The sequence below is a fragment of the Trachemys scripta genome, chromosome 24, assembly GCF_013100865.1.
Source record: "Trachemys scripta elegans isolate TJP31775 chromosome 24, CAS_Tse_1.0, whole genome shotgun sequence".
NCBI lineage: Eukaryota > Metazoa > Chordata > Testudines > Emydidae > Trachemys > Trachemys scripta.
The window spans coordinates 9,322,135-9,377,004 of record NC_048321.1 but is presented as its reverse complement, the minus strand read 5'-3'; the positions used below and the strand labels follow the sequence as shown (position 1 = coordinate 9,377,004).

Here is a 54,870-nt window from a genome sequence, read left to right as displayed (position 1 = left end):
TATGGCAGAGCTCACTTGAAGTCAGTGGGCCTCACGCTGACATCAGTGAGCTTTGGTTCAGGCCCAGAATCCTTTAGGAGGAGGATCAAATCATCAGGCCTGTTTCTCATACACACTAAGGCCCTTTTACGTCGCTCTCACAGTGGAAAGTGGCCTTCAAGTGGATGGAACTGTAACTTACCAGCCCTGCGAAAAAAGGACCTTGGTGCATTTCACCCAGCGGGCCTGATTCTCATTGACAGCTCTGTGTCAGCTTCAGATTCTGTTTAATCGCATGGGGGCATTATCTTAAGCTCTCTCCTTTTGTCCCATTTCCTCTGCTTAACTGCCATTCCCCCACCAGCTGCCGCACTGCTATAGCCAGGGGAGATACTGCTGGGTTTAGTTCTCGTACTGTACTGTTGTTAGTCAATGACACTTCTTTTTCTTCTTCTAAAGGCAGCCAAGTCGTGCCTTAGAGGGTGATACTGATTGGTTGAGTTTAATCAGAAAGGGAGAGGAGCGAGGAGCCCTGTTTAGAGAGCTTGGTAGCACAGGATCCGGTTCAGAGACCAAGGGCCGAGCGATCAGGGAGACAGAGAGACCGTTTCGGAATGTGCTTGTCATAAGCCTGGGACCAGATGTTAATACCAGTCCTGACCAAGAAAGCCTTTAAGGCTGCGTGTACAGGGCGACAGGGGTGCTTGGAAATTACAAGCGGGTCTAAATAAAGCAGATTTGCAGACTTCAGTCACGCCGGGTATTTACTGTTCAGCCGTGGCCCCTGCCTGAGCCTAAGATGGATCAAGACGGCCCAGCAAGATCCATCCAGTCCATTTGCCCTGTTGCACACAGTGTTTGAGGAAGCCTGCCGCACACCCTCCTCCATTGTAGCTGGGTGGGGGAGCCAAGGCAGCTCCGAGTAGAGTCAGCGTAGAGTTGTCCAGTCAATGCTGTATTGGCAAAATGATGCCCCAATCCCAGTATCTGTAGATCTTATTCTCCTGGAGACACTACCAAGGGGCGGCAGGTTGGGAGGGGAGGCTGTGGGAGCAGAACGATACCTCTCCTTGCACGCTCCAGGCTGCGCCCTGCCGACTGTTAGCTAAAAAACAGCTTTTGGGGACACCCCCAGAATAGCTCACTTACTAACCAGTCCATTTTTCCCACGGTCTGGGTTTCCAGGGTGGCTAAGGAAATACCTGGGGCTTGCCAGGGGCTCCCCAGAACAGCTCGGATGTGTTACCCCCAGAGGACACGGATACAGCCTTCCGATAAATGATTGACACCGGCAGTATTCTTTCCAAAACAAAGACACCTTTTACTGGTGCAAACAACAACCGCTAATACAATAATAATCTAACCCCCTCCCCACAAATCCCTTGTTACAAGTTAGAGCATCCCAAACCACAATAAGCATACCGTTGAAATGATTCGATGTGCCTGTGCCTTGTCACAGATGGCCGGTCTGTCACGAGACGCTGACAGCAGTTCTTAGCTGTACTTTATGTCTGACATACATAAATTCCTTTTACAATCAACACACAGACATACTCCTCTCCCAATGACTGTCCGACCCTCCTCTGGTACGTACCCTCCACAAACTCCTCAGTTGTCTGCTCTCTCTCCAACTGTCTTCTCCTTCGGTTTCTGCAGCTCCCTCCTTGACTATCAGCTGCCCGCTGACATCCTGCCCTTTCTACTGCCCTGTCAGAACTTTCTAATCACGTCTGCTACTGTCCTGTTTACCACTTTCTTTTTCCCGCCAACTTTACTTTGGTATGTGACCTTTAGCCTATGTTTAATGGTGAGGTTACCAGAGCTTATCCATGGAGTGACTTTTGCTTATTTCAAATAGAAGCTAAGGACACAAAGTGGAGTCTGGGGAATTTCTCTGGTATCACCGGGGACTATTCACAGGGAAGGAAGAGCTGGGACGTGCTGAGCCCCGATCCCCGGAGAATACAGGGAGAGGTATGGTGCAGCCCCACAGACCCCCACCCCCCATAGAAAGCCCTTGCATTCAGGCTGCAGCCCCCTCCCCACTGCCACCCTGCCCAAAGCCAGGTTTGCAAGGCTGCAGCCAGGGAAGGCATTTTTCAGCATCTCCTTCCCCAGTTGTTATCTTGCAAACCTGCCTTCCACTTGTTGCCAGACAGTAGCAACTTTTTTGCTGGCAGCCGAGGGGCTGCTAATAGGCAAAATCTACTGTATTATACGTGACTATGACAGCAAGCCCTACTGAGCCTGCCGTGCTAAGGGGACACTTCTCTCTGGGGCGTGTTCAGCACACATCTTTGTCTTTCCACTGGCACGCTCTCCTTTGACGGCTTCTCAGTGTTAGGATCTGAAAGCCAAAATCAGCACCCCCCCTAGGCAGAGCAAAAAAACATCCAGCAGACGATGGACTCCTGGCAGAAAATTGTTTCCTTGGGACGTGGCCGTCTGGTGCCAAGAGGCTGGAATTTGCATCCTCAATATACTGCTAATAAAACACCAGCTACAACTCTGATGTTAGACCCATAGACTTTAAGGCCAGAAGGGACCATGGTGATCATCTAGTCTGGACTCCTGCACATCACAGGCCACAGAACCTCACCCACCCCCTCCTGTAACTGACCTTGTAATGTTGAGCTTCTTGTTTACAATAAATTCCCGCAGGCTTTTTCCTCCAATTTTCAGTTTAACAAATCTCTTTTTTTTCAATCTGATACTGACTCTCCACTCAGCCTGCCTGAGTCTGGCTCCATCAGTTCCGTTCTGCTTTGTCTAGCCCAGGGTTTCTCAAACTGGGGTCGCCACTTGTGCAGGGAAAGCCCCTGGCGGGCCAGGCCTGTTTGTTTACCTGCCCCGTCCGCAGGTTCGGCCGATCGCGGGTCCCACTGGCCGCGGTTTGCTGCTCAGGGCCAATGGGGGCTGCGGGAAGCGACACGGGCTGAGGGACGTACTGGCCGCCGCGTCCAGCAGCTCCCATTGGCCTGCAGCGGCGAACCGCGGCCAGTGGGAGCCGCGATCGGCCGGACCTGCGGATGGGGCAGGTAAACAAACCGGCCCGGCCCGCCAGGGGCTTTCCCTACACAAGCGGCGTCCCCAGTTTGAGGTCTAGCCTGATTCATTGGGGTTTTTTTTAAAACGTTTTGGGGGGAAATCTTGAGATTTTTTTAGTTAATCTCTCTGTGAAATTTGGTAAAGTGTTCAGCATCGTAGTATGTAGGCACTTAATGACTCATGTAAAGTCCTACTGAAATCATGGCTAGACTATGAACCCTTCTCTTCTGGACCATGAGCCGATTTCACAGGCCCAGCTCCTTGGAGGTATTCAGGCACCTAGGGTTAGGGTGAAGGGTAAGAAGAAATTTTCTCGGTGGGCAGATTATCCCATAACTGTCCAGTAGGGTGTCCAGTTTCAGAGGGGTAGCCGTGTTACCTGAAGAAGCGGGTTTTTTACCCATGAAAGCTTATGCCCAAATACATCTGGTATGTATTTAAGGTGCCACCGGACTCCTCCTTGTTTTTGTCCAGTAGGGGGAGTTCTTGCACTTTCCTCTGACGCAATGATTACTGGGATCCTAGAATCATAGGGTTAGGAGGGACCACAAGAGATTGTGGCCACTAGCCTGGGATGGATTCCTACGTTTCCGTCCAATTTTCAGCCAGAGAAATGCCCCTGGACTTCATTTACAGCTTCAGCTGAGTAAAAGATTTGACTAATTTTTACTAGTACTGGGTTTTTTTTCATCTCTGCCTTGGTACCATGAGCTTAAACTGCACAGCCGGCAGAAGGAGCGAATTCCTAGCTGGTACATTATAGAAAATGATCTTACGGTAACTTGAACAAACTCCCAAGATTACAAACAAATCCCATGTTCCACACAGACCTGGGCCAATACCGGCCTTTTTTGGTTTGTTAGCCATTTAAAATGTCAGACGAGGCAGCATTTTGGGTTGGGCGCGAAATGCAAAATTTCAAAACGACGAGCGAATTGAAATATTGGCAAACAAATTCCATGGGGGGCGGGGGGCGACTGAAACATTTCATTTCAACTGAATTGAAACATTCTGTTTGGATTTTAAAACGTTTTGGGACACGGTTAAGGCAATTCCAGGAAACTTGGATGCAAAAGGGTGTTTCAAAACGACGACGAGAAGAAAGAAATATTTTGTTCTGTTGCGTGACTGCAGCATGAAACAAAGCTTGGAGAGCGAGCTGCCTGGGTTAAGTAGGGTCCGACCCCGGTGGAAACCGGCTGCGGGCGAGAAGCAGGCGATGCTGCCAGCATGAATCATAGAATCATAGAATATCAGGGTTGGAAGGGACCTCAAGAGGTCATCTAGTCCAACCCCCTGCTCAAAGCAGGACCAATTCCCAACTAAATCATCCCAGCCAGGGCTTTGTCAAGCCGGGCCTTAAAAACCTCCAAGGAAGGAATGGGCTTGCTTTGCTTTTCCAATCTATCCTAAGGGACCCTCCACGCTGTATTCCGGTTCTGGATTGTTCTGCAAAGGCTGCGCTGCAAAACATCGGCTGCTTGTATGACTCCCAGGAGAGGTAAGTTTCCAGCTGGCCGTTCATGCGTTTTTCGGAGCCACCGTGAGAAACAGGAATGCTAAAGCCAGAGACCCAGTCTTGGAGGAGTCGGGTGGGAGGCCCCTTGCAAAAACTGGAGGCCTAGGACCTAGCACTAAAGGGATAAATTGCCAGAGACTGTATAAAGGTCAGAGGTCTAGCATGCCGTGTGGATCCATGACACCCCCTATGCAAGGGTCCCCCACCCCTATGCCAGGGGGCTCTGAAGTGACATGTGGGATCTAGGAGCAGTAAGGCTGGAAGGAACCAGCCTAGAACAAGTTGGGGGCGTTGGGCCTCTCGACCTCAGGGAGCAGCCGGCTTTGTTTCTCTCTCTCTGTTTGTTTACGGTGTGTTATTGTTCTGGATTCTAAGAATAAAAGTGGCATCCCATTGCAGCCCTCCAGCAAGAGTATTCGCTGGGTGTGTATGCGGTGAACATGGGATGTAAGTAGCAGGGTAGACCTACTTTGTACCAGTGCACAGGATGGTGCAAGGTGCTGGACGACAGAGCAACAGATCCTTGGTTTGGGGGGGAGGGGGGTTATATGTAGCAGGTCCAAAGAGGTGAGCTGAGTCCAGAGGTGTCTAGTGGTCTTACTCCGGGGCCCCCGTCAGATGCTCCGTCAATCCTGGCCGGGATTTTGAAGTCGGGGGCCGGATCGCTTGAGGCAGGACTGGCTCACAGCAGAAAGTCTAAGCCCTTGAGTGTTTCTTGCGCTGGGAAGTTGCGAAAGTGTTTGGTTCTTTTAGCAGCACGGGTTTGAAGTACCAGGCGGTGCTCTGCTGGCAGCCGCTCGCCAGCTAATGCAGCGGCACTAATGCTCCAGCGCGAACGAGGCTGGGGTGGAATGGGGGAGAGCCGGGCAAAAGGCAGCCTTAAAACCCGTTAGGAATCTGCTTGGCTGGGCACCGTGCCGGGGAGCTGCTGTGCAAACGGGTACTGGGGCTACCCTGGTGGACCATGAGCTGCGGGAGCCATCATGCAGAGAGGGCGCCGGAGGAAAGCGGGGCCTGCACCACGGCAGTGTAAGTTACAAACAACATTCCCTGCAGCTTTCCAAAGCATGAGGCCTGGGGGAGCCGTTGGTGGTCACACTCCAGGACTTTTTGCAGTCAGATTTACAGATGTTGCATGAATGACTAAGGAGAGAGTGGGGAAAAGGGACTTCTGTTTCATGGGTAGCTCCGTGGATGTCCCAGTGCACAGAGGAGAAGATCAGATGTCGGGCTGCTTGGATTTTGTTACATGCCCTGCCACTGATTTCCTCAGTGGCCTCAGCCATGTTCTCTTCAGTTCTCTGTGCCGGAGTTGAAACAAATAGCACTTGGCGTTCACGGAGCTGCTCATCCTGCCTACCGCCTGATGTGGGCGGGGTCAGTAGCGTTCTCCCTGTTTGGCAGATGGGGAAACTGAGGCACAGAGACAGGCGGCGACGTGCCCGAGGTGACCCAGTGACGATAGGAATCTTTACCCTCCCTTGTAAAAAGGCTGCGAGATCACCAGAGGGAAGAAGGATGCTTGGGCTAAGGCAGCGTAGTGTGACCCAGGAGCCCCTACCTCTGCTACCGACCCCTTGTGTGTCCCTAGACAAGTCACCGCTTCAGGTCTTGTTTCCTCTCCCTGCAATGGGGGAGACAGTTCTGACGATACTGAGTGCTGGGAGGAGAAATCCATCAATGCCTGAGGGGCGCTGACACATAGAGTGAATGGGGGCCCGGGAAGTACGGAGATGACGTGATATCATCAACATCCAGGCAGCAGGATAGAAAGCCCTGCTCAGGCTTTGCCTTCTCTTGCCAGACCCCCAAAATGAGTCCTTTAATTCCGATGGCAGCCAGGGAAGCTCTTGACAGCAGTTAAACCTGCCTGCACATTGGGTTGCCCCAGGAGCTCTCCCTGGCTATGAGAATGGCAGTCAAAAAACGGGACCCAACCGGGGAGAAATCCTGGTTCCATTAAAATCAATGAGAGTTTTGGCTTCGGTGGGGTCAGGATTTGCCCCCAGGACTTTAAAATAACAATAAAGGCTGTTCTAGTGGCTAGAGTGTTGCACGGGGACTTAGGACACCTGGGTTCCATTCCTCGCTCTGCCACAGATTCCCTGGGTGACCCTGATTTCAATGGGAGTCAGGTGCCTCCATACCTTTTGAGGCTCTGGGCCTGTATCTAGCTTGTCCCTTAGTTCCCCAACTGGGGTTTCTATGTCCGCTGTGAGGTGTTGAGGGCCAGGTGAGGATACACGTGTATATTTGAAAAGAATTCTTCACCCTGTATTACTCACAACATCTGGGACGACTAACCCCGAAAGCTGAGTTTAAACCTTATTGACGTCACTATTGAAGGCTGTTGGTGTATTTTTAGTAATTTCCCGCCAGCCATCTAGTCCGGTCAGTTTCACTAGGCTGATCGATTTCATTTCCTGATTCTCCTTCCTCAACACATCCAGGTAGCAGTTTGGGACTCCAGCAGGGCCAGTGCTACCGTTTAGGCAAACTAGGCGGTTGCCTAGGGCACCAAGATTTGGGGACGCCAAAAAGCGGTGCCCCCAATTTTTTTTTTACAGCGTTCCTATGCCGCCTCCTCCCCGAGCGCGCGGTCGCCACTCCACTTCTCCCGCCTCCCAGGCTTGCGGCGCCAATCAGCTGTTTGGCACCGCAAGCCTGGGCGGGGAGGAGAATTAGAGCGGGGGTGGCGTGCTCGGGGAGGAGGCGGAGCAGAGGTGAGCTGGGGTGGGAAGCTGCCGCACGGCTCCCTTGGGGGGGAGCTGCTGCGGGGGGAGGGGCGCCTCAGGGCGGCGAGTGGGGGCGGGGAGCTGCTGCAGGTCTGGGGGGGGAGTGCGCAAGGTGGAAGTTTCACCTAGGGCGCAAAACTTCCTTCCGCCGGCCCTGGACTCCAGCCCCCCCCACGTGAATGTTGGGGGCTGTGATTTTCAAGGGAGTCTAAAATCTTGCCGACATTACAGCGTCATGTTTGCAGTTGTACTGTAAGCATAGCTCCTAGTGGAGACGCAGCTTATGCCAGCAGGGGAGTTCTTTTGCTGGGAGAGCTTCTATCAGTTCCCCAGATGGGACAAGCGGTCCCGGCAAAGGGACATTTTTGCACCTACACTAGGGCTTTTGCTGGCATGGCTGGGTCCGTCGGGGAGTGATTTTTGTCACACGAGCACAGCTGCCAAAATGTTTCTGTTGAGAGCAGGCCCACGGCTGAATTCTGGGAGCTGGGTAACTAATTCCCTTAATCTCCTGGGCACTTAAATTCACCAGCGTGTTTCCTCTGAAACGCTCCCATTCCTACTGGCCAGAGTCTGCTAGGGTGACCAGATGTCCCGATTTTATAGGGACAGTCCTGATTTTGGGGTCTTTTTCATATATAGGCTCCTATTACCCCCCCACCCCCTGTCCCGATTTTTCACACTTGCTGTCTGGTCACCCTAGAGTCTGGGTTCCCTCAGACACGTCTAAATCCCTCTTGAGGCACTAAAGGAATGAGCCAGATTGGCCAAAGCTCAGAGTGTCTGCTGAGAACGGCTCTTGTTCTCTCCTGTCAGTGCAGAGCAGACCCCTTTATGGAGGGCCCTAGCTTCAGGCACGCGTTGGCCGCTGTGTTTTGCCATTGTAACCCACCCAGGCTGGCACTCTGTCCCCTTAGGGTAGGGGCTGAGCCTCTCATATGGCTTGGTGAGTTTTCTGCCGCTGCGGCTAACGGTGGGGGTCTTTTCATGCAGACAATAACAGCTCCTCCTTTTAGAACCAGGAGTCCCAGGTTCGATCCCCACTGCTGATCATAGAATCATAGAATATCAGGGTTGGAAGGGACCTCAGGAAGTCCATTTAGCGCCCCCCCCCCCCACTTGGGGCCAGGGGATTATGACTCTGTTCCCCTCCCCCCCTTGTGCTTGCTTATTAAAGAAGACTGAAACGTAGGATTGACTGTATCCCATCTTCCCCGATTTGCTCGCAGAACAACAGTTAGGAGGAGGGTTGTGCATGGGAGCCGTGGGCAGCAGGAATTTCAGCCGCCTTTGAGAGGGACTGATAAGATATGATACGCTGAGCTCTGCTCGCCTGCTTCCGCTGAAGTCAATGGGATTCCTCCCCCACCCCCCGTTAACTTCAGCAGGGCAAGGCTTGGCCCAAGCTACGTCTTGTGCAAGCACCCTGACAAGTGCCAGAGGAAAGATTCCAGGGCTTTATCTCAAATATGCCAGTGCGTACGGGGCGACAGGGGTGCTTGGAAATTACAAGTGGGTCTAAATAAAGCAGATTAGCCGACTTCAGTCCCGCCGGGTATTTACTGTTCAGCCGTGGCCCCTGACCACAAACTAACAGCACCAGAGTCTGAAGCTGCCGTGAGTTTTAATTTCCAGGCATCTGAGTTGGGGGAGAACCGGTAAACAGCCATTTCTTTCCCCTGCCCCATGTTTGCCAGAATCTTTCAATTGACATGTTGTATAGTGAGCCAGCTATGTGTGGAAGAGAGAGAGACCCTGCCTGCCTTCTGCTGGGTGGAATCAGAACTGTTTGACTGTGTGTCATAAGCCTTATACTGCTACTAGCTAGTGAGGATTCTCCTTTAGCTCACGTGCAAAAAGCCTGGGTTTTGGAGCTGGAGGATTTGAGTTTTAGACTAGCTGCTGCTATAAAAGCCACAGTGACTGGCCTGGTAACCTTTACAACTTGCCTGAGGTGTCTACAGATTTGTTGCAATATCAAACCGAGTCCCTGTCCCTGCCTCATTCTAACCACTAGCCAATCCTGCCTTCCGGAGGTGAGATGAGACCCCAGGACTCCCAGTCCTGACACCCAGTGCCCGCCACGCCCCGGCTCTAACGACTAGTCACGGTCTCATGTTCCCCAGAGTTAAGAACAGAACTCAGGAGTCCTGCAGCCGGTTGGACTTTGCAAATACTCCTGATTGCGCCTTAAGCAACTTACACAAGTAGCCCTTTCCTCACCCCCGCAGCATTACAAAGCGGCTCATTGAGGCTCGCTTTGCCCTCGCATTGCTCCGAAAGGGGTCAGGACTTGGGGTCACTCCAGCAGCACACTCCACTGCTTGGCAAGTTAACTGCAGGGCAGCTGCCTCACTTAACATTTCCCTGCCCTGCACGAAAGCTCCCACGCCCGCTGGCTGATCAACTGGCCTGGCAGCCCCTCAGCGGTCACATGCCCCCTTCAAGCGGGACCTGACTCCATGGGAGTCTGGAGAACGTCCCAGCTGCCCGCAATCCACCCTGGAGCTTGGGATCCGGAGCCGGATCTGCACTTGCAGGCCTGCTGCTCCCTCCACCGACGGGGCCGGTCATGAACCCAGGCATGCGTGAAATGCAGCCCCAGAGCCCAACATTCTGACTTGAATTCACTGTGAATCCACTCCTACGTGAGCTGCAGCTGCTGAGTTTTAAGCGCATTGGGTTTCAGCTTCTCTAAGGAGATCAGCAAAAGACGTGGCTGGGTAAGGGGCTGAGAGAGGAGGTTGTTCTCCACTGCTGGTTCCTTTCGCTGACTGCCCAGCGTGGGAATGAGCTCCCTCCGGGCAGAGAAAAGCTGCAGGAGAAAGGCTGAGTGGTGAGGTCTACCGGGGGACTGGGAGTCAGGATTCCTGGGGTCTCGTCCCTGCTCTGTGTAGAGTTTGTTTGGTAGCGGTCGGATCATGGGAGTCAGGACTCCAGGGTTCCATTCACGACTACAGGACAGAGTGGGGTCTAGTGGCTGGAGTAGGGGCCGGGAGTCAGGACTCCTGGGTGGGGACTGCGTTCAGTGGTTGAGGCAGGGTACCGGGGGTCAGTGCCTTCGCTTCAGTGGGCTTCGGCTCAGGTATGAGTTCTCCCTGCTGGTTGGTGGCCATGGGTGGCTTTAGAAGCTTTGCAAACAAGGCCGATCACGGAGCGGGCAGGCATGAGGCACAAGCTCCTTAGGGCATGAGATCAAGGTCGGTTAAACCCCACAGCACCATGGGAACCAGCCTTTCTGACTCCTCCAGCCTTTAAAATGACCCTCACTGTGTGAAATCAGCCCTGGCGGGAGGAGGAGCAAACCTCTAATTCCCACAGAACACAGCAGGGGCCTGGGAGCTGGGACTCCTGGGTTCTATTCTGAGCTCTGGGATGGGATGGGAGGGGGTTTCTTGTGGTTAGAGCAGCGGGGAGTGGGAGCCAGGACTCCTGGGTTCAATTCAAGCCTTCAGGAGACAGTGTGGTCTAGTAGTTAGAGTGAGGGATTTGGTGTTGGGGGGGCAGGGGCAGGACTCCTGGGTTCTCTCCCCCGTTCTGTAACTGCGGGTTGGAGCAGGAGAGTGGCAATCGGGCTGGATTCATGCGTGCTAGCTCTGGCTCTGTGTGACCTTGGCAAGGAACATCCCCGCCCCGTGCCTCAGTTTCCCTATCTGTGGAATGGGGCTAAGTCACAGGGGTGCCACAGGGCTCAGTTAAGGTTTGTAAAGTGCAGTGGGCTCCATGGTGAGTGGAGGCTCGGGACGGACAAATCTATGCAGAATAAAGGGCTTTCAATAGGGCCCATTTCACAGCCGGGGCTCCCCTGGGAGCGGGACACGTGACGGCAGCAGCTGGAGCTCAGGGGGTTCGTGCAAGGTGGCTAGCCCCCTGGCAGGACATCCAGCCTGCCCCACCTCTTTCAAATGCTGTGGGTCTCTTTCCCCCTGAGCTTGTGCTTCGCATTGTGGGTGGCCCTGGAGCAAAACCGCCCAGTTCTCTGCTGCCCGGAGCCTCGCACGATCATTTGCACGTGAAACGCTACCGACGCTGCAAGGTGGGAATTGGACACCCGCGGGCGTGTGGGCCTGCGCGAGCCGCCGGCCGATGGGGAATCGGGGCCGCTGGGCCGCCTCTCGGTGCAGGAGGCGTTGCATTGCCTTTCAGTGCCAGCCCCGCCTCTGTTGGACCTGCAGCCCCTGGGGACCATCCAGCTCCGGCTGGAGCTCTTTCTGCGGGCAGCTGGGACGTTCTCCAGCCTCCCGCCCCTCTCTGAAGCTCTGGCAGGAGGCCCCTTGTACTCGGCCTCTGTTCTTGGGCAGCAGCCAAGTATCCTTGGTTTCCTCCCCCCCGTCCACAGCTGCCAGCGAAGGCAACTTGAGGAAGAGAAGAACTTTCAGGCCCCTTCAGCAGCCGGGTCTCGATCCCACGCAGCCTGGGAGCCGCAGTCTCGCAGGGGGCAGGGTTGCCTAAAGGGTAGGGTGCGGACCTGGCACTCTGCAGACCCGGGTTCCGTTCCCGGCTCTGCCACTGACCTGCCGTCACGTCGCCTCGCTGTGCCTCAGTTTCCCATCTGTAAAAGAGGGGACAGCGATAGTCACTCACTTTCATGAAGTGCTCTGAGAGCCAGGGCTGACAAGAGCTAAGCTAGAAATGCAACTATGGTAATGATCACAGCTGTGGAGGGGGGGGGGGGGGGGGGGGATTTCACCAGTCTCCTTCTAGATCAGGGACCCAAGAGTGGAGTAGGAATGGATGCCACTTGCAATGCCCAGTCCCAGTTTTAGAGCCCCCCCCCATTCCCCCGGCATGCAAATCTGTTCTGCCCTCATCACTTTGCTGTCATTAAATGCTCCCCCAGCATGTGGTTTCTCGTCACAGGAGACATTTGCACAAGGACCTCCTTGTGGCCGGAGAGTGTTGCTGCTTGTCAGGTCTGATGCGGCGCCCCCGGCCTGGAGGAAGGACAGTGAAAAAGCCGCAACAATGTAGAGGCTGCTGTGCTGTGCAGGGAGCAAGCCATACAGCAAGCAGCCCTGTGCAAATACTGGTGCATCATGTAGCTGTAGTGCAAATGCTGCCACGTGCAGCGTGCATAAAGCAGTGACGCTTGTCGGAGCCGCTTGTGCCTCATGCAACCATGCACAAGGTGCGGATGCACGGAGTAGCCTCTGTGCCCCTTACAACACGCAGCGGGCATAAAGCAGTCATGCAATGAGTAGCAACTGTGCAAACCCACTCGTGCACCGTGCAAAGAGCAGCCGTGCACAAAGCAGCGGTGCACTGAGTAGCAGCTGTGCAAGCCCACTTGTGCACCGTGCATTGAGCAGCCATGGCCCCGGCAGTGCTGTAGATGCAATTCCAACACGCTGACTAGAAAGACGAAATGAGCTCTGTGCAAAGGCCGGTTTTAGGGTCACTTCCCACCCTGGGCTGTAGTCAGAGTGTGCACCCAACGTACAAAGGATACAAAGCAGAAGCGTGTCGGGACCTGCAGCGAGGGGTCAGCCACTGCTCCATGGCTGCACTGATGGCCAGCTCAGCTCGCTAGCAGCCTGGGGCGCTTCGCTCCTTCTTACCTCCTAGGAGCAAGCGGGGGAGGTCAGGCTCCATGGCCCAGGCCATCCCTGGCCTCTCTGCTGTCTGCCAACAAGGGGCCAGTCGTGATGACACGGACCCTCCATCGAAGGCTGAGAACAAGCAAACTCACTGTGCACAAGCTGTCGCCCCCACCCCGGGCTGGATTTGAACTCGCCACCTAAAGGAGATGGTCAGAATGAATGGCAGAATTTAGAAGGGATGTTAAACCTCCTGCTTTGGGCCTTGAGCCGAGCTCTGATAGAGATGAGGGTGAGAGCTATGGGTGGCGGGGGAGAGGGCGGATTATCCAACATCTGCTACTGCAGGGTTTTACATAGAGTTAGCACTTTTGAAATGCAAAAAAAACCCAGCACTCATCCCCTGCACAAGGCCTGCCCTCCACAACCCAACCCCCAAGTAACTCCACAGCCTCCCCTTCAACAGCCACTTATAGTGGCTTGAGAGAGAACCCATACGGATAATACATCGCTGTCCTGTCACTCCCACGTGACTGTCTCACACGCGTGGGGCTCTTGCGTGGTGGTGGGCAGACAGCTGCCGGATTTTCCCCAGTTTTGATCTGTTATCGCTTAAACTGGGCAAGTGGGAACGCTGACCCATCTTTAGCTGGACACGTGTTAGCTATCCCCGTGTGTTGTGATAATCATGCAAACTTTTAGACTCACGTAAAAAAAAACAAAAAAAAGCCAGATTACATTATTTTTCTGGCAACTGGCAAATCTGTAAAAAAAAAAAAAAAAACCAGCCAGGCCGGTCAAATACCAGCTAGGGGGTAACCTTAGTTTTACACCTTCCCTGTAACAACTGGTGCTAGCCACTGTCAGAGGGAGGATCCCGGGCTAGGTGGGGCTTTGGGACTGATCCTTTCTGGTGGTGTCTATATTCTGATGAGGTTCTGTGTCCCATCACCCCTTTGACACCACGGTCCGTTCCTTTGGGACGTCAGCCCTAAGGACCCCGCTGAAATCCACGGGAAGGCAGTGGGCGTTCGCACCGGGCCAATCCACTCGGCTCTGATCTCCACGCTGCTTCGTCAGTTTCCTGCCTGTGGCCACCCCCCGTGATCCTGCGTGCGTGGCTGGCCCGGACGGGCTGGTGGCTCGCATCTCCCCGCCGCTAACCTGCTGTGTGGGAGAAGGCTCTTTCCGGTGGCTGCTGCATTCTTCCTCACTTTGCTGTCATTAAATGAAGGGGGAAGCCACAGGCGTGTCGGCCAAGTTTCCCGCAGGGGAGCCTGTCACTAGCGCCAGCAGGGCCTGATTCTCCATGACGCTGCCGCTTGCACGGATGCGGAGCAAGTGTGAAACGCTGCCGGATCAGAGGGCTGGCGTGTTTCGCTCGCGTTGCACTGGTGTGAACAAAAGTACAAGGTGCCGGGCAGTGGAGAGCCAGGCTGGCTCTGATGGGAGGGAGAGGGGAACGGGGCTGCATGGCTCTTGGGAATATTCTCCTGGAAGCACCTTGGGCCCAATTCTGGTTCACACCACAGCTCCTTTGCACTGCTGGAGTGGTGTGAAGGGACACCCCTCCCTCGGCCCCCCCCACCGCCGGCATTGCCAGCTCCCAGGATTTCACCGCGACTCTCGCGATATTTGGTGTCTTGCTGCAGACCCCAGTTCCTGGAGTTGCGTGAATCCAGCAGGCTCCAGGTATGCATTTAGTCAGAAAAGTAAGTTCCTAGCTCTCGTGGTTGCAGAGGAAAGCTTGAAAACGTGACCCGTGCAAAAGCCAGATGACAAATAAAAAGAACTCCAGAGGTATAAAATCTCATGGGTATTTTTAAAGCCAATCCCATGGGTTTTTGGAAGCCTGGCTTATGATTTTTTTTTTAACGCTTGGGCTTGGCAGGATGGGCCTTCGTATGAATAAGCCTGAGGTTCTGAGTGTGAGTGCAAATAACTGCAGACTATGCAAGTTTTGGAGTAGAAAGGAGTCTCTCTCTGTTAAAAAATGTTTTGACGGCCCTTGGGTCAGGCCACAAGAACTAGGCTGGTTCACTTTGCATGGAGGATCTCTCAGAAGCAGGTTGGTGCTGGAGGATGATTCAGTAGGTGGCACATGGTTCCCTCTGAGTCAGTGGTGAATCATACCCCCAGCTTCCAGGCACTGTTTTCAGTGATGAAGAGCAAAAGTCCAGACCATTTGTGGTTATAAAAGATTCCCCGGGGCCGCCTGACCAGCTTGTGAAATCCTTGCCACACTCCTAAATTCCTAGATTGTTTTTCATTTCCTTTTGTGGAAGCAGAGAAAGAACTGACAGGAAGGGGATGCAATGCATGACAGTTCGTTAGCAAGAGTCAGGCTAACTGTAACCCTAATAACGCGAGATTTGGAGAAGCGAGGATTGTGTGAGGCGAGTGGGAAAGAACTGCGTGAGAAGTTGTTGCGACCTTGTGTAGATAATGTGTAGAAAATATTGTATGTAGACTAGAGTCAAAACAAGTGAGAAAAATAAGATATCAAGATGGCCTAGGTATAAACAAAATGCAGCTGTTGCTTATTATTGTCTGTAATGAAAGGTATAAAGGTTTGCTGTAATTGTTTACCTGTAGAGAGACCTGTTTAGCTCTCTCCCTCTACGCAATTGTTAGAGAAAATAAAGTATCTGACTTGCTGTACCCAAACAAAAAGTGAGAACTCTGTTATTCTCTGACACTTTCTAAAAAAAATTTGGGCGGTGTTACTGTGCGCTGTTCAGACAGCTGCCACGTTCCAACCCAGAGGTGGCTGCATTTCAATGACAGAGACTGTTGTTATTATCATCATCATTGATTACTTGTATTGCGGTAGCACCTAGGAGCCCTAGTCATGGAGCAGGACCGCACTGTGCCAGGCGCTGTACAAACACCAAACAAAAAGATGGTCCCTGCTCTGCCCTCGCAGTCTTAGTCTGTGAGACACATGCAACTGCACAGCATATTTATCCTCTGTTTACCAGAGCTGCGCCCCCCAATACCCTGGATCCAAAGACCCATCACGTTATGGTCATCTGATCCTAAATTGGTTATCCTGATCCACAAGATACAATGCTATATGGCCCACAGAGTGCTATGGGATCCCTCAGGCTGAAGGGCGCTATCTAGACCCCACACACGCCGTCAGGGCAGACAGGGTACGTTCAGTCTGCTTTTTACTTTGAATGAAACGGAGAAAGGACAAAAAACCACAGTCCCCATGGGAGGAAGAGCACGGTGCGCGTGGGCTGCTCCAGGAGGGGCTGCTCCAAATGGAACCCGGGGTGGCTGCCTCTCTAAAGGGCCCGGACACTGAAGACCAAGGCATATACTTCCTTACCCACAGGGTTCCTAAGCTATTATCTGTCCATCCATGGTATTTTTACGGCCCCTGTTATTGCCGGATCTAATCTGAGCACCTCACCGTCTTTTATTGTGAGGTGCTGTTAGCTCCATTTTGCAGATGGGGAACTGAGGCACAGAGAGGCTGAATGCCCCTAAGGTATTAAGGCACCTAACTCCCATTGGAGCCTAGATACCTTTGAGGATCAGGGTGTAAGTGACTTGTCCAGCGAGTCTGTGGCAGCCAGGGAATTGAACCAAGGGCTTCCACTGGACCGTCCTTGTGCACTGACGGCTTAGAACCGTGGCTAGGTGAGGCCAAGAAGTGGTTACAGCAGTCTTGGAAGCCTGCATGTTAAAGCAGCATTGGTGCTACTGAAATAGGGATGTGTGCTTGTATGTCCGCCGGTGGCTGAGTTAAAAGGTACATGGCAGTGGGGGAAATGCTGCTGCCAGCTTCTCCTTTTGTTCTGAGAAGAACAACAGCAATGACTCAGGCCGGATGTGTCTAACCTAGCCTCGTGCCCGGCAAGGCACTACAACCGCTCTAGACAGGAAGTGAGGTTGCCTGTCTAAATACCATCTGCTGTGGTTCGCCCTCCCGGTTGCGCGCCTTTCCTTCTTGTCACCTGTCGTTGCTCGCCGCGACCCGAAGCAGGTGCAGGTTTTGCTCCTCCTGCCACTGACATGCAGCCACCTCTGGGGCAGAGCGCGGCAGCGGGTCTGTGCCCGCAACGATGCACGAGCTTTGCGGTGTTCTTTTGTGTTCTAAAGGAGGGGAAGCGAAAAATAACTTCCTCCACGGAGGCTTTCGGGGGGGACTTTTGCCCAAGCGGAAGTGGAGTTAGCAGGACTCATCCGGGGGGCTAGAGTTACGACCTTTAACTGCATGGACTGAGGGATACATTACTGGCCTTAACTGAGTGAAAGCTGAAGTTTTCTCTAGCCAAAGCAGGCAGAGTCCGGACAGGGGCAGTGCGAACTTCCCCCAGCTGGCACACGAGGCCCCTCAGCTCTCTTCCTTACGCTGCAAGGTGTTTGGGGCGAGGACAGCTGTTTTGGGTGGTGTTTGTAGAGCCTGCAGCACCGTGGGACCCTGGCAATACGGATAAGAGAGAGCCTGGCTTGGATTGCAAGCTCCTTGCGTCAGGGGCTGTCTCTTTGGTTTGTGTTCGTACAGCGCCTGGCACGGCAATACAGACAATAACCGCGCTGGCTGGTCGCTGCCATGCTGGACTTTATTTGAACCAACAGTCCAGCGGCCCCATCTCAGCTCCCTTCCCCAATCAAATCACACTCCCTGCCCTCTGCAGCCTGATCCTGCAAAATGTATGTTGGGCACCTTCCGCGCGGCACTTCACCTTCTCAGCACCTATTGCAACCAAAAGCCAACCTGTTTGAGGTCAGCGGGGACAGGATCGGGGCCCCAACTGCAGAAGATGGAGGGGGTGGGGAGGGAGAAAATAACTAACCCAATAAACACGTAAAGGGCCCGATCCTGTGCTCGCTCGCTCGCTCCCCTGGCTTTGCTATTCCTGATTTACACCGGGGCAAATGAAAGCCGCACAGGGCCTCGCGGCTCGTGCAAAACGCTACGGGGGTGCCAGTGCCAAGCGCTATCGGGTCAGCGCGGTTGCGATGTGCACGGGGATCGGTGACTGCGTGGTGAGCAGGGCAAACAGGGCCCCACCGCACTGAGCTGCTGGCGGTTGGCACCGGCTTAGCCTGGGCGTCAGTGACAGTACGAGAGGTCAGGCTCGGGGTGGGGGTGGCCCTGCGCTGGTCCTGGTGTCGATCAGGAGTAACCCCACCGATGTCGATGCAACGCCAGGATCAGGCCCGTGAGGCGCCAGGCAGGGCGGCCTCCCGCCACCCGTGGCCTGGGGGATCCGTCCCAACACGCGATGCCATGACGCCTGGTCACAAACCAGCCAGGCGGGCGCTAAGCCTTAGGACTGCGGCCTGCACGTGAAAGCTGGGGAAACCCACAAGCGCCGGGGTGCCACTGGGTGAGGGGCGGCTGGGTTTCTAGACAAGGGGGTGGAACGGGGAAGGACTGACTCGTGATGCGTGTCTTTCTCTCCAGCCAGGCCATGCCGCCCGCGGGAGAGGAACTGAGCCTTGCCACTGACCCCAGCAGCTCAACTGGATCCCAGTCGGAGCCGCACGCAGTTTCTTCCTGCTCGGCTGCTGCCTGGGTTGGGGTGTGCGTGTCAGGCGTTCACCAGCTGTAGCTGGCTCGCTGGGAGGTAAGCGGTAACTATGGCAACGCGAGGAGGGTCCCCAGCAGGCCGAGGAGGGATGCGCGTCTGGGAAGGGATTTTCCTCCTCTAGATCGCAGGGAGCAGCCCGTTTCGAGCAGGTTGGTTTCCTCGCGCCGGGAGCTGCAGTAGAGTTAGGTCAGGGAATCAGAGCTAGGAGGGGACTGGGCGGGGGTTGGAGGGAGAGATCTGGGCTCCTCTCAGGTGAGGATGGGGGACAAGCTGTTAGTACCCAGGTGCCAATCAGGAGCAGGTAAGATGGTGATGTTCTGCATTGGGGGATGACGATCGGGGGAAGGGGGGCTGTGTGGATGGGAGCTTCTGAAGACAGCCGGCAAAGGGGGGAACCCACAGCTGGCTTTTTCCAAAGGGTTTCCCAGCTGGGGAATTCATGCCGCGAAGAGCGTCGGCGCCCGGTTTCCTCCAGGAAAATCCCAGCTGCTGAAACAATGAGGAGCCCGGCGGTCAAACACGCACGTCCCCAACAGGAGCACGGCTCGGGTTAGCTGTTAATCAGCGAGCGAAACGAGGCACCGGGGACCTTTTGCTGAGCCGGGCTCCGATGTGCATTCTGGCCGCGCCTCTCCAGGGAGTTCACCGGCAGCGCCAGGGTGGGAAATCCAGAGCCAGACCCGTTTTACACGCCAAGCTCGCGCCGTTCCCCGATCGGCCGCCGGGCCCGATCCATAGCTGGTGCCAATCGCTGCGGCTCCGTTGGCTTCGGCGGAGCCACCTCGGTGAACGCCAGCTGGCAACGCGGTCTGGGGTTGTAAATGCACTGCAAAGGCATGAAACAGGGGCTGTTCTCAAGAGAGAGAAAGCAGCCAGCGCTGAGGGTTTTCTTCTGGAGCCCGACGCTGTGCTCGCTAATGCGCTAGATGCAGAGGAAAACAGCTGGCATAAAGCTGCCAACTCCATGGAAGTCACTCGAGCTGGGCCGCTGACTCCAATGGGGCGACACCGATTGACGCTGGCTGGGGATCTCTTCCCAAGGTTCCTGTCCCGCAGGGTTTAGTGAGAGGTGTCGAGTGGCGCGTTGGAGCCTATGGGAATGGAGGGAGGGCAGTGCCGGGGCGCGCCAGGACTGAGAGAATGATACAAATGCAAACTACCCCGAAAGAGTCTCAGACCGCAAGCCAGGTCCTCAGCTGGTGGAAATCAGGGTTGCTGCATTCAGTTCAGTGGAGCGACGGCGATTGGCAGCAGCTGGGGATGTGGCGCTAGGTGAACGGCTGTGTGGGAACGCTGGGCTGGGAGCGGTGCTCGGCCCGGTGCAGGGTGAGGGTTAAAGAGGGACAGTCGGTTAGCGGGACTAACAGAGTGACGACCCAGAGCCCTTCGCGGATCTCTCTGCCGTCTCCATTTTTCACGGAGGTCTTCGCTGCCCAGGCCCTTGGTTCCAGGGCTGCAGGTGTCAGTAGCTCTTAAAACACTGTCTACACAATCCTCAGCGCTTGACATACCTGAGCTGATCCCTCCAGTGCATCCCCTGCTGGGAGGCTGGTCAGTGAGGAAACTGAGGCACGGCTAGGGGACGTGATTTGCCCCAAGACCACAGACGGGGAGTTGAAGTAAGAGCAGAAAGAACTCAAGGGATCCTGGGTCCCTCTCCTGAGCTCAGACCACTACACCACGCTCCTGTCTTTCGCCCTCTCCCTCTCCCAAGAAGCTTTGCCTTCTCGTCTGTCAATCTCTAGTCTGGAAAAAACCCACTAGGCTGGGAACGTAGGGCCAGAACCTCACCTGGTGTCCATTGGAGACACCGGGGCCAGATCCCTAGCGGGTGTAAACAGGCAACGCTGCATTGGAGTTGGTGGTCTAATATTTATTAGATAGACAATGTAATCTTCATTGGATAGGATGGAGGAGACCACAGATGGAGGGATATGGATAGATAGAGGGATCTGGATGCATACAGTTGGATGGATGGATAGAGGGGCATGGATGGAGGGATATGGATGGATAGATACGGATGGATGGATACAGATGGATGAATGGATAGAGGGGCATGGATTGATGGGGATGGATGGATAGAGGGATATGAAGGGACACAGATGCATAGAGGGGTATGGAGGGACACAGATGGATGGATAGATGGAGGAATGGAGGAGCTTGTTTGGTGATAGATTGATCAGGTAACTAGGAACCCCCTTCTCTGGGAATCACAGTTTCAGCAGCTGGGAATTACCTGCAATGCTCAGACAGGGCGGGGTCTCTCCTCTCCATCTCCTCCAGATGAGAGTGTCTGTAATTCCCCGGCGTGGCTGGCTCCACCCGGGTTTGGGGTGCGCCCAGCTGGGCTGCTAGCTCTGTGATAAAGAGGGCCGGACAGATCATCTCTCTCTGGCACTGGTGGGGACGGTGGGGAGAACCAGGAGAAGAACCCCCTGCTGTCATTCTCCGTGGGAGGCTGGGCAGGCAGCGAGAAAGCACCAGGTGCTTTTATTCCCAGCCTAGAGACCTGGAAAGAAACCGCTGTTTCCCACCCGTTGGAAAGATAAAGCCAGGGGTAGGGGGGAGGTCCATGCTGATCAGCTGCAGACCTGCAGGTGCCGGCATCAGGCTGCAACAAATCCACTGATCTGGGGGGAAGGGCAGCCAGGGAGGAGGGGGGGAAGGGGAGGAATCTGTCTCTAGGGGGCTGAGATTTCTTCCTGTGCAGAGAACCCAGACCCCAGTCCCTCGGTGACCGAAGCGTGTGCATTCATTTTGTGCTGGTCCCTCTTAACCCCAAGGCAGCGCACATCTGGCGGGTAGCGCTACATCATGTAATGCCGGTATAAAAGGGCCCGTAGAATGGGGCGGGGGGCATTAACCCTTTCTGCCTCTCTGCGACAGTTTCCTGTCACTGCCACAGGTTCCCTCCCTGCAGTGGATCTGAGAGGGATCCAGGCGGCAAAACTGGTTCTGGACTTCGACCACCCCGGCCTTTCGAGGGTGTTTGGGGTGCAGAAGCTTTGGCCTTAAACTATCTTGAATAATTTTGTATCAGCTGCAAACTTTGCCCCTTCATTTCCACTCCCTTTTCCAGATCATTTAAGAATATATGGAACAGCGCTGGTCCCATTAGAACCCTTGGGAGGATCCTGTTGTTTACCTCTCTCCATTGTGAAAACTGACCATTTATTCTTACCCTTTGTTTCCCATCTTTCAACCAGTCACTGATCCATGAGAGGACCTTCCCTCTTATCCCATGACTGCTTAGTTTTCTTATGAGCCTTTGGTGAGGGACCTTGTCAAGGGCTTTCTGAAAGTCAAAGTACAGTATATCCACTGGATCATCCTTATCCACCAGCTTGTTGACGCTCTCAAAGAATTCTAATAGATTGGTGAGGCATGATTTCCCTTTACAAAAGCCGTGTTGACTCTTCCCCAACAAATCACGTTTATCTATGTGTCTGATCATTCTGTTCTTTATTGTAGTTTCTACCGGCTTGCCCGGTATTGAAGTTAGGCTCACCGGTCTGTAATTGCCAGGATGGCCCACGGAGCCCTTTTTAAAAATTGGCAATACATTAGCTTCCTTCCACTCATCTGGTACAGAGACTTGTTTCAGAGAAAGGTTACATACCACAGTTTATAGTTCTGCAATTTCACATTGGAGTTCCTTCAGAACTCCTGGCTGAATACCAGCTGGACCTCGTGACTTAATATATCTATATGTTCTAAAACTTCTTCTGTTGACACATCGCTGTGGGACAGGACTTTCGATTTGTTGGCCACAAAGGAGATCTCTGATGATGTGGGTAACTCCCCCACATCCTCATCAGGGAAGAGCGATGCAAAGAAACAATTTACCTTTTCTGTAATTGCTTTGTCCTGCTTGGGTGTTCCTTTAACATCTTGGTCGTCTAGTGGTAGGGTGACCAGATGTCCCGACTTTATAGGGACACTCCTGATTTTTGGGTCTTTTTCTTATATAGGCTCCTATTACCTCTCACCCCCTGTCCCGATTTTTCACACTTGCTGTCTGGTCACCCTATCTAGTGGCCCCACTGCCTGTGTGCTGGGCTTTCTGCTTCTGATGTACTTTAAAAAAAAAATTGTATGGTTAGCTTTTGCGTCTCAAGTTGCTTCTCACATTCCTTCTTGGCCTGCCTTGTACTTTTACACGTAACCTGCTGGAGTTCCTATTCGCCTCGCTGGGATTTGATGTCCAAATTTTAAAGGGGGCCTTTTTGCCTCCAGTGGCCTCTGTTACTCAGCTACTCCGCCGTGGTTGCCTGGCATTCGTTTGGTCCTTTTCCTGTTTGTTCTGATTCAGGGGGCGCGCCTCTGTTATGGTGGTTTTAAGGAGCTCTCATGCTGCTTGCAGGCATTTAACCTTCATGCCAGCTCCACACGGGTCAGGGAAGGCACCTGTGTATGGGGGATTCTTGGGGTGCCTCTTCCACCCACTTTAAGGCCCCTGTGTCTGCCGGAGGGGTCCTACCATCACTGAGGACGAAGCCTCCCCCCCCACACTCCATTTGTGGCTCGGGACCAGTGCAGAACAATGGGACTAATTTAAACCTCCCTGGGGCCTTGTTTCTCAGCCAACGGCTCCAGGGCAGAGTAACCTAGTTTCTGTGTGACAAGGAGCTTTCTGTCCCGGCCGAATAGCGAATGCAGGGGTCCCCCCCCCGTCTTCCCAGAGTTCAGACAATGCGCTCAACCACACACGTCCCTGCGATCGGCTCCTCAAAGGGGAAATCTGGCCCACAGCCGTTCTCATGTCAAAGCCAGCTAGGGCTATATGCCCCTTTCCTGGAACCTCAAAGCTCCATGCCTAACGAGCTGCTACCAGTCGGCTAAGGCAGGTGAGCAAGGTGCCTTGATCCTCAGTCATTTCCTTCTGATCCGTGAAGGGCATTTCCCATTCGGGGCAACAAAATGTAGTGTATAAAAATGAGGTAGTATCCCTTTAAATAGTGTGTGAGCCCCATAGTGGCGCTCACCGTGTTCTGTGTGCTAGAACCCAGCTGGTATGCAAAACTATTTAAAGAGACACAAACCAATTCTGATACACCACATGCAGAAGGGGAACAGCCCGCTTGTTCCTGCTCTGGACGGATGATCCGAGGGGGAAGCCGTTCCCTGCAGACCCGATGCCGCGGAGAGGCAGTTCATCAGGGAAATGGCTTGGATCTCTAGCACCACAGGGAAATGGCCGGGAATGGGCAGCTCCAAACAGTTTTGGCGGGATGGGGGGTGAAGGTGAAGTGCTGTGCCTTCATGGCTAAGGGAGAACAGGGATGGATAAAGAGGAACAAACAGCTGCCCTCTACGATAATAATGCTGATTGTACTTTGCAAGTGGGAGGATCTAAAAATGCTGCCTAAGGGTGAGAATTCTCCCCCATTTTATTAGGGGAAACTGAGGCACTAAGCATTTTTAATGTGGTCTAGTGCTTGGAGCAGAGGATTGGGAATCCGGACTCCTCACTTTCCTTGTGGTTAGAGCAGGGAGGATGGGCGTAAGAGATCCTGGGTTGTAGCTTTGGCTCTGGGAAGGGAGTGGGGTCTAGTAGTTACAGCAGGGAGCTGGGACTCAAGACTCCAGGATTCTACACCTGCCTCTGGCAGGGGAAAGGCATGAGAATCAGGACTCCTGGGTTCCATCCCCAACTCTGCTACTGACTCACTGTGTCGCCATGACCACGTCCCCACCTCCATCCAGGCACGAGTGCGGAACACTGGTGAAAAAAGAGTTTGAATGGGCGGAATGAAAGTTCAAGGTGTTGGCTGGGATTGGTTTGATCCTGGGTGTAGCTTGCAACAGTCTCCCAAGACGAGGACTAGGAGCTTGTTCTGCCAAAAGATAAGGAGCGAAATCCTGGCTGCCTGGAAGTCAGCGGGAGTTTTGGAACAGTGCCGGAATCCCACCCGAGGCGTGTCCTGACCTGAACGTTCTCAGATCAAACAAGACTTTTTGCACCTTTCCCACCAAAAACCCACCGAGTCTTGTTAAAAGACCCTTACGGGGTTTGAGTAGCCTAATGCTGGCTTCCAGGAGCCTGCTGCCTGCCTCCCTTTCCCCGCCTGTGCATTGCAATGCTAAGACGTGTCTCCCACACACAGATGTTGAGAAACTTGCTGACTTTGTGGAAAGGGCTCTGAGGCCCTGAAATGACAGAGGCCAGAGAATGGCCAGGGATCATTATGGGTGTTGGGAAAGTAATGATGCTTTACAGCTTCTAACTGAGCCCTTTTGAGAGGTTGGATGATCCCTATTTTATTCCTGGGGAAACTGAGGCACGGAGCGGTGACATGACTATCCCCTGGCCACACAGCAGCAGACTGGCCAAGCCAGGTAAAGAACCTAGGAGTCCTGCCTTTCATTCCTCTGCCTTAACCACAATGTTATGCTTATTATGCAAGAAAATCCACGTTCTGGGTGTGTTTTGCTAGACCAAGATGGTTCTTCCCATGGGTCTCAAGAGAGAGGGCCTGGTTCTTATTTACACTGGCTATTACTAGTAAAAAAATCTGCGTATAGAGGAGACCTAAAATCTGAAAACCAAAATATTTCAAGTTGGAAATGTTGTCGCAGTTGTATTTCAGTGGCCTCATATCCTCTATTCTTCTTTATGGGGTGTGCTCCCTGGCCAGACTACATCTCCTATAATGCACCAGGGCCAGGGGCTCCCACGATAAGCCCCCTCCCCTCTCCAAGCGGGGGACACTGTGATGCATCATGGGAGATGTAGTCCAACCGGGGAGCCTGGCCGATAAAGGAGAGTGGGAGCATGCGGCAGCTGGACTACGACCCCCATGAGGAGCTACAGCAGCGTTTCCAAATCAGCGTTTTTTAGGATTTAAATATCTGCTGAAAATTGACTCCCTCCCTCCCTCCCTCGTGGGGAAAAAAATTCCCAATTGTTTTCATTCAGCTCTAGCAAAGGAGCCTTAAGGCCCATGAGAATCAGGCCCAGAATTGGTCTCGATCGAGCAGACATGCCAAGGCTGCAGTGGAGTGCCACGGGCTGGGGGTGGAGGCGTTAGCTGGCCACGCCCACTGCTGGGCAGGTGTCCAACCCGTGCTTTGTTTCTACAGGGTGGTTTTCCACCCTTCTGCTCTCCAGCCCTTTCTCCAGTTTCTTCTTCCTGTTTAATTTGCAGCTGATGACAGATCCAGCTGTTGCAGCACACGCCTCAGCTGGGCGAATAGGCAGGTTCACGCCAAATCACACCCACACACCTGGATGCTCTCCCAAGGCCCTAGGTTGCAACAGAGGCGCTGTAGATATCTGGGGAAGTGCTGCAAAGGAGCTCTGATCAGGGTAACAGTGGGGCACTGCTGGGCAGGGCGAGATCCCGCCGGCCCGAGCAGTGTCTCTGCCTCCTCTGTCACAGACCGAGCACCCGGATCAGTACAGCTAACTCATTGAAACCCAGTTCTTGGGAAAGGGGCCGTTCCATTTTATGGCTTCTCGCAGCTCGCCAGCAATGGCTGAGTGGAAAGGGAGTGAGGTCTGGGAGCCAGGACTCCTGGGTCCTGTTCCCAGCTCTGGGGAGAATGTGATCTAGCGGTTAGAGTGGATGAGGACTCCTGACTTCTGTGCCCTGTTCTGGGGAGGCATGTTTAGCCAAGCAACGGAAAGTTGGGACAGCTGGGTTCTCTTCCAGTCTCTGGGAGAGTCTTGTCTAGTGGTTAGAGTTTGGAGGGCCAGTAGCCTGCCCACCTGGGTTCTAGTCCCAGCTCCTCTTTTGACTCTCTGTGTGACTTTGAGCAGGTCGAGGCGTGGCTCTGTGCCTCAGTTTCCCTATCTGTAAAATGGAGCTAATGATCCCTGCCTCGAGAACTGCTGAGGGTTGTCAGCTAGCAGTGCCTTTTTGGGAAAGGCCAGCAGCAACCCCCCGGTACAGCTCTCCCTGGGTTCAGCACGCTCCTGGTAAAGGCTTTGGGTGGGAGATGAGTTCAACTCCAGATGTGCGTAGACAGACAGCTTGTAAATAACAGTGTACTTGAAAGTGCGTGGCAGAGAATTGGGAGGGGCCTGGGCTTATGCACTGGCCTGTTAGTGTTAATACAATGGTCGTAATGAACCATAAATACTTACGGGTAGCGCGTCTCTGAGCCTCGCAGTAGTCGGCTCACCCAGGGTGAGGGATTTTGTTACTTTGGGTGGGCGAGTAACATTTCCCATCATCGTGTCTAAGGCCAGGTCTGTCCCCGGGGCTGCCGCCGGCACAGCTCTGTCGGTCAGGGGCATGAAGAGCTGTGCTGGCAGGAGCCGATAGAGGAGATGCAGCTATACCAGCCCAACTGCGCTTTGTACTGGGATCGCTTATTTTGCCCAGGGTGGGGGGTGAGGGGGTGGAATAAGCTAGGCCAGAAAAAAAATCAGGTGCACTGGTACAGCTGCATCCGTTCTAGGTGCATTTTGCCTGTGTAAACCTGGCCTGAGACTGGAGAGATTTGGTTTCTGGCTTGATAAACATTCATTGTGCAGCTTCAAGGGGCTGTGTTGGCAGTCGCTGACCCTCAGAAGGCAAGCACCATCATTATCCCGGTCGTACAGATGGGGAAACTGAGGCACGGACTGGCTATCCCTTGCCCCAGTTCACACAGTGGCAAAGGTGAGAAGGGAGTCCAGGAGCTGCTAGTTCCACTCTAACCACTAGACAACATTCCCCTCCCAAAGTCAGGAATAGAACCCAGGGGTTCTGACTCCCAATGCCCCCCCAGCTCTAACCACTAGACCCCACTCCCCATCCCAGAGTCAGGCATAGAACCCAGGCGTCCTGACTCCCAGTCCCCCCGCTTTAACTTCTAGCCCACATTTTCTCCCAGAGCTGGGAATAGAACCCAGGCATCCGGGCCCCCATTCCTGCTCCATCCGCTGGGCCACACCACCTCCTTTAAAAGCTCTTGTTTCCTACCGAAGCAACCACCCAAGGAAGCTGCTTCCTGCCTGGCTGAGGGGAGCAGGGAAGGTCCCTGGAGCTGTCAGGACGTGTCGGGGAGGCTGGACTTTCTGGTTCCCTGACTCACTGTGAGTGACACTGATCTAGCCGTGCCCTTCCCCTCCCCAGCCCAGGCAGCTGCCAGAGTGAGCTGGAGACTTGAAACAGCCTCAGCTCCCCGGCCCTAGTGTTGGACAGGAGCCCGGGAGGGGAAGGAACCGAAGCCACGTCTGGGAGCCGAGTGAACCCAGGAGCCAGCCCCTCCAGCTGGAGCTGGGCTGGTCATTCCAAGCCAGTGGGCCCAGAGGCCACCCCAGGACGTCTCTGATGGGCACCGGGCACTGGGCAGCGAGTCCATCCCCCCGGCGCTGGGGAGATCTACCGGGGGCTTAGCTGCCAATGGATGGTGCTGGCCGAAGGTCTGCGCTAATTCTGCCCATGCCCTCTGACCTCAGCCCCAGGAGAGGTAATTTCGCTGGAGAATGAGCAGCTAGGTCCCGCTCTGCAGGGATCTGAGGCAGAGCTCGGGGGGCGCTGGACCGGGAGCGGCTCTGCGTTGGGTGCTGAGAGCGGAATCTCTTCTACGGTAGCGGCAGGCAAGGGGATCCGGGAGGGGGGATAGATAGGGGACTTGAAGGGGCTTCCACTCTCTGCTAGAAACACGGGGCAGGAGGGCACTTTCATAGCTGGTACTCGAAGGGAGGGTTGGTTTGTTTTCTTTCTTCTTTTTAAAAATCCCTCCTCCCCATAGTGCACCCCCGCAGCGTCAGGCACTGGGTCCTGTCCCTCGCTAGCACGTGGTCTGTGTGTACAGCTTGGGGTCTGGGCGTCGCCTTCCTGGTCTACGGGCCAGTCCTTGCTGGCATAAGCGCCCTGCAGTTACCCCAGGGCTGCACTTGTCCCCCCCACTCCCCCGGTTTATTAGCTGCCGTTTATGCAGACGAGAGAACAAGGTTCAAAGTTGCAAGGCGGGGTGAGGCTGCCGCTCGGTGGAGTAACAAACAGCTCAGGTGGGGGAATACCTCTCTTGCCCAGCGCAGGGACAATAGGGCCTAGCCGGGGCACTGGGGGTGGGCACCGTGGTATGTTCCTACCCTGCCTCCGGCTGCATTTCAGGAGTTGGGGAGGTTCTAGGGTGGGCAGGGGCCGGAGTGGCTGTGAGCACGGCCAGGGTCAGCGCAGGGTGGGATCACTTCCCGCCCCACACCTCGTCCCCGGGGGAGCCGCACGAGCACAGCGCCCCACATTTCACAACCTCCTATTTCCCCACCGTTTCCAGCAACAGGCGCAACGTCTCGGCTTAGTGGCTGTGGGTGCTGCAATCTGGCTGGGGTGAGGAGGAGGAGGAGGAGGAAGGGTTTTGTGTGGAGCCAGCGTTGGGGCCCGGATCAGCCTGTCACTCAGCTGTCAGTGGCTTTCGAGCTCCACTCTCTGGAGGACGTGGGGAATTAGCCACTTCTTGGGAGTCCCTGATGCAAATGCCTGCCTCTGTTTTTAAGGCCTGGCTTGACAAAGCCCTGGCTGGGATGATTTAGTTGGGGATTGGTCCTGCTTTGAGCAGGGGGTTGGACTAGATACCTCTTGAGGTCCCTTCCAACCCTGATATTCTATGATTCTATGACCCAGCTCCCAACAGCGCCCGGCAGTTCTGCTAGGTGTTTCTGAAACGCTGGGGCTGCCGGGCTCACGCGTGGGAGGGGCCAGAAGGCCTGATCTGAAGCCCCCCCGGGGTTGTCAGTGGAAAAGCTCCCACTGGCTTCAGCCGGCTTTGGATTGGGGCTTGGATCTGGCCCAAAATATCATCAAGGCCAGTAACACACATTCCCCAACCCTTTGGGGAGGGCGAGCGGGATCTGGGCAGCTTGGCCATATGGTCTCCATAAAGGGCTCCCCGCCCCCGAAAAGAGCATGAGGAATGAGTCGAGCGACCGGGGGGGGGGAGGAGGGGGATCAGGTTTCGGGAGCGAGGGGAGGGATGGCAGAGAGGGGCTCGGGATGTGACGAGGACAGGAACGCTTTGTAAGCATCTGCTGGGCGGGGGGGTCCTGCCCCGGGCACCACTACAGGGAGAATTAGTCTGGGTGCAAAGACACCACCCATCAGCACCAACCTGAGCTAAAAGAGTTGCCCCATCAACTGGCAGCAGCAGTAGGCTCTTATCTTGCATGTGGACTGGAGGGGACATGCGTGACACGCCCACCCAGCATAAGGGGCGTGGCTGGAGTGCTGTGAGCTCTTCCTTGATTCCCAGGGCCCATAGAGGACAGAGCATAAGTTAGAGCAGCCTTGAGGCTGCTCCAATTGATACAGGGGGAGCCTGCACAATCCCAGAACATGAGGGGTGCAAAGGCTTAAAGGCACCTCCCGCATCCATCTTGTCCCAGCAGCAGGAGCCGAACCGCCGAGAATCAAGCCCCGAGAGGCTTCTCCTCGGCAGCTCCTGCCGCCTGGTTCAGCCTCCCTGTATCACTGTGGCCCCATCCCAGCCCTGCTCTCAGCTGGAGAGGCTCCTTTCCTCCCTGACGCTGCGGCTGCCTGCGAGGCTCCCGTGCTGGCACGAAGGGGCAGAAAGCACTGTCCCTGGTGAAACATGACTGCGCACGGCCCTCTCCCCAGCCTAGCGCTTCCGCTGCAGGTCGGAGGCTGGGGCTGGTTCTCTTTCATGTGGTTACCTCGCTCGCTTCAACCATCTCTTCCCCTCCCTCCCCACTCTGCTTTCTTGACAGCTCAAGAGCTGGGGCCGGGTCCCTGCAGATTTCACCAAAGGCCTCACCCTTTGCCGATAACCAGCCATGCCCGACCGGGCGCTCTGCTTCCTGTGCAGTTTGGTGATGCCTGCCGCCTTCCTGTGCGCAGATCTGCTTCCCAGGGTCACCTTCCCAAGAGGTGAGCAAAGGAGGATGGGGGGGGGGAGAAGAAGGATGGATGGATGAGAAAGCAAGAAAAGAGGGGTGGTGGGAAGGAAGGAAGAAAGGAAAAGAAGAGTGCAAAGACAGACAGATGGGCCTGGACGGACAGAAGGCAGAGAGACTAAATAAAACGGAGAAAGCCAAGCGAGAGAGACCGTTGGAAGGAGGAAATGAAGAAGGGGTTAAAGGAAGAGAAAGTGAGAGCTGCGCCCCTCCGAATCGCCCGCTGTCAGCCTCCCAGGCCCGGGGAGGGGCACGGGGCACCGGTAGAGGGAGAGGCTCCTTGCCTGTAGCCGGGACTGGGGGGGGTGAGAAATGGCGGGGAGCGAGGGGGTGCGTCTCCCGTCTCCCTGTCGATGCGGCACACGTAAAGAACAGGGCTCTGGTTTCGGAAGCTGCTTTTCCCCTGCAAGGGGAGAAGGCAGGTGCGTCGGAGGGAGGCTGGGGCAGGGGAAGATGTGAGTTTAGATCCTGAACTCTACCCCGCGGCCTGGCTTGGGGCATCGCGGGCCAAATATTGAACCCTGCGGCGTGATCCGGGGCCCGCGGATTCAGTGGAATGGCTGCTGCTGGGCTGTGGATTAGCACCAATGGGTGCCCACAGGGCCATGCCGAGCCAGGCTCGCTCACACGACCTCCAAGAGGGAAGACAGGGGCAGGGGGTGGGAGGGAGCTGCTTGGGGGGGCGGGGTGCCAGTGTGAGCCAAGTGCATGGGGTATTTGGGGAGCGGAGCCATGGTGGGGGGGCACAGTGAGTGCATGGGGAGCTTGCTATGTTTCTGCCCTTGCTGCTCCTCCCCAGCCCGTACAGAGAGCGCCCGTGGGCTGCTCGACTGGCAATCCAGCCCCTATCCAAGGGTGAGGCTATACAGGACACCTGGGTTCTATTCGCCGCACTGCCGCAACGGTGCTCCGTGACTGGCTGGCTCTCTGTACCTCGGCGTTCCCATCAGGGGCAACAACGATGGGATTCACAGTCGGGAGAGTAGGAGATGATATAGAGCAGGGGTTCTCAAACTGGGGGTCGGGACCCCTCAGGGGGTCGCAAGGTTATTACATGGGGAGCCGCGATCTGTCAGCCTCCACCCGCTTTGCCTCCAGCATTTATAATGGGGTTCAATATATAAAAAAGTGTTTTTAATGTATAAGGGGGGTCGCACTCAAAGGCTTGCTAGGTGAAAGGGGTCACCAGGACAAAAGTCTGAGAACCCCTAATATAGACCGAAGGAGCAGCTGTCAGCACACAGAGGAACTGATACAAAGGCCACAGGGGTCACCAGTGGCTTGAATGGGCCTGAGTTCAAACTGGGCCCAGTTTTCCTACCCCAAGGATCTGGCCTGGAAGTCTGACATGCTCTAGCTAGCTTGCCCTGGGCAAGAGGTCAGAGTAGATGATCACAATGGTCCCTTTGGGCCGTGGTGACGCGAGTCTTCCCACCAACTTTGATCGAGCCCCGCTTGCACAAAACGAACGCATTCTTCCTTTTCCAAACCCAGAGGCGGTAAACGCCAGAGCTCTGGGGAATGCTTATAATTACCCCGGCCTTTGCTGGCACCCTGTGAAAACAAATTCCAGCTGCAGCCTCTCTAGCGAGCAGCCGTCTATTAAACCCGATCGCCTTTCAGCTCCTTCTGAAAAGAAAAGAAATATCACGCGATTTCCACTGAGCTGGGAAGGGGCTTGTTGGGTGGGGGAGACGGACCTGATTTAGGATTGGAGATGAGAAGAGCTAAATACGGCCGACTTGGCTAGAGAGGAAAAGCATCTAACAAGCACTTGAATGTCAAGGAAACAGGATGGTTCGAGAGGGTTTAGAGGTGCTGCATAGACACCATGAGAGACAATCCCTGCCCTGGATATCTTATAACCTAAATAGGCAAGACAGGTGAAGGGTGGGAGAAAGGAAGGATTGTTCGCCCAGCTTGACAGATGGGAAACTGAGGCATGGAGACATTAAGGCCCAGATTCCCAAAGGCATTTAGGCACCTAACCCATGGGAGTTAGGTGCCTAAATATCTTTGAGGATCTGGACTGAAGCGAGTTGCTGAAAGCCAGGAATAGACCCCCGGAGTCCACATCCCCGTGCCGGCATGACAGAAGCCTTGCTCCGAGCAACGGAAAATAAAGCAAAGGAACATTCAGGCTGAATATCAGGCCGTGCTTCCTAATAACAGGAGGCAGGGTTGTAATTAGAGGAGTTGGAATTTGTCCAGAATAAAATCCTGAGCCTGATTCTCCCTCTGGCTCCGTTTCCTCGTTCTAGCAGAGTAAAAGGGGCCTCAGAGTGGTGTGTAAATGACATGGGCTCTCGGGTTATGCTGCCTGAGTAGTGAGAATCAGGCCTCCCCTCCCCCCCACATATTTTAATAAAACAATTTCCCTTCCCGGTGGTGGGTTATTAAATCAATAAGAGTTTTGCAAGATCTAATTTTCTTATTTCACCCTTTGGTTTGGTTTGGTTTGGTTTTTTGCTTCAGCTCTGGAAATAGACAAATCACTTGGGCTTGGGGATCTAGTCAGTTTCTGTTCATGGGGCGGTGGGGCTGAACTAGATGAGCTTGCGAGGTCCCTTCCAGCCGTACAGCTCTGTGAGTCTCTGGAGCTCACATCCACCAATCCTAGGACGTGGCTGCAATTTGGGATGCAAGTGCCACAGGGGATTTTTTTTTTTTTTTGTCTGTTTGCTTTCGGTGTATCTAAATAAACAATCATGGCCAGTGAAGCGTTTCCGGTGCTCTAAGGCCTTCTGGAGACGTGTTTATAATATTCTAGGCTGAAGCTGCATCCCCTTGTCAAGCCTTCACCCTTGCAAAAACACTGCAGGATCTTCAATGACCACAAACGATCCGGACCGCGTTATTTCTGTCTCATCCTTCTGGCAGCTCAGCGCCCCCTAGCACCACGTTGAGGTCGGCCCAGAGGGGAGAGCGCCCCCTGCTGAGTCCCCACCCTGCCCCCTGCAGCACCATGCTGGGGCATTGGGGTCAGCCCTGGCTCCGAGGGAAAAGCGCCCCCTACTGAGTCACCAGCAGTCGCAGCCTTCCTCTTTCCTACCCACCCTCAGCCTGCTGCTGCTGAGAAAAGGGCACGCTCTTCCCCCAGGCCCTTTGTAGGGTCCTGCCAGCCGCAGTGCCGGCTCCAGGGACATTTCCACTGTATATGCTGGCTACTCCATCTGCCAGTGTTCATACAACATATGGGGCCTGATCCAAACCCCCCTCTGAGTCCATTCCTTTGACGTCAGTGGGCTTCGGGTCACACCCTAGAGCACTGAAAGTCTATGGGATTAACATGCTACATTACATAGGCACTAAGTTGCAGTATCTATGTTATGTTACAGTATATAGGTGCCAAGTTGTGGCATATACGTGCTACATTACGGTATGTAGGCTCTAAGTTACAGTGCGTGTATATAGATAGATAGATATGCTGTGTTTCAGTATATAGGTGCTCTGTTACAGTACATGCATTTATTATTTATCTGCATTATCTCCAAGAGGCCCTCACGGAGATCAGAGCCCCATTGTGCTAGGAGCTGTACATACACACAGTGAGAGCCAGGCCACGCCCTGTGGTGTTTCCATACACAAGGCAAACCAAATGTGGGAGGGGAAGTGATTTGCTCCAGATCACCCAGTGGGTCTCCGGCAGAGCCTGGTCTAGAATCCAGATCTCCTTTGTCATAGTCCAGACCCTTCACCACTGTACCACATACATGCTCTCTTATGGTACATGCATATGTGTTATGTTATGGCATATAGATGGTTATGGTATATACATATAAGTTGCTATATAGATGCTATGTGACAACATAGACATGGTAAGTTGTGATATATTTGCCAGAAGCTGAGAATGAGCGACAGGGGATGGATCACTTGATGATCACCTGTTCTGTTTATTCCCTCTGGGGCACCTGGTACTGGCCACTGTCGGAAGACCAGATTTTGGGCTAGATGGACCTTTGGTCTGACTCAGTAGGGCCATTCTTATGTTCTTATGATCAATGCTGTGTTACAACACACACATGTTATGTAGAGTTTTGTGGGAAGTTACGTTTCTGGTTTTAGCAGGACGTTCCGCCATTTCAAAATTGGTTTTTGTTCCAAATGGGAATGAAACGTAGAATTTCAACAATTCCTGCTAAATGAATTTTTTTTTAATTGTTTTGAGTCGATTGATTTTGATTTTTTTAAATCCTCTCAAATAAATTGTGAAACAAAAAAAAAAAAAACCCAGAGCATTCTGTTCCATGATCAAAACGCTTTGTTTAGGTGATTTTCATCAAAAAATGAAATTCTGTGGAAATCAACGGGTTTCCGACAAAAAAAAAAAAAAAAATTCTGTTGGAAAAAAATTTCAACCAACTCTAATGCTATTCTGTATAGGTGCCACTTTACATCTATGGTGCTGAGTTATGGAATAGAGGTGCCAAGCTACAGTATGCGGGTGCTACATGATGGGATATTGGTGCCTCTTTATGGTATATAGGACCCACGTTATGGTACACCTCTACCTCGATATAACGCGACCCGATATAACACGAATTCGGATATAACGCGGTAAAGCAGCGCTCCGGGGGGGGGGGCTGCGCACTCTGGTGGATCAAAGCAAGTTCGATATAACGCGGTTTCACCTATTTTGGCTCCCGGGGACAGCGTTCTATCGAGGTAGAGGTGTATATAGGTTCTAAGTATCATATACCATGCACTGTTTGATCCCTGCCAGGAGACCCCCGGAGGACCCTAACCAGCTTCAGCCAGGACGGAATCTTCAACTATGATACTTTCCTCTTGAGCGAAGACGAAGGCACTCTGTACGTGGGAGCTCGAGACACCCTCCTCTCCCTCCGGGTGGACAGCGCTGGGTCCATGAAGCTGACGGGCTCAGTGAGTAGAGCTCGGCCTTCCCCAGAGAATGGGGAGCATTTGGGGTGCAGGAGGGAGGGAGGCTGATCCAGGGGGTGGGGCAAGTGGAAGTCAGACCTGGGTTCTGTTCGCCCTTCCCGGGCCTCAGTTTCCCCATCTGGAAAGTGGGGATAATGGTACTCAGGGGCGAGGAATTGTGAGATGTAATTCATTAATGTTGGTTAAGTGCTTTGAACCTTAAGCGGAAGCCTCTAGGGAGAATAGAACTGAAGAGTCCTGACTCCCTAACCCCCTTGCTCTGACCACTAGACCATATTCCCCGCCCTGACAATTTTGCTCTCAGCAGCTTCCTTTCCTTCCAGTGCACTATTACAGGCTCTTGACCTGTTCTCCAGGTGGAATCTTCCTCCCAACCATTGAAGAATCCCTCTCTTTCCCCCCTTACAGATAGCGTGGCCACCCCTGCTTAAAAAAAAGGACGAGTGTGTCTTTAAGAAGAAAAGCAATGTGGTAAGGAGAGGGGGAGAAGCTGGTGCTGGTGTGGGCTGTATTATGCCCCTCGAGGGCGCGGTTAGTCTTGGAGTGTCTATGGAGGGCATGGAGAGCTGGTGACAATGCTGAGAGGTGGGTGCTGGGGTGGGTGGGTGCTTTGTGGTGCCGTGAAAAGTGATACCAAGCTAGGTGCAATTCCTGAGCCTGGCTTCTCACTCCCACACCTTGAACAGGAAGCGGTCGTGCTTGCTGGTGGACTCGGTGGCCTTCTTCTCAGGGTCTCAGCCTGGGGTCCTGGGGGTGCTGTGCTGTGCTTGAGGTCTTTTAAACCATCCCACGCAGGGGGGTGATAATTCTGGTATCCTGGACAACTCTTCCTTTGCCTCCCTAACTTCCCCTTGCAGCTCAGCTCACTCGTGTTCTTCTTCTCCTAAACCGTTGTACAGCTATCACGCTCCACTCTAGAGGTGGCTGTTTTTTAGGGCTGGGCGAGTGCAGCATTGCTATGTGCGGTTGAACAGCTGTCGCACACCACTTCAGAGGTGGATGCTGTTTAATGCTGACTAGCGATCCCTGTATAGCAGTGCTCTGTGTTGTTGAATGGCTGTTAAGTCCCACCCCAGAAGTGGCTGCATTTTAATGCTGGGTAATAATCGCTGTGCAGTGTTGCGGTGTGCTTTTGAAGCAGCTGCCATGCTGTGACCCAGAGGTGGCTGTATTTTAATTATGGGTAAGTGACCCCAGGGAGATGTTGCTGGGGGCTGTTAAATCATGGCTGCGTCCCACCCCAGAGGTGGCTGCATGTCAGTGCTGAGCATAGTGACCCTGTTATATGCAGCCTGTGAAGCAATCTGAAATCTAAGCTGTTCTTTTAAGTGGCGTGCTCTTTTCTCCCACAGACAGAGTGCTTCAACTTCATCCGTGTCCTGGTGCCAGTGAACCAGACTCACCTGTACACCTGTGGGACCTACGCCTTCAGCCCCATCTGCTCTTACATTGTGAGTGTCTGGTCTGGGTTGGCGGGAAGCTCTGACGCCAGCACCCGGTACATCGCTTCAGAGCCTGCAAAGGGTTTGGTTCCGGAAATGGGCCAAGAGGCAGGGCTGGTCTGTGATTGACACTGAGCCTGCTGGACACAGAGAGACCTTGTGATTCTCTCTGGCCCTCCAGTTCCCCAGACTGCACTGTGCAGGGTTACCACATGGGGTCTCCCTAAATCCTGACCCGGACTGGCGGGACACAGAAAGGGTTTAGGGCCAGATTGGCAAAGGGGTTTAGGCACCTAAGCAGGGCCGGCTCTAGGCACCAGCGTTCCAAGCATGTGCTTGGGGTGGCCCTTTTCAAGGGGTGGTATTCTGGCCCTTGGGGGCGGCACTCCGTCTTTTCTTTCTTTTTGCTTGGGGCGGCAAAAAACCTGGAGCCGGCCCTGCGCCTAACGATGCAGCTAGGCACCTATTGGGATTTACAGTAGCACCTTAGTCCCATTGGTCTTCAAAGGGAGTTAGGTGCCTAAGTGCATTTGAAGATCCCAATAAATGCCTACCCGTATCTTTAAGCGCTTAAACACTAGGAAATCTGGCCTTTATTGACCACCTCGTCGAGGCAGTGTGTGAGGAGAGAGGAGAGCAAGAGAGCAAAGAGGGTGGAGTCAGGACTCCTGGGTTCTATTTCCAGGTCTGAGAGGTAGTGTGGTCTAGTGGTCAGAGCGAGTGGGGGCGGAGTCAGGACTCAAGTTCTAGTCTCCATAGACGAGGCTTTGCTGCCCTCTGTTGGCTCTGTGTGTACGTTGAGGAGCCTCCTATATTTTCTGGTTATTTCCCTTTCCAAATGAAAGGCCCGGATTTACGGGAAAAGTGGTGAGTTTACAGGAACCCAGGTCAACATTTTCAAAAGTGGCCTCTGATTTTCTCAAGTTGGAGTCACCAGAAGAGAGAGTTCATCTGAGCTCCGGCCTGGCTTCTCCTCCAAAATTCAAGGGTGTCCTGATTTGCAGTTCCTGATTATTGGGGTTCCATCAGTATTATAATTTGACTTTATTGGGGTTATATTATGAATGTGGCATAGTGGCTACAGCCCTGGGCTGGGTCTCAGAAGACCAGGCTTCCATTCCTGGCGCTGCCACTGGCTTGTGGGTGACCTCGTTGGTAAAACACGTCGATTATAATATAATAGAGAGAATTATCTTATTTATGAAAGTTGGATTCCTCCCGCCCTGTGCCTGGAGTCTGGAAGGGATCTGGCTCTAGGCTCAAGTGACCACCATTCGGTTTGTTCTTGTTCTGCGACTGATTGATTGATTTTTAATTCCTCGTAGAATCTGGAGAATTTCAGCCTGGTTTCTGGAGGCCAAGGGGAGCCTCTCCTCCAGGATGGGAAGGGACAGTGCCCCTTCGACCCCCGCCACAAATATACGGCCATCCTGGTGGGTGAGTATGGAGCTCTTTGGAAACCAGGGGCTGTGCAGGGACTGCGTGATGGGGAGGGAGGTGGAACCCGCTGCCCTACAGTGGTCGGTCCAGGGACAGTTATGGTGCCTCAAAGCAAAGGATTAGGTCTTGAGCTGAATCAGTCGAGTCACATGTCTTTGGTGCGGCAGGTCCTGGATAGGGCTGGCCTGAAAGAAACCTTTAAGGTCCCGCTGTCATCCTTCGATGCGCTGTGTATAGATTTATCCCTTAATGCCCGGGTCACCCACTCTAATCCATCAGGGTCCTAGCTCTGGTACTTTTCATACAGAGATCTCAAATCTTTACCTCTCTCTCACTAAATAACCGAGCCCAGAGGCACCGGCACAGCTGCCGGCCCGGGCTTCCCTCACCACCTCTCTCCGCCAGCAGATGGTGAGCTCTACACGGGGACCATGAACAACTTCCAAGGAAACGAGCCCATAATCTCCCGTGCCCTGGGCAGCAGGACCTTTCTGAAGACCGATACCTTCCTCAGGTGGCTAAATGGTGAGGAGGGGGTCAGAGGGCCTGCTCCTGCTGCTAGGAACGGGGTGGGGCGTGGGGAAGGGCAGGGGCTGAGGTAGCATCTGAAATCGATAGCTGCCCATTTATGATCTTCCAGACACGGGACCCGACTCTGTTACCTGGTGGGGTTGGGGTGAGAGGCTGCAACACCCTCTGAGCTCTTCGTGTGCGGAGGCTGTGCTGAGCCTGGCTCCGGGGCCAGTTAGAGCAGCTCCCCTTGGCCCCCTGCCGTCCCTGGGAAGCGGAGAATAACCACAGCATAAGGCACTGTACTCATGCCCACAATCTGCACCCTAAGCCGGGGCGGGTGCAGCTCCACGCTGGCCAGGGAGAACCCTGCTCAGGAAGGATTCTCAGGGGACCAGTTCCCCCCACTTTAAGGCCCTTTAGCCACTTAACGGGGCCTCACATCAGTGAGAATCAGGCTCAAGGACTCTTTGCTTGGGTCGCCGTCACCTATTAGCCAACAGGCGAACGGCTGGTGCCCACTGGCCTCAGGGATGTGTTTCCTAGGCAACAAGTTCCCAGCCTCCCATGGATAATTACATGCCCCCCCATCTGCCCCTCGGGAAGCAGCACGCAGGGACTGGGCGTCTAACCCGCCTGGTCTCCTTCCCCCCACAGTCGACGCGGGCTTCGTGGCCTCGGCCAACATCCCTGGAGACGAGAAGGTCTATTTCTTCTTCGAGGAGACGGCCGAGGAGTTTGAGTTCTTTGAGAAGCTCACGGTCTCCCGGGTGGCTCGTGTGTGCAAGGTATGAGGCTGGCCCGAGCTGGCTATGGGACCGCGTGCGCTCCTATGTCCCGTACCCCGGGATTGTCATCTCTCCCGCTTGTGGCCTGCCCCGGTGACGACAACTGACCCACCAGAGCCACAGGGCCTCCGTTCTGCCCTCCGTGGCGTCTAGGCAGCTTGATTGCCTTCAGATCTGTGCCGGGGGCCTTGCATAGATGTAGACATTGACGAGGAATAAAATTCAGTTGCCCCTTCCCGGAGCTGGGCTCTAGCAGAAATCCGTGACGATTCCGTTTGGATGAGAGGTGACTGGTGTCACCTGTTTATTTACAGATATAGACACATGCTGTCCCGTTTCCCTGCTCTGCACCAGCCTGGGGCTAGGAAGGGGGGAGGGATAGCTCAGTGGTTTGAGCATTGGCCTGCTAAACCCAGCATTGTGAGTTCAATCCTTGAGGGGGCCATTTAGGGATCTGGGGCAAAAATCTGTCTGGGGATTGGTCCTGCTTTGAGCAGGGGGTTGGACTAGATGACCTCCTGAGGTCCCTTCCAACCCTGATATTCTATTATTCTAACTGGCTATCTGGCCTCCACTCCCTTTCAGGGTCACACTGCAACTGTCCCTGCATTCAGACCCCAGCGCTCCATGTGGATTATGGGGTAGCTTGAGCACCATCTATACCTATCTATGTGGGGAACAAATCTTTGATGGTGGACTCTTCAGTCTAGCAGACAAAGGTCTAACACAAGCCAATGGCTGGCAGTTGAAGCCAGACACATTCAGACTGGAAATAAGGCATCCATTTTTAACAGGGAGCGTAATTAAGTGTTGGAACAAAAGACCGAGGATCCTGGTGGAGTCTCCATCCCTGACCATTTTTAATTGGATGTTTTCCTAAAGGATCTGCTCTAGGAATTATTTTGGGGCAGCTCTCTGACCTGTGCTGTACGGGAGGTCAGGTTGGATGATCACAATGGTTCCTTCTGGATTTGGAATCTATTAATCCCATATCTTAAAATGGCTCCCTAGCCTCTTAACAGCCCGTTACCACTGTCTGGGTGGTTTCCTGCTTGTATCCACCTTTTTTAGTTCCTCAGACCTCACTGGCTATGCACGAGGGCTTATTACAACATCATTGTCTGGAACATCAGCTGATCAGAGCCTGGTGGCTGGTTTACTCACCACAGCTGTACCACTAGAATTCCCCCTTTTTATTTTGAGCAAGGGATTGAGTTCGGGTCTCCCCACAGGGCCACCCTTCCTCTCAGACCTTCCCTTCATTCAGAATAGCTCTTCCCCTGTTTGGAGCAGCATATACACCCCCTGCTGGCGGAGCTGTACCAGCGCAATGGCGGCATGGCTGCGCGCTGACCCCCAGGACAAGCCGTCCTCTCAGCCGTCCCTTTAAGGAGAGGCCCTGCTCCGTTCAGGGTGACCAGGAATTCCTCTCCTGCAGAATGACGTCGGAGGACAGAAGGTGCTGCAGAAGAAATGGACCACATTCCTGAAAGCTCAGCTGACGTGCGTCCAGCCTGGACACTTCCCTTTCAACGTGATCCATCACGCCTTTGTCCTACCCCAGCCAGGAGGGGGCGCCGTCTTCTATGGACTCTTCGCCTCACAATGGTAAGGCAGGAAACTTTCCTCTCCTGCCCAAAGGGCTCCGAAATCCCCCAAGGACCAACGTATTCCCAGGCTCGCACACCCACAAATCCCCTGGCTCTAACGCAAGAAGGACATTTGGGGGGAGGGGGCATCTGTCCATCCTGCCCATTCAAATGGGTATGCTGTACCCAGAAAGTAGGACCCCTTCTGCGTTATGGTTCACCCTGAATATTTCATTACTGCAGAACATGCCATTAACCCGTGGAACTCCTTGCCACGTGGTATTGCTGAAGAAGTTGCTTAGTACGTTTCAGAACTAAGAGATGAGACTGGTGTCTAGTGGTCAGAGCAGGTGGCTTGGGGTCAGGACTCCTGGATTCTAGTGCCACAGCTAGATGTGAGTGTGATTTAAGAGTTAGAGCACTGGGGACTGGGAGTTGGCATGCCTGGGTTCTCGGCCCAGCTCTAGGAAGGAGCATGGGCCAATGGTCAGAGGAGGCAGGGGCTGGGAGTCAGGACTCCTGGATTCTGTTCATAGACAAGTGCCTGCCACTCCGGGGTGGTGAGAGTTGATGCTTTGCAAGTGGATGGAGGCCCTGGATGGACGTCACTGTGGAAGCACCTGGCATTATTATTTCAGAAGGATCCAATGTTTATATGCCAAGGAACAGCCCTTAGAGAGGGCCCCAAATTGGGTGGACTCCCCATGCCCACTCACCCACACGTCACAGGCAGGGTGTGGCTGGATCCCACATCTGACCTGCCCACCTTCGGGGTCCCCCTAGCGCTGGCGTGTACCGCTAACAGGATCACTCGTCCCTTGGCAGGCAGATGGGAGACGCAGGCAGCACGGCGGTGTGCGCTTTCAACCTGGAGGACGTCGAAAGAGTCTTCAGTGGCAAATACCAGGAGCTGAACAAGCAGAGCGCCCGGTGGACAACATACAGCGATGGGATCCCTGAGCCCCGCCCTGGCAGCGTGAGTATCACCTGCTTCGCGCATCTAACGCCACGGCATGATGATGTGTGGGTCTGCCCCGAAGGATGACTTTGCAGGACACGGTTGGGGTTAAGCCAGGAGGCTGGGATTCAGGACACCTGGGTTCAATTCCTGCTGGTGTCACTGACTTTGGGCAAGGCACTTAACTTCTCCGTGCCTCAGTTTCCCTGGATAATAGACCATCTGCCTTGCTTTTTCCAGGAAGCTGGCAAAATCAGTTGTGCTTTCCCCCTTTGCAGGGGGGCCTAGAGCAAAAAAAAAACAAAACCCTAAGCCGGTCACTAAGCCAGATCCCGCAGCTGATAGCCCTTCTGATCCCCTGCCTTTCTCCTCCCCCTGCAGTGCTCGGTGTACCCATCAGCGGACAAAGTCCTGACCTTCATAAAAAACCATTTCCTGATGGATGAGAAGGTTGTGCCCAGGAACAAGCAGCCGCTGCTGGTGAAGCAGAACGTGAAGTATACGCGGATCGCAGTCGATCAGACCCACAGTGTCACGGGCACCTCCTATGAGGTGATGTTCCTGGGAACAGGTACGGCTCCCACGAGCAGGGGAAACCACCTCATCGGTGCGTGGGGCTGGATTCTGCACCCAGCTGACGGTTTACCCAATGGTAAAGCTCCCATTGACATCAGTGGGACGGGGACAGGCACTTATCGCCGGAGTCAGACGAGTAATTTGTTTTCCGGTGATTAACCTGAAAAATTAAGAAAAAATTCATTTCGGGTGGACCTGAAATGAAACTTTTGGGGGTTTGGGATGAAACTAAAGAGTAAAAAAAAAATTAGTTTAGTGTTTGAGACTTTTGGGAAAAAATTAAATTGAAAATTCAAAAAAAAATTAAACATTTTTACTATTTTTTTTTTGTTGCCAATTTGTGTATTTGTTATTTTGGAATTTGTGTGTTAGGAGAGCAGGGGGGTGTTTCACCCCATTTTACCAGCCAGTCTCAGCTCTGTTAATTGCACCCTGCCCATTGCATTTTCAGTTAGGTATGGCTCTCCTTCATTTCCTGTCCCATGCATTGTTAAACACATTTACTGCTCTTCACCCCAGAGGTGGCTGCATTTAATGGTGGACAAAGTGGTTTGTATAAGCCTGACAAGGTTGGTGCCAGCCAGCTAACAAAGTGCTTTGGAGGCATACTGGGGCAAAAGGCCCCGTATAAACGAAGGATCATTCTCTTTTAATTAAGCAAATTGTATGTGAGAGCGAGAGAGAGAGAGAATTGAATAGACTAGCCATTTAGATCCAGATACTCAACTTCCACTGAAACTAGGAATTTAAATACCTTTGTTACACACAGTCAGCTTAGAGAAGAGATCAGCTCTTCAAAGAGAGGATGCATTATCTCAGCCCCCTGGTAAATAAATACACTTGTGTCCCTATATTTCCTCCCACAGATCAAGGGTTCCTGCACAGAGCAGTGGCTCTGGCCAGCGGTACTCATATCATTGAGGAAATCCAGCTGTTTAAGGACCCGGAACCTGTGCAGAACCTTCTGTTCTCACCTGGGAAGGTAGGAGACCTACAGATCTGCCTGGTGCAGCAGGCAAGAAGTGGAGACACTGCCCCGTGTGCAGCCGGGTGGTGCTATGGAGGTGACATAGATGTGACATTTTCTGTGGGTCTCCCCCCTGCAGGGGATCCTGTATGTGGGGTACTCCAAGGGGGTGCTGCAGGTGCCGCTGGCCAACTGCAGCGTGTACAGGAGCTGTGCTGACTGTGTCCTCGCCCGAGACCCCTACTGCGCCTGGGACAGGCACAGCCAGTCGTGCCAGGAGACCCGAGGCACAAACAAAAACACGTGAGTAGCTCAGTGTGTGGAACAGCTCCGGCGTAACCTCCGAGAGGGAGGCAGCCATGTCTGGTGGTTAGAGCAGAGCCGGGCGAGTCAGGGTTCTGTTCCCTGCTCTGGGAAGAGAGTGGGCTGTAGTGGTCAGAGGCAGGGGGCTGGGAGTCAGGACTCCTGGCTCTGTTCCCAACTTAGGGCAGGAGTGGTTAGAGCAGGGGACTGGGAATCAGGACTCTTGCGTTTTATTCTGCCTTATCCCACCGTATGAATTTAGGAAAGTGACTTGCTTTATTTCCTGCCTGCAAAGCGGGGAAAATAACACTCCCCTGAATCCCAGAGCTTACCAAGTGCTTTGAGATCCTCCCAGGACAGCTGTTCTAGACGGGCATTTCTGGGCCTCAGGGAGTGGGGAGGGTGAAAAGCCCCTAGTGTTCCTTGAGCACTAGCCCGAAGGCCCCGCCCACCAGGAATACAGCCCTATGGTGTTGTTAAGCGCTTCGCTAGCGCTGATGGGCATTCCACGGGCACCACGCTCTCAGAGCATGTGCCACTGGCTAGTTGCCTGTGGCCTCGATATAAATCCACGGTATGCCCACATCTGGAATACTGTGTGCAGATGTGGTCGCCCCATCTCAAAAAAGATATATTGGAAATGGAAAAGGTTCAGAAAAGGGCGACAACAGGTCCATCAATGGCTATTAGCCAGGACGGGCAGGGATGGTGTCCCTAGTCTCTGTTTGCCAGAAGCTGGGAATGGGCGACAGGGGATGGATCATCTAATGATCACCTGTTCTGTTCATTCCCTCTGGGGCACCTGGCATTGCCCACTCTCGGAAAATAGGATACTGGGCTAGATGGACCTTTGGTCTGACCCAGTCTGGCTGTTCTCATGTTCTTATGTCCTGGGACCTAAGGGAGGACTTGAACCCAACTCCTCAGGGCGAGCCCAGCAACCAGCTCACCTGCCGTCCCCACGTCAAGCAGCGGCTTGAGAGCGACTTCATTGCCTTGGGTTCTCAGTGTGTCACTTCTCCCTCTCTAGGAGTGACTGGCTGCAGGACGTCGAGTGGGGTAGACCGGGGCCTACGTGCCAGCAGATCAGTGGGAGAGGCAGGGCCACGCCCAGGTCTCGGGACGACTCGGGCAGCAGCCTGGTAAAAAGTTGAGTATCGACCTTCTGGGTTTACTGTGCTTGGGGCACGTGTCTGCCGGCGGGTGGGGCTCTAAGCCTGCAATGCTACGAGGGGGGCTGAGGAGGCCCCGCTGCAAGCCAGGGCGGGCTGCCTGCTCTAGGGAGGAGCTGGATCCGGGGAGGAACAAAGGGGGCCACGCTCAGTGCTTCTGAGGCATGGCGTCTCCGGTGGGCTTTGGCCCTGCTTTGCAAACAGCACGGAGCAAATCCCACGACAAACTCTTCAATCAAAAATAATGTCACCAAGGCAGTGCTCAGCCCAGTAATAAATAACACGTCATGGTGCCAGCCCCCTAGACCACCTTACATCACCACCCCAGGGTGCCAGCCCCCCTAGACAACCCTACAATACCAAGCCAGGATGCCAGTGCCCCCGGACAATGCTAGAACATCTTGCCAGGGTGCCAGCCCCCCTAAACAATCCTACAACACCACACCGAAGTGCCAGCCCCCCTAGACCACCTTACATCAGCACGCCAGGGTGCCAGCCCCCCTAGACTATCCTACAACACCACACCAGGGTGCCAGCCCCCCTAGACCACCTTACATCACCACACCAGGGTGCCAGCACCCCCAGACAATCCTACAACACCGTGCCAGCCACTCTGGGCAACCCTACAACACCACGCCAGGGTGCCAGTCCCCCGGACAACCCTACAATAACAAACTGTACAGTTCTCCCTTTGTGCCCAATCCACTGAGGATTAGAGGCTGTTGCGGTGCTGGGAGCTTTAGCTCACACTACAGCAGCTCGTGATTTTAGCTCTGGAGGTCTCTACTGGTGCATCAGCCAACATGGCAGCCATCCCATGGTCTGATACAGCGGCCGCCCCGGCTAGCAAATCTCCCGGTTCCTGGCCAAAAGTTGCTATTAATTGAAAGTTGCCAGTAAGCTCTGGAGTGTGCCTTCCCCAGCTGCAGCCCCATAACTCTGCCTGCAGCCGGCACTCAGCGTGCCCCAGCGCTTCCTTTCCTGGCTGCAACTCGGAAAGGAAGCATTGGGACGTGCCGAGTCCAGGCCCCCTGTGCCAGGGCAGGGCGCAGCCTGGAGAAGGTACCGTGCACCCCTGCAGGTGCCCACTGCCCTCACCCGGGCTGCTGCCCAGCCTGCAGCCTCCCCTCCCCACCCGCAGTGCCAGGACTCCAGCAGGTGCTCCCCAGTTTGGCTGAGGATGCAGGCACCCCAGCCTGTTCCCTCTTGTGCAGGTGGTGGGTCCCCAGCTGTAGCCAGGGTCGGATGTGCCAAGCCTGGGACCTTGGCACTTCCTCCCCGGGCTGCAGCCCTGCAAACCTGCCTGTGGCCGGGGCCTTTCTTCCGAAACCAGCTGTCGCTAAGCAGCCTGCCTGTTGCCGGGATCTGGATCCCCAGTGGGACGGGATCAGCTCCCGGCAAAATGTCGCTAGTAACCGAAAGTTGGTCATATTGGGATTGCTGCAAACAGGCACCCGCTGTACTTAGATATACTCTTCAGCACAGGCACTGTCTCTTGGCTCCCCGTTTCTCCCGCAACCAGCGCAAGGACGCCCTAAATATTAGTGACTGCCCGAGGTGCAAGGCAGTGGAGAACTGGGCCCGTTGACTCCAATTTCAGCCTGGATTCTGCTCTCAGTGACACCAGTGTGAATCCAGAGTCACTGCAGTTGCTTCCATGTAGTTTATACTGCACTCAGAGTCTAGCCCTTCCTGGTCTGACTCTCCAAACTGCTTTGTTTTGTGGTAACGCCCCTTGAGGTGCAGAGAGAGGGGATTGGTGGGGGGGGGGGGGTGCTCAGTTCCTTTGAAAATCAGGTTTCTCACTAGGTGCCCAGGTTGGAAGTGGAGCTGCGTGAAATTTTTCACAGGAACCATGTTTTTCGTAATGAAAAATGCTGATTCAGAGACACCAAAACATTTTGTGCATTCGTGTCAGTTTCGCACCACTTGTTTGTCCAAAAAAAAACCCCTCAACAATTTCCAAAAATATTGAAACATTTCAATTCAAAATTTCCTTTCGTTTCCAAATGTATCAGCCATCTAAAAACGCTCAAAATCGAAACCTTTCGTTTGACCTGAAACACTTTTTGTTTTTCACTTTTCGACTGGCCACGAAAATGATCACGGTCGGTCCAATTTGAAATGAAGTTTGTTCCCCGCAAACGCCGCGACTCGCCCCGGCTCTAGTCGCAAGGGGCTGGCGCCAGCTCTTTGAACAGCAGCGGCAGCTGGTCCGGGTGGGCAGCCAGAGACTCACCGCTCCCTCTCCCCTCATTGTATCTTTCCAGCTTTAAGCCCAGCGCTGAACTCTGTGATCCGGCTGCCCTGCCCGCAGCTCTCCGCCCTGGCCAACTACAACTGGAGCTACCCAGGGGATAAGACCCCGGCGGGGCTGCTGATGTTGGACAATAAGATGTTGGTGATCATCATGCAGCGCCAGGCGGCGGGCGAGTACACGTGCTGGGCCAGCGAGAACGGGCACCGCCAAGCTGTGGCCCGCTATGTGGTGCAGGACCCCACGGAAGGCAACATCCTGAGCGAGAGCGGAGGGGACAGCATGGTCGGGCAAGAGCTGGAGCGGGGGGCAGGCCCACAGGGCGGGCACCGCTCCTACTGGGCACAGTTTGTGACGGTGACAGTGCTGCTGTCGATGACGCTGGCCGTAGCAATGACCATGGCCGGGTTCTCCTACCACAACAGGCTCAAAGCCAAGAGCAAGGTGCAAGGATGCAACACCCCCGAAGCCACCAAGGTGTCCAATCAGGAGAAGGTGCCGCTGAACGGAGGCCGGAGCCCACAGGAGGGAGCCAAGGACCCCAGGGACTGCTGCCTCCAGATGGAGGGGCTGTACCAGGGCACAGACGCGGACAACAACAGGTTAAATGCCAGCCCGGGGGCCGGGGAGGGTTTCCAAGGGGCGGCTCTGGAGAAAGCATAGGCTGGCCGTGCCCGCCCCGACCCGCCTTTCGTCTCGAAATCAGCCGTGTCGTGGTACCAAGCAGCCCTACGATAACAAACCAGGGTGTGTGGCTCAGCGCTTGGGAGCGACCCTACAATAACAAACCGGTCTGCGTCCAGCCCCCAAATTCATAACAAACGTCGTATCAGCTGGTGAGACCTTCCACACAGCGCGCCCAGAAACGGCCCCTGCTCCTCGTCAGCGTGCCAGCTGCTGCCGCCCGCCCATGGGTGGGTCGCTCCACCGCTGAAGAGTGATGGGCCCAGCCTGCCTCACTGCGCTGCCTGGGCATCACCCCCAGAGTCGTGGGACGGGCGTTCAAACAAACAAACAAACAAAAAAAACCCTCCGCTTTTGGGTTTCCACACCAAGCAAGAGACAAACAAGGAGCACATCTGGGGCTCTAGATGACCAGGTTCAAAGGAGCTGGGGGCAGAGCGGCACTGAAGGGTGCGTGAGCCCTTCCTGGCTCGTGCCCGCCAGGGATTTCAGCAGGGAGCAACCCCGCTGTGGGATCTGAAGGGGCGCAGTGTTGCTGTGTCTACAGAGCTAAGCTGCGTGCGTAGCTGCTGCCCCTCGGGCTGTTGCCCCCAGCACTGGCCTGGACCAGCTGGGAGCTGCCACGTCCGCGCCACGAGAACCGTGAACAAAGGCCAATGTGCGATGCCGCCGCTGCACGTTACCTAGCGTGCCCCTGGCTGGCTCAGTCCTCCCCTGTGTGGGATGCGGCTGGTGCCAGTCAATGGCTGGGTGTAGCTCTGCCGGGGCCCAATCCGGCTCCTCGCGGCTCTGAATATGGGGTCTAATGTTCTGCCTTTGAGTGCAGGGTCAGCAGTTCAAAGCCAGCCCCGTCTAGTTCCTGCTTGGCCAGAGGTCTGGATCACAACAGCCATTGCTAACTGGCCCCCTCGGCTGGGAAACCGGAGACGGCCCACATCACGGAGACTGCGCTCTGCTCTGGGGGGGTGTCCTTCCATCAGAGGGCATTGTACTGTCACTCCCTGCTGGTGTGTGGGCAGAGGGCTTTAGGGCCTGATTCTCATTCACACTACAGTCTCTTTTCACCACTCCGGTCTGGTAAAGGGGGCATCAATTAGCCACACCCCCTCTGCCCTGCCGGAGTGGTATAAGGGGCCTTTTAGGGTAAGTGAGAACCAGGCTGAGTCCCTGGGGTTTTGGAGCCAACAGCCTGGAAAATCGGCTTGGGGGTGGGGGAGGGGAGTTGCAAGGGGCTTTGGGGATGGGGAGGAGGCGGAAGTTGTGACCAAATGTGAAGTTGTTGGTTTTTTAATGTAATGTTTTTAGATTTAAGTTAAGCTTTTCCCGGGAGCAGCGATCGAACCCTTTTGGTTTCACCACCTCTGTGGGAGGAACGCGGCTACCGAAACCCGCTCCGGGCCCAGCGGCTGGCCTATAGCCACACTGACAATGCCCAGTGCCTGGGTTCGGAGCCTCGGAGCCAGGCGCACAAACGTGGTGCGGTTTTCGCACGAACCACTTGGTTAAACGCAGCCAGGCGAGTGGATTTCCCCGGGAAAGGCCTCGGATTTCTCCCTCTCAAATGGGATCGAGTTGCTCGTTTCTAAAACCCTTCTTCAACCGCATCAGTATTATTTTGTGATGGATAAATTAACCCCCGCATTGCTGGTCTCCTGCAGCTCTGACACCGCTATTATGCTTCAGTGAAATCAGTGCAACCCGGGATGGGTTCACTTGTTACATTTTCCAGCAGAGCGGGCGGGATCTACCAGGATATCCTTGAAAAATCCAGGCTTCTTTCTCAGTTACGCTCACACCCATTAACCCTGCTCTGGGCAAGACTGGCTTCTAAGGCACTGGGGGCCTGATTCCCAGTTACATCCAGGTCCTTTTACCCCGCTCTGGCAGGGGAGATGAGAACCAGGCCCTGGAGATTTCAGACGCTGGGTTGGCTTCAAGTGGCAATGCCTGGGGGCACTAAGGGTTGCAACATGTCAGCACAACTACGCTGATGCCTGTAACCAGGGCAGATCCCCAGCTTATTGTACAATAGATCTGAGGGAAGAGCATTGTCTGAGCTCTGTGGCAGACTCAACGCCCTTAAAAAAAACACCCAAGCCTGGAACCGGTTCCTCTTTGATTCAGTTCCCTGGATAAAAATGAGGGCATCTACATGGCGATCGCTATGGGACTCTGAAATCCTGCTGGAGACAGGGCCAGGGAGTTGTTACCATGATGCGGCTAGTCAAGGTGAACTCCAGGAGGGGCAGGGTTCATTTGAACAAGCCACATTGAGGTAAAAGTTACCTGGGCCTGGTCTGCATGTGGATTTTACGCTGAGGTACACATGCCTTTCTGCAGTGCCTGTGTGTGCAACCTCCTGCTCTCATTCCTGTGCCGTTTACTGCTCTGTAACAATGATACATTCTTCGATCAAGTGCCTGGGCTTTTACAGGTGGGACAAAGCCCATTCTGTCTCTCTGTGTCACTGAGCACCGGGGTCTGTGCCACGTTGTCCGTACTGCAGTACCAAGCACCGCTTTCGGGCCTGATCCTCCGCTGGTGTCAATCAGAATAGCACGTTGGGCTCAATGCTGATCTACGCCCGCTGGGGATCTGGCCCCATTAACTTCAGTGGAGCAGGGCCACATTACACCTGCTGGGGATCTGGCCCATCGTTGCTTGTTTTATGATGTTTAACCTTATTTTTTTTTTTTTTTTAAAGATGTACATGTTCCTCCTCCGGATACATTTTATTTTTTATTAAAAAGAGAATGTCACACGCAGGTGCTGCTTTTTTTAGTCTCATGTAAAGAGCGCGTTGCTAATGAGAAAGAAAGGGCCTGATTCTCCAGTACAAAAGGGTGTAAAACACTACGCTTCTGAATGGATGGCCCTTTGCACTGGGGTAAAAATGTGTTTAATAACCAAGGACTGGATTCCATTTACTTCGATTGTTGGTCTTAAAGGAGCTACATTTACTTGGCGCTTAATACCACAGGGATTACCTCAAACACCATTGAAAGGCAGCTGGCTCTGGGGTGAATGCCTTTTAACAGCTCTCAGCAACACTACAGCAGGGGAAGCAGTGGAGAAGCTGTTTGTTGAGTCAGAAGGGTTATTATCGTAACAGTGGCTTGCAGAGCGCTGTGATAAAGTGGGCATCATTGTCTCCATTTGACACGGGGAAAATGAGGCACAGAGTGGGAGGAGTGACATTCGCAAGGCCGTCGGCAGAGCTGGGAGCCAGGCGTCGTCATTACCTGCTGCCTACTCTAACGGTTAACTTTTCCCCGGTGGGAGATAGACTCCTAAATTCCTTTGAGGCGCCAGAAGATTCCAGAGCCACAATTTTGTGCACACAGCTACTCATAACTCCTTACTGGAGCCTTGATTCGGCATCTGATCCGAGGTACGAGCACTCCCTTACTGAGTCACCAGCGCACCAGTTACGTCTACACCCCCAACGCTGCACAGTTTGGTAGCTGAGACAAGGTCATGCTGTTACCACTGCAAATCAGTCTATGGCTTCCATCCCTGTAGCAGGATAGCTCAGTGGTTTGAGCAGTAGCCTGTTAAATCCAGGGTTGTGAGTTCAATCCTTGAGGGGGGCTAGTTGGGGCTTGGCCCTGATTTGAGTAGGAGGTTAGACTAGATGACCTCCTGAGGTCCCTTCCAACCCTGATATTCTATGATTCATCTCAACACTTCACAATTTCTAATGCGTTTATCCTCACGCGCACACCCTGTGAGTCAGGGCAGTGCTATTATCGTCCTTTGACAGATGGGAAACCGAGGCACAGAGCAACTAAGGCCCAGCTCCTCAAAGGTGTTTAGGCCCTAAAATACTTTTGAAGCATCTGGGCCTAAGCAATTTGCCCAAGGTCACACAGCACGTGAGTAGCAGAGCAGGGAATTGAAGCTAGGTTTCCTAAATCCCAGGCTAGTGCCCTAATCCCTAGGCCGTCCTTTCTTTGGGAAAAGCAAACCCAAGCCTGGTTGTTATGGATTGATCTTCAAAGGGGTGTGGCTCCCGCTGACTTCAAGTGCAGCTGTTTGCTCAGCATTCATGCAAAGCAGGGCTTTATCAACTAAACTCATCTGCCCCGCCTGTACGCCCGTCTCACTGCAATTAAAGAAGGAAGGCAAGAAATGGGTCACGAACCAGAGGGACATAATGGCAACTTTCCCTCAGACAATGTGAAAAGAAAATGTGCTGACAGGGGTGTACTGGCAGGGATCAATGAAAGGAGTGATCTGAAACCGTGATCTCCTTAGCTCTGGTCTTTTAAGGATTGTTACCTGGCTCTGTCCCTTGTAAGAGTCATTATTTGGTCTGGTTCATTAAGAGTCATTAATTGTCTCTTTGTTTGCTGTGTTGTTGTAGCCATGTTGGTCCCAGGATATTAGAGAGACAGGGTGGGAGAGGTAAGAGTTTTTATTGGACGAACTTCTGTTAGGGAAACAGCCAAGCGTCCCAGCTACACAGAGTGCTCCCAGGGGCATTCTGTGCCAAAAAATAAAAAATTCTGCACACAATATTTTAAAATTCTGCAAATTTTATTTGTCAAAATAGCACTACATAATCACGCCAATTTCAATTATTTTGGTAATTTGTTTCAAAATACCTGTCAGCAAATATGTCTGTTACAATACAGACACACCCAAAATTCCCCCAGGAGTAGAGAGTTAAAGAAACCCCTAGGACAACCTAGTTCCTGTTTCTCTGCCCCCTTCCCCCCCAGAGCCCAGCCAGGGGGCCAGAGACACAACCCCTCCCCCCTCCCCCAGAGCCCAACCGCAGGCCCCCGCCCCCAGTCCAGATACCTGCCCCCCTCCACCTCCCAGAGCCCAGCTGCGGGCCCGCCCCCTCCCCCAGGGATCCAGAGGGAGAAACAGCCTGATGCTTGGTCCCATGCTTGCACAGAGTTTCCTGCGAGCCGCCCTCTCCTTCCCTCAGAGCATGCTGGGAACTGTAGCTGCCAAGAACCATTAGCTCCCTCTCCCTTCCCCCAGCAGTGTCTTCTCTGCTGCCCATTTCTGTGGGGGAAGGAAATTCTGTGCGCAAAGGGTTAATTTCTGCAAAATTCTGCATTGCGCAGTGGCGCAGAATTCCCCCCGGAGTAACAGAGCTCTTCTTCAGGTCAGGGAAAGGTACTCAGGAGTGTCACAGCTAAACACAAGATGGAACATTGTTTAGCATAAGGAGTTACCACATATTCTAAGGGACCCTGCAAGGCGAAGTAGCTCATTAACACCCCGGCAGCTATAGGACAAAAAGGGGGGTTAGTGGGTTACAGATTGGATTTATGGCTTATTCCGACAATCGTTATTAAGACTGTGATAGCCAATGCCAAGCAAAGTTATGAATTTAAGCTCCCAGGTTTGTCTTTTGAAGGTGTTGTGCAGGTTTCCTTTGAGGCTGAGGACTGAGAGGTCTGATATGGAGTGATCATTTGGTGAAAAGCGTTCACCTATGGGCGATATGGTGTTTTTGTCCTTTATCATTTTTCTGTATGAGTTCATTTGAGAGCGTAGTGATTGTCTAGTTTCACCCACCTAGTTATTGGGGCACTTAGCACACTGGATGAGGTACCCCACATGTTGTGATAGGCAGGTAGATGTAGGACCCCTGGATCTTGAAAGGTGTGTTCTGGGTATTATAAATCTTTGTAGCCGTGGCGATATGTCTTCAGGTTTTGCATGTTGTTACAGGTCTGATACTGCTTTGAGTTGGTGGGTCCATGTCCGTGGGGCGCTTGCTTCTGATGATGAGCTTGGAGAGGTTGGGGGGTTACCTTCACAGATATCCAGTGACCACAGGTGCCAACTTTTATTCTGGGTGGATGCTCCATCCCCCACTCTGCCCTGAGGCTCCACCCCTTTCCCCAAGGTCCCACCCTTGTTCTGCCTCTTCCTGCCCCCTCCCCGAGCATACCCTGCCCCCGCTCCATCCCCTCCTGCCCACCGCTGAACAGCTGATTGGCAGGTCGCTGCTGAGTGGGCACTATTTGGAGCACCCATGGAGTCGGCACCTACGCCAGTGACCACCCCAAACACACCAAAAAATCTGTTATCTACCGCCGGGCCCTCAGCTACCACAGAATAGGCTCCAAGGAGGAAGTCCAGGATACACACCTCAACCCACTTAACACCACCTTCACCAAACAAGGACACTCATCCAGAGAACTAGATCACATCATGGAATGGGTTGGTATTAAACCGGACCGTGCTGCTTTTCGAGGGTTTGTCCCCCATCCGGGACAATGGTTTTGTCCGGTATTGGGTGGGGGATGACGTTTTTAAGAGCGCCCCGCTCTGCCCCTGCCAGCATGACCTTGCACGCAAAGTAACACTGCCGGAGGTGAAAAATGGCCTGGCACCCGCACACACCCGTGCGGCGTGATCTTGCAGGCCCCATGCATCCCGGGTGGCACCGGCGGGGGCAGGGCAGTGAGCGCTTAAAAATGCCCCCCTCCCCCGCAGCGTGCTCTTGAAAAAAGACATCCCTCGTCAGCATGACCTCGCAGGCAACGTGTGTCCCAGGTCACGCCAGCAGGAGCAGACCCACGCCATGTCCAGAACGTCCGGGAATGTGTGGGTGGCCCCCCTACCCCCAAACACCTCGAGAGAACCTGGAAAAAACTATCGCTAGTTGTCACCACCTTCCACCCCATGCTGGAAACACCAATTACACACTCCATGGGGAGCCACCCCCTGAAAAATTCCTTTGTGAACCTCCTTTTCTAGCCCTCAGACAGCCCCCCCCAACCTGGCCAAGCCCCCCTCCCCCAGATCAGGACCCACCAACTCAAAGGGGTACCACCCCCTCCCCTCCCCCTCTCTCCTCTGCAGCCCACCCCTGGGTGTTGCAAGAGGCATGTCTCAGAACTCAGGCTGGGGGGCGGGGGAGGAAGCGGTGAGCGCGCATGCTCATTGCACGACTAAGCCTTGCGGGCGGCCATGTTTGACTGGGGCAGGGGAGGGCGGCCGCCATCTTTGTTAAGGCCAAGAATCACGCGAGGGGAACCGGGACGGGCGAGGCTTCTGCCCTCACCTAAGATGGCGCGGAGAGGGGGGGGGGG

The 54,870-nt window shown here is 54.0% G+C and overlaps 2 protein-coding genes across 6 annotated transcripts in view; both read left to right on the top strand.

Moving 5' to 3' along the window:
* Positions 1 to 592, top strand: part of LMNA (lamin A/C) — a gene marked incomplete in the record, with an annotated part of 85,392 nt that extends 84,800 nt beyond the window's left edge. Inside the window, 1 exon segment of the mRNA XM_034756958.1 lies at positions 51 to 592.
* A 3,778-nt stretch (positions 593 to 4,370) lies between these two features.
* Positions 4,371 to 48,125, top strand: SEMA4A (semaphorin 4A). 5 transcript variants are annotated; one of them, XM_034756477.1, is made up of 16 exons: positions 4,371 to 4,528; positions 18,244 to 18,406; positions 30,033 to 30,192; positions 34,942 to 35,102; positions 35,529 to 35,591; positions 36,473 to 36,571; positions 37,888 to 37,999; positions 38,411 to 38,527; positions 39,170 to 39,300; positions 40,739 to 40,908; positions 41,715 to 41,865; positions 42,229 to 42,418; positions 43,290 to 43,405; positions 43,530 to 43,693; positions 44,724 to 44,842; positions 47,136 to 48,125. In XM_034756477.1, the coding sequence occupies exons 3-16, from the start codon at positions 30,099 to 30,101 to the stop codon at positions 47,783 to 47,785; spliced, it is 2,337 nt and encodes a 778-aa protein (XP_034612368.1). In that variant the 5' UTR covers positions 4,371 to 4,528; positions 18,244 to 18,406; positions 30,033 to 30,098; the 3' UTR covers positions 47,786 to 48,125. The 5 variants fall into 5 exon arrangements, with proteins under 5 accessions (XP_034612368.1, XP_034612371.1, XP_034612370.1 ...); XM_034756480.1 differs by having other exon boundaries at positions 18,244 to 18,519; XM_034756479.1 differs by lacking the exon at positions 4,371 to 4,528 and adding an exon at positions 10,054 to 10,117.
* The last annotated feature ends 6,745 nt before the right edge of the window (positions 48,126 to 54,870 follow it).

Excerpts from the sequence above, each read along its gene's own strand:
- SEMA4A (XM_034756477.1), top strand. The coding sequence starts at position 30,099 with ATGCCCGACCGGGCGCTCTGCTTCCTGTGCAGTTTGGTGATGCCTGCC. Across the intron at positions 35,592-36,472 it reads TTAAGAAGAAAAGCAATGTG|ACAGAGTGCTTCAACTTCAT; the intron begins GTAAGGAGAGGG and ends TTTCTCCCACAG. Across the intron at positions 39,301-40,738 it reads GGGTGGCTCGTGTGTGCAAG|AATGACGTCGGAGGACAGAA; the intron begins GTATGAGGCTGG and ends CCTCTCCTGCAG.